At 40.2% G+C, this 72,089-nt stretch overlaps 1 protein-coding gene and 3 pseudogenes across 1 annotated transcript; 2 read left to right on the top strand and 2 right to left on the bottom strand.

Annotated features, from left to right (window-relative positions):
* Positions 1–26,730: 26,730 nt before the first annotated feature.
* On the bottom strand, positions 26,731–31,612 carry LOC132654831 (zinc finger and SCAN domain containing protein 4F-like). Its single transcript, XM_060386115.1, has 4 exons — positions 31,217–31,612; positions 27,777–27,936; positions 27,624–27,694; positions 26,731–27,495 (listed from the first exon to the last, which is right to left on the bottom strand). The coding sequence occupies exons 1-4, from the start codon at positions 31,610–31,612 to the stop codon at positions 26,731–26,733; spliced, it is 1,392 nt and encodes a 463-aa protein (XP_060242098.1).
* A 10,900-nt stretch (positions 31,613–42,512) lies between these two features.
* LOC132654830 (zinc finger and SCAN domain containing protein 4F-like) lies at positions 42,513–46,961 on the top strand (annotated as a pseudogene).
* Positions 46,962–50,228: 3,267 nt separating this feature from the next.
* LOC132654829 (vomeronasal type-1 receptor 3-like) lies at positions 50,229–51,603 on the bottom strand (annotated as a pseudogene).
* On the top strand, positions 50,680–51,334 carry LOC110542318 (small ribosomal subunit protein eS6-like; annotated as a pseudogene).
* Positions 51,604–72,089: the final 20,486 nt, after the last annotated feature.

Below are 72,089 nucleotides of genomic sequence, written 5' to 3'. Positions count from 1 at the left end.
AATACTCCTCTCCTGCCTCTGAAGAAACCTGGGATCTCTGATTCTCAGGAGTCTGATTCTTCCAGAGAAACAGGTGCAAACTGTCTTGGATCTGAAAGATGTGCTTATTCTTTAGCCTTCCACTGACAGAGGTGTGTCACCCCATCTTTGCTTGTAAATAGTCAGACCAAGTGAGAGGTTAGAGCAAACTACATACCTGGTCCAGATTGCCCACAATCTAAAGACACTAAGTGTAGACTGTGTGCCCACCATCAGTGGTTTCCAAAAAAACAACAACAACAGCAGCAGCAACAACAACAAAAGCCACAAAGAATATAAAAGGGCAACTGTGGGACGTATGCAAGAGTTAAAAGGCTACAGAATGTTGACTAAGAAAGCCCAATTTTGTAGACCTATCTTATCCACCAGTTGAAAAGAGACAAATGCAGCCTGCTTCAGAGTACAATTACTGCCATCCTTCAGATCCTCACTTGTTCAAGAGTTTCTAGGTGCAGTGTGGTATTGCCTCTGGACAGCAGAGTTGGTAGAAATAGCAAGGTCTTTATACAGCATCACAAATGTGGGCACTGATCTCCTAATCTGGACTGATACTAAGCAAAAAGCATCTGAGGCTTTAAAAATAGCTCTGACTTTGGCTCCTTCACTAGAACTCTCAGATGTCTTAAAACCTTTTCATCTGTTTGCCCATGAAACTAAAGACAAAAGGGTTCTCACCTAAACGTTTGGGACCACAAAAAAGCCATGTGACATAGCTATCCTAATGATTTACTTGTCTAATAGCTATGGTGGCTATTGCTAGTTTAATAAAAACAAAACAAAACAAAAAAACTAAAAAAAAAAAAAAACAAAACACATAAACTCTGATTCAAGATCTTATAATTAAAGTACCCTATCACATAGTTCAAGCCCTCCTTGCAGAAGCAACAAAATGCTGTTTGTCTGATGACTGAGTACTAGAAGCCCAATTCTAGGTCTACTCTTGAGTCTGCTTTGAGGAACCCACTACCACCAATTCAGCTCCCCTCCAGCCTGATGATGGAGATGCTTGGCTATGATTTTTGTGAGATAATAAATAAAAAACAAAAAACAAAACAACAAAAAAACAGGTACACGGAATCTACAATAGTTACTTGTTTAACTGAAAGGATTTGGGCCCAAGCCAGGTACCTCAGCCCAGAAAGCAGAATTGATTGTTCTCACTTAGGCTCTCAGATGAGGAAAATGAAAGTCCATACCATATTCCTAGACCTATTTCACTCAGTATGCTTTTACTACCAGGCTTATAAAAGGTGTGATCTGTAGAGAGAGAGAGAGGGATTCTCACTGTTAGAGAAAATGGCATTAAAAACTGTGGTCTTCCTTGAGGGAAAATGTTGTCCTATACTGCTGGGCTCCTGACCTGGATGTCCTACAAAAGGCCCCAAGGGCAGTGAGGTGTATTGATATTCTGATGACATATCATGACCCATTGCTCCCTGAGAGTTCATAGAAAGGAAGAATCACCTAGCTGAACTCCAGGTTCCTCATGTGGCATCTATAAAACCTTCTGAGTTGCTTAGAGCAATATGTTATGCCTTGAATAGATAAACCTACTGTGGGATATCTCAGCCAGAGGCCAGGCTAGTGCTCAAGTAAATCTAAAACAGATAACACATACCCATTAAGGGTTCCAAGGAGAAACCAACACCTTGGCGAACTCCGGGAAAACTGACTTCCTGAGGTCCAGCCAGCCAGGGGAAGATAAAAATGCTTGCTACTTTTTATAGATCCTTTTTCTGGATGGGTAAAAGTGAAATTCTGAACTGAAATTCTGAAATAGTAGCAAAAAAGCTCCTCCAGAAACTGGTTTCCTGATTTAGTCTCCCCGTAGAATGGCGTGCAACAATGGCCTGGCTCTCTAATAATAGCTGATGATTTAGACATAAGTTAAACCTATATTGTACATATAGACTCTAGAATCCTGACCAGGTAAAAAGAATAAACAGGACATTAAAAATACGAAAAAACCCTTACAAAATTCTCATTGGCGATAAACAAGAAGTGGATTGACCTCCTCCCTTTGCTTTGTTTCAGTGCTCTACACTCTATATACAGAGAGATTTATGCCCTATGAGAGTATGCTTAGAGAATCTCCCCCACTGGTTTCCAAGCTAAGAAGCCAGCAATTGGCAGAACTGTCTAGTCGTTTATTTGTGAAGTCACTACTGTCAGACCAGCTCTACAAACAGCCTACTTATTGACCTATCTGAGTCTGTGATATTGACTGAATCAAGAGAGTAGTCAAAGGACACCTGAAATTAACCAGAAAAGACCCTATAAGGTGATTACATCCACTCCTAAGGCAATGAAGGTAGGTCCTATCATGCTATGAATCTATCACACCCAGGTAAAGAAAGCAGACGACACAGATGCTGCCACCACCAAATGTCCTGTCTCTGGACAAACGACCCATTGAAATTAAGGTGTTATTCGGTATCAGGGCATTTCCCTCCCTGACCTTCTACCTCCTCTTGAAGCTTATATTTTGTACTATGCATATGATTACAGGTCCAGCCCCCAACTATGCTCAGTCCTCTACGAAAACTGAGGAAGAAAGATCCAGAAGTATCAGCGAATGTGACTACAAACCAGCAACTACATTCCTCCTCAACCCCTACTTACTGAAGCCCACTTCAAGGGTCTTGTAATGGGGTGGAGGGGCAGGCACAGGAATTTATCTGTTAAGAATGGAATATAGGAATACAGTTTACAGTTTTATGCATGACCTGTGTCTGGGCCCCATAGTTGCCAGGAACAAGGGAGTTTCTATCGAAAAATTTATTCCTGAAATTTTCTTTTAAAAAGATTCTGGCCTTTGGAAACAGAAAACCTAAATCTAAACACAATAAACAAATAAACAAAAAACAACTGGAAAATTAGACTCTGTGCCCCAGAAAGGGACCCTGGAGATAGAGTTAATCATCAGATCCAAAATTCAGCCAGGGTTTCTGCTTATGTTTAGACCCCTAGCTCCCATACTACATAGGGATAGAAATTAACCGCCTGTCAGCCCAGTGACTGGCAAAACTCATGTGACTGGGCCAGCCCAAATTACTATAGAAGACTTACAAGAGGCTGAAATTAATATCCAAAACCTTTAGCTGGGTGTAGTGACACAGGCCTGTAATCCCAGCACTTGGGGAGGCAGAGGCAGGTGGATCTCTGTGAGATCAAGGCCATCCTGGTTTACAAAGCAAGTCCAAGAGAGTCAGAGCTACAAAGATAAACACTGTCTCAATAAAAACCAAAACCAAAATCAAAACCAAACCTTTAACCTTACAACCTTAATAATTTCCACCTTCTCTGATGCCTGCTCTTCTGCCTCATGGGTTAATTCATCTGGAGAACAGCAATATTATTGAGCTCCTTCCTGAAAGTACTTGGGGGATACGTACCAATGATTTGACTAAATATGCCTCTTCTTATCTTTTCCAACTCAGCAGACAAGTCGATCTCGGCCTAGAGACATTAAAAGTTTTTGTTTCTGAATTAAAACAACATTTAGAATCCTTTACAAAAATGGTCCTATGAAATTGAAGAGGCTAAGACCTCTCATGAGATAAAGACGACTCTGTTTCTATGCTAGTTGATCATCAGGGATAATTACCAAACATCTTTCTATGGCAGAAAAACAAAAACCAAAAACCTCAAAAAAAATAAATAAATAAAAATAAAAAGAGAGAAAATCACGTAGATCATTGATACCAGTCTTTGTTCTCCTGGTCTCCTGACTATTGCTGTCTCAGTATTGACTGGGCCTTTAATTCTCATTCTGATTAAGTTAAACTAAGCTCTCTGCACTTTAAATTATATTAAATATGAATCGGTACTGTAAAACAAATGGTTCTTAAGACCAACTACACCTCTTTAGAACAGGATGAGCCCACCTAATTTCCTCAGCAAGAACAATGGGGAATGTAACAGAGCCCTGGACCTTAATAGGCACCAAGAACTTAACACAACTGACTCCATGATGGAAGTACCAATCAGACTATAGCATTCAGTACATAGACAGCACCCACTGACAAAATTAAAAGAAAAGACTAACCCATTGATGTCTCTAAATGTACCAACTTCGCTTTTTTGGCTTCTGTATAGTTCTGCTACTGGCTAAATGGTTTTGTTAGCTCCAAAACTCACCCCAAGAAAGGCTCAGGACTACATTGGGATTCTGAGTACTTTGTGTACTTTCAGGATGACTAGTGATGACTTTCTATTGGCTCAAACCTATTTCCAAGCCGTTTTCTCTGGTGAATACCTCACAACATCTCCACCATTGAGATTTACCCAAATTTTGATGGTAACATCTCTTACACCCACAAATATTAACTACCAATTAACACACATACTCAAGGGCAAAAAGAAGGTAAATCATTCTATTCGCCAACCTTACCTTGTCCTCTAGTGAATTTCGAGGGTGATGCCAGAAAGCACTGGAAGGTAGTTCATGCCTGTGCCTCTGTTCTGCCTCATCTGAAGCCCTCTCTACACTGGCCTCCTTTTATACTGCCTGGCTTCAGTGAGTCAATTACAACTGCTGATTGATTTCAGGATGTGATTGAATTACAACCTTGGTGTGACAGCTTTCACTCCCTAGGGCTGGGATTCCAGAGCTCGCTTACTCCTTCAGGCTAGCTTTTTGTTTGTTTGTTTGTCTGGTTTGGTTTGGTCTGGTTTGCTCTGCTTTTTTGAGACATTTCCTTTCTGTGTATCCCTGGTTGTCCTAGAACTCACTATGTACCCCAAATTGACTTCAAAATTATACACATTTGCCTCTGTCACCTTAGTGCTAAGATTAAAGTTTTGTGCCACTGTGAATGGCCAATGGCTTTCTCCAAGCATGCTAATTGTTAGGCTCAATTTTCTCTCCTGAAGTAAACATGTTGAGGTGATTTATCCACAAAGACTGAGGTCTTATATAAAAACTTCCCGAGCTTCAAACCAAAAGTCAATCTAAATGCCATCATCCCAGAAATGGAGGGAGGCTTGGTGACTAAATATTCTGAAGTACAATGTCTTCTGTAATGATTATACTGAAAAATTTGAATTTTGAAACCTGAAGCTGAAGTTCTTCTGGGGGATAAAAATTTGCTACAGGTTAGGAGAATTCTAAATTCTGTGAATGGATTAGCCAAAGGGAACTACAATGATCAAATCTCCAGTGTAAAATGTCTGATTTGTCAGCACTGATATTCATTCCCATGGATGATATTCTGGATTTTAATGAATTATAAAGCAACATTGGTCAGAAATATTCATATGAAAATCTTTGTGTTCATGAAAGTAGTAAACTTAATGCCACTGTGTCACTATTTTATTCTTGCGTAAGAATTTCAGGGGACACAACTAACTAAACAATTAGAATGCTTGCTGGGAGTCACTGGCCTTTAATCCCTGCACACGTGTTTAATCCTAGCACTCAGGAAACAGAGGCAGGCAGATCTCTTTGAGTTTGAGACCAGTCTGGACTACAAACTGAGTTCCAGGGAGGCAATGACTACATAGTAAGGAGGTCTCTCAAAACACAGCAAAATGGATGCTTGGAGGAGTAAGGCAGCCCTGGAACCCCAGCACTGGGGAGAAAGAAGCCATAGGATTTTAGTCATCCTTAACGTCTTAGTTTGTGGGCAGAGTAGGCTATAAGATAATGTGTAGCAACAACATAAAACGAATGATTAAACCAAACGAGAGGGCAGAGGGGAACAAAAGACCATTTTTACCACACCATTTTAATTCCTTCCCAGACCATCATGGGTTTTGTTTGTTTGTTTTGTTTTGTTTTTTGTTTTTTTATTTTTGGTTCTTCAAGACAGGGTTTCTCTGTGTAGCCTGGGCTGTCTGGGACTCGATTTGTAGACCAGGCTGGCCTCAAATTAGCAGTGATCTGCCTGCCTCTGATTCCCTGAGTATTGGGATTAAAGGCATTCACCACCATGCCCAGCTACTCAAACATCACATTTTTCCAAAATAAAATGCATGCCTCTGATACTATTAATGATGCTCTGCTATGCCTGCAGACCGAAGCCTAGCATAAATGTCGTCTGAGAGGCTCTATCCAGCAGCAGATGGAAACTAATTCAGAGACCCACAGCCAAACAATAGCTCAAGCTCAGGGAATCTTGTGTATGTGTGTGTGGGGGGGGGGCAGGAGGGAGGATTGAGAGAGCCAGAGGAACTAAGGAAACCACAAGAAGACTTACAGAGTAAGTTAACTTGGGTCAATGGTGGCTCATAGAGACTGAACCACCAATCAAAGGGTCTGCATGGCTGGACATAGGCCCCCTACACATATGTAGCAGACGTGCAACTTGGTCCTTTGGATCCCTTTCCTCTTTTTGGGCTGCCTTGTCTAGCCTCAGAAAGAGAGAATACACTTGGTTACCCTAAGATTTGATGTACCAGGGTGGGTTGGTACCCATGGGGGGCTCCCCATCTATTAGGAGAAAAGAAAGGGGCCTGAGGCATGAGGGTTGGCCTGGGAGGAGCGGAGGGAGGGGTCTGTGATCAGGTTGTAAACGCATTCAATCAATAAATTACAGGAAAAAAAATACATGCCCCTCTAGTTTCTGCCTTTCAATGCTATGCTTCAGACAAGCCCTGAGTGCTTCCTGCCCTCAGTCTCATTCAATGCAAATGACTTGACCTTATTCCCTGATGAATTTGGGATCCAATCTCTCTTAAAAATCAGGAAATTTTAAAAAACTTTGCAATAAGCTGTATGTATGAACACATGATCATATTTCAAGGGAGATATATGCCAGTTCCAAGACCATTTCTTGTACTACTCCATCCACTTCTTACTTAGCCCTAGGCACTTTCTGCCTCTGAGCCTGATCTTCCTCTCCCATTTTACTTGCGGACAGGAAAACATGGTAAGTTCCATTGCTGAAAGAAAACAAAGGGATATTTATGTATCTATTTATTTATTAAACTATCATTCTTCTCTTTTACATTGCATTCTGACTGCAATTTCACTTCCCTCTACTCCTCCAAATAACTTTTCTACACTTTTCCCAGATAAACTCCTTCTTTAAAGAAAAAAAAAAAAAAAAAGAAGTCAGGCATTGGTGGCATGTGCCTTTAATCCCAGCACTCAGAAGGCACTGGGATCTCTGTGAGTTAGAGGCCAGCTGATCTACAAAGTTACAGGACAGCCAAGACTACACAGCAAAACTCTGTCATCAAAAACCAAAAATAACATACAATAAAATAAAGAGTAAGCCTCCCATGGCTCTGCACCTTCCATGCCTAACAAAATACAGTAAGACTGGACACAAACCCTGATATCACTGCCGCATTCGGAAACCCAGTAGGAGGAAAAGGGGGATTCCAAGCACATGGAAAAAAGTGAGGAGACACACCCACTACCATTGTTGAGATTCGCACAAGAGCACTAACATACACAACCATAAGGGAAATGCAGAGGTCCTAGCTCAGACCCTTACAGGGTCCATGTTTGTCACTAGTTTCTGTGAGCCCTTATGAGCCATGTTTAGTTAATTTGTGTTTTGTGGTGTCCTGGACCCTGCTGGCTCCCACAAGAGGGATATTTCTTTATTGTTGTTGCTGTTTTGTTTTGTTTTTGAGACAGAGTTTCTCTGTGTAGCCCTGACTGTCCTGGATTTGCTTTGTAGACCAGGCTAGCCTGGAACTCACAGAGATCCACCTGCCTCTGGCTCCTGAGTCCTGGGATCACAGGCCTGCACCTCTGTGCCCCACTAGGTAATACTTCCTTATGTTCTGAATGCAACTACAACCCTCTTTCATCTTTGTTTATGAATCCTGGGTTTATGTCCTAACGTGGTCCAAAGTCTCACAGCATAACAGAATCATGTTAGTCAATGTTCAGCCTTCAACACTGGACTGTAACTGATAAATTCTCCATGGTTCTGACTAATTGTGTGGAGCTGAACAAAGAAGAGCCATTTCTTCCCTTGACATTCATTAGCAGAGGCAATATAATATTTAATGTGCCTAAAAGTTTTTCTCAACTAACCAAAGAAATCTTCAACCCAAACTTGTTTTTCACATCAAATTGCATACAGAATTCCAGGATAAATAAGAGATATACATTTGCCATTTAGTCTCCATTTGTCACACAGATATTTTCCATTTGACTTTGTAGAAGCTTTGGTTAAGCTGATAATCCTTTTTTATAAAATATTTTTAGATTACTAAAGACATTTTAGAAGTGGATATCCCTGAGGTTTTCATATGACTTTTTCAACCATTTAAAGTATATTTTTTCTTTGACAATTTTATATAGTACATTTTAATACATTATTTCACATTGAACAATTCCTCTCAGATCCTCCCTTACTCTACCCACATTGATCTTTATGTTCATTCTGTTTCTGAAGACAAGAGAAAACAAAGAAAAAAGAAAAGGGAAAATATCACTAAAATTATAGAGTCTATGGAAGTGTCAGCCAGCTCTTCCTAAGTATGGAGCTGATCTCACGGGTGGTTGATATACCAGGCATCTCTCCAGTGAGGAAAACTAACTTTACCTCTCCTAGTAGCTCTTAATTGCAAATAGCTTCTTGTTTAGGGGTGGGAAATTAACAAAATTTTAACAAAAGGAGAATGAAAATGCAAGGAAGTAAACAGGTATGAGTAAATGGACAAAATAAAGAATGAAGGAATGAAGAGAAGAATTCTACTTTAAAAAGGAAGACATCAAGGATGAGCCTTAGGATCTTGTGGAAGATGGAACAGTTATTTCTGCACTGAGCAGCAAACACCCCTAATTCCTGTTAAAATCTTTTCAACTCTTAATCCCAGCCAAAGCAACAGTGTCAATCCCCACACCCATGTATGTCTTAAGTTTATAATTCTCCATCGCTTGGTATGAGAGTAATTCTCACATGCATGTTGTGTGGTGCTGCAGTGCCAGGTGCTGAGCTGAAAGGTGAGTCTTTCCGATGATGAGATGAGACTCTGGACCCTGAGTCAGACGTTTATTATTTCCAGGTCCCATTTTACACCAAAAGTGATTTTCAGCTCAATGCTACATCCACAACACCATCTACATAAGGGGCTGAGAAAACTTTTTTTTAAAAAATTCTTTATTAATTACACTTTATTCACTTTGTATCCCCCCTGTGGTACCCTCCCTCCTCCCCTCCCAACCCCACCCTTCCTCCTCCCTCTGCATGCATGCCCCTTCCCAAGTCCACTGATAGGGGAGGTCTTCTTTCCTTCCTTCTGATCCTCGTCAATTATGTCTCATCAGGAGTGGCTGCATTGTCTTCTTCTGTGGCCTGGTAATGCTGCTTCCCCCTCAGGGAGAGGAAATTAAAGAGCAGGCCAATCAGTTCATGTCAGAGACAGTCCCTGTTCCTATTACAATGGAACTCACTTGGATACTGAACTGCCATGGGCTACATCTGTGCAGGGGTCTTAGGTTATCTCCATGCATATTCCTTGGTTGGAGTATGAGTCTCAGGAAAGACCCCTGTGCTCAGATATTTTGGTTCTGTTGCTCTCCTTGTGGAGTTCCTGTTTTCTCATCTTACTATTTCCCACTTCTTTCATAAGATTCCATGCACTCTGTCCAACAGTTGGCCATAAGTCTCAGCATCTGCATTGATAGTCTGCAGGGCAGAGCCTTTCAGAGGCCCTCTGTGTCAGGCTCCTGACTTGTTCTCCTTTTCTCTTTCTTCTGATGTCCATCCTCTTTGCCTTTCTGGATAGGGATTGAGCATTTTAGCAAGAGTCCTCCCTCTTGATTAGTTTCTTTAGGTGTACAGATTTTAGTAGATTTATCCTATATTATATGTCTATATGAGTGAGTATATACCATGTGCTCCTTCAAGTACTCTGCTCAGAATACAGATTACAGATGCCCACATAATGGGAAATACTGAGACTCTGCCAGGGAGCCTTACAAGGGGTCTATAGAGGACAAGGACAGTGGGAGAGATGAACTGCCATTTACAGGAGTAGCTTTAGCTTCCAGACTTTTTTTTTTTTCTTAGTCACACAAGACACAAGCTTTGTCTGTGAACCATGACCTACTGAAACATATGTGAGAAATCATGATTCAGCAAAATCAAGGGTTAAGTTTTCTGGATAGGTCATTTATACTTCAGTACAGTCTTAATGGAGCTGAAGAAACAGATGAATTCCATGCAAACCTTTCATCTAAGCCTCTTCAATAAGCAGACTGGATAAATGTCTACATCATATTTCCAGCCTACTTTTAGACCTAAACATCATGTTTTAAATCACTGGCTAGTATATTTAGTCTATATCTTGAGCAAGTGTCTGAGCCAAGAATACAATTGCCACATAGCATCATAGAGAAACCTTACCATTAAAACATTTTCATAAAAAATCAATTAAAAGAGCATATATGAGCAAGTAATTGTGGCTTCTTTGAAAAGGAACTAACTACTATTTCTGGGTTTTTTGCAGTTGAAGACTGTAAATTAGTAATTCCTGAAAAAGACAGGCAACTGGAAAATAAAGAAAAGTACTCAGAAATTCACAGAGGAGCATGATGATAAAAAGCAAATTAAAATTAAACTTCACATCACATAGATAATTTAGAATACACATACTAGAAATAAGTAGTTCTAAAAAAATAGCACAAAACAAGTATTTGGAGTAAATTTTGACAATTCAAGAATACATAATATTGATAATTAAAACAATGTTGAACAACACTGAAAATAACACTTGGCATCTTTAAACCTGATGGATATTGTGCCATACGGAGAACTAACTTAAAAAAAGTATACTTAAAAGTAACAAAGAAGGCCATGATACGCTATGTAAATATAAAATACATGTAATTTTCTAATTAGAATTGATACTTTTAGGCTATCAATAAGAATGAAAGCAAAACAAGTACTTTTAAGATGAACTGGAAAGAATATTCATTAAGAAATCCATATATTTAAGAAATGCATATTATAGGATATATCTCCGAAAAAAGCTACTCTAAACCCTGGTGGCAATGACAATGCCAGAATAAATGAGTAAATCAGATTTCGAGTAAAATGGTAAGTACATTTAAATAGTCATGTAAAGTAGAATAATTAAAGTGTAATTGGGAAATGAGTAAAAATCAGGAGGGGCTAGAACTACCCCAGCTAGGTAACCACTGAAGCTGTCTTTTTGCATTATTTGGGAGGAATGAGAGACAGGTGTTTAATGTTATGCATTTCTGAGTTAACTACACAAGGCAGAATTGTAAAGATGGACTCGAAAAGATGCACTGAAGAATTTCCAAACCAAAAAAAGAATTATACAGTGATTCTTACAGTCTTACTTCTCTGCAAGTCCATGTAGGAGGCTTTCTGTCTAAAGGAAACCTCCTATTTGTGACTCTCGGGAGCTCATAGCAGGGAGTTACTGGAAGTGCTAGGGTTCAAGTCTAGGTGATATTGTTTTCTCAGTATGCACTGAGAGCCTTAGCATTCTGCCGTTTCCCTGAAAAGGAAACTAAGCAAAGAACCTACTGAAGAACTTAGTAAGGAAACAAACTAAATAAGTAAAGATAACTCCACTAATTCAGTAGAGGACTATGCAAGAATGAACATGAAAGTATTGCCCAAATCCATCAAATATATTAGGAAATCGAATAAATGTAAAATGGTAAATTATCATTATTTGAAATTTGGATTAAACAAAAACGCTGTCTCTTTGATAGTGATAAGAGACAGGCCTAAACTATAAAGACAAAAATGTAAAGTGGGAGCTGTATGCCATGACAGAAATAACTGACTGGGTTCGTTGTATCGCAGTTAAAGAGTTAAAAATCAGTGACAACACACAAGATGTACCGAGAATTCTGAGAGCTCAGCAATAAGGGGAACAAACAAGCTAATGAACCATATGGAATACCTCAGCAGGCACTTCACCAGAAACTGTGTCCCTGGTAATTGAACATGCGTAAACATGTTCACATCGTCTGCACAGTCCAGGAAATACAAAGGAGAATGTGATATACTGCTATATACCTACCACACCAGCAACAGTCCTCTGCGGATGTTAGGGCTGCGTTTACTATAGATGCTTCTCTCCTGTTTGTGGGAGATATTGCTGCTTCCAATGAACTTTTTTTTAACCTATGGACTGGACAGATTACAACTCCCAAGGTCCTCCAATTTTTGAGCCCTGCTGCAGCAAAATTCCAAAATGCAGAGGGCGTTTCTCATGAGTGTGCTGCATAGTGGTCCTGTTTTTTGACAGGAAGACATGAGCCTGTTGGCTTCTGTAGTTTCTTTTGTTTTTCTTTTTTTTTTTATTAATTTTTTTTAAATTTTATTTTTTTCTTATCTGTTACATTTTATTAACTCTGTATCCCAGCTGTATCCCGCTCCCTCATTCCCTCCCAATCCCACCCTCCCTCCCTCATCTCCACCCTGCCCCTTTCCAAGTTCACTGATGGGGGGGACCTCCTCCCCATTCATCCGATCCTGTTTTATCACATATCTTGAGGACTGGCTGCAAAGCCCTCCTCTGTGGCCTAACAGGACTGCTCCTCCCTTGGGGGGTGGGGAGGTCAAAGAGCCAGCCATTAAGTTCCTGTTAGAAATAGTCCTTGTTCCCCTCACTATGGAAAACCAATTGGTTACTGAGCTACCACAGGCTACATCTGAGCAGAGGTTCTAGGTTATATCCATACATGGCCCTTGGTTGAATGTCAGTCTCAGAAAAGACCCTGTGCTCAGATATATTTGGTCCTTGTGGAGCTCCTATCCTTTCCCCATCATACTAATTCCCCTTCTTTCCTATGATTCCCTGTACTCTGCCGAAGGTTTGGTCATGAGTCTTTGTATCTGCTTTGAAAACACTGCTAGTTAGTCGTTCAGATGCGCTCAGTAGACTCCTGTCATAAGCACATCCCATCTTTCTTTCTAAACGAGGATTGATCATCTTACCCCATGTCCGTTCTCTTGATTATCTTTTTAGGTGTATAGATTTCATTATGTTTATCATATCTTATAGGTCTATATAAGTGAGTATATACCGTGTTTATCTTTCCCCTTCTGGGATATTTCACTCAGAATGATCTTTTCTAGATCCCACCATTTGCCTGCAAATTTCATGATTTCCTCCTTTTTGATTGCTGAGTAGTATTCCATTGTGTATAAATACCACAATTTCTGTATCCATTCCTCCATTGATGGACATCTGGGTTGTTTCCAGGTTCTGGCTATTACAAATAAAGCTGCTATAAACATGGTTGAGCAAATATCCCTTTTGTGTACTTGAGCAAAGTTTGGGTATATACCTAGCAGTGGTATAGCTGGGTCTTGAGGAAGCACTATTCCTAATTGTCTGAGAAAGTGCCAGATAGATTTCCAGAGTGGTTGTACCAGTTTACATTCTCACCAGCGGTGGAGGAGGGTTCCCCTTTCTCCACAACCTCTCCAGCATGTGTTGTCACTTGAGTTTTTCATCTTGGCCATTCTGATGGGTGTAAGGTGAAATCTCAGGGTCGTTTTGATTTGCATTTCCCTGATGGCTAATGAGGTTGAGCATTTCTTTAAGTGTTTCTCTGCCATTCGATATTCCTCTCCAGAGAATTCTATGTTTAGCTCTGTTCCCCATTTTTTTAATGGGATTACTTGGCTTGCTGCTTTTCAGCTTCTTTAGTTCTTTGTATATACTGGATATTAGTCCTCTGTCTGATAAAGAGTTAGTGAAGATTCTTTCCCAATCTGTAGGCAGTCGTTTTGTTTTGATGACGGTGTCCTTTGCTTTACAGAAGCTTTTCAGTTTCATGAGGTCCCATTTACTGACTGTTGCTCTTAGAGCCTGTGCTGTTGCTGTTCTGTTCAGGAAGTTGTCTCCTTTGCCAATGAGTTCAAGGGTGTTCCCCACTTTTTCTTCTAACAGATTTAGAGTATCTGGTTTTATGTTGATGTCTTTGATCCACTTGGACTTTAGTTTTGTGCAGGGTGATAAATATGGCTCTATTTTCATTTTTCTGCATGTAGACATACAGTTGGACCAGCACCATTGTTGAAGATGCTGTCCTTTTTCCATTGAATGGTTTTGGCTTCTTTGTCAAAAATCGAGTATTCATAGGTGTGTGGGTTTATTTCTGGATCTTCTATGCGGTTCCATTGATCCTCCTTTGCCAGGAGACAAGGCCAGGAAGTGGAAAGTTACGGACAGCTGCAACAAGGTCGTAGGTGAGAGGTTTACGTTTTCGGAACCTAAGAGACATCTGTGTGTCAGGCTAGACATTTTGGGATATCTTAGCTGACATTCTTGTAGTATCTCTTTTAGTAAACATTCTTGCGGCGTTTTGCATCATCATTAATCACCCTGTTATGTTTTGTAAACTATATTGCTGACACATTTTCCCTTCCTGCCTTCTCCCTATAAAGTTGTGTGAAATTTTTCAAATACAGGAGAGCAAGATCAGACTATAGACTTGCTCTCATTCTTTGTGTCTCCTGTCTCTGCTTCATTCTTTTCGCCCCTCCTTAGGAACCCGTTGAACTCCCGCTGGACGGGACATAATTGGCGCCCAACGTGAACCTGAGGCACGGGGATTGAATTGAAAATCGTTCTTTGTGGGCCCATATAGTTTCATAGGATCTCCGCTTCTAGAGGGGAAGTGAGTGTGGAGATCCTGCATAGAGATCTCCACAGAGCCACCCGTCTGTCTGTGAGTCTGATCCCGAGAGGTAAGTCAGAACGACGAATTATGGGAGAAGAGTTGAGTAAACATGACTTATTCTTACAGGGTCTGAAGGAGTCCCTCAAGACATGAGGAGTAAGGGTAAATAAAAAAGAAAATCACAAGCTAAAGAGTTGCTAAAGAGAAGCTTGAAAGATTAGAGCAGCCAAACAGCAGAAAAAAAAAAAAAAAAGTATTTCTAAGGTTATTTCAAATGTTCATAAAGGAACTCAAACAGATTCGTGTAATAAAGCAAAAAAATGGTTTAGGAGACAAGCTCTAGATAATGAGTATAAAACAGTCAGAGGAAGAAACTGCCAAGTCTCATAATTCAGAATGGCCTCCTGCGCCTGCCTCCCTCTAACCCAAACAACAACAAAAAAGACCTCCAGGCTGGCCAGGTAGAAAGCTCAGAGTGGGGGCCCATAGCTCGTAGCTCAGTGAGGAGAGGAATAGGGACACAGCACTTCTTCCCCCTCCCCTATAGCGGGCTAGGCTTGAATGGCTTAGATGGCTTGCGCAGAACTAGGGTGGATAAGAACACTCACACCCTCAGAATCTGCTGCTGAGATGAGTGGCATCACTCTGCCCCCTTCCTCCTCTCATCCCTCCTCCCACGGGCTTCAGTCAGTGTCAGACTCTTGGACAGGGGCCAGAGGGATGGAGCCACTTCTAGTTTTAAAGATTAAATTGTGTGAACTGATAAATTCCGAGTTTTAAATCTAGTTCTGACTTTTGAAATCATGGTTATGCTATATAAATTCACTCCTAAAGAAAATGGTTTGTTTTAATATTACAAAAACAGGTTTTAAAAAATATTTAAATGTGTAAAAAGCAGGTACCTCAGTTGTTTTTTGTCTTTGTCTCTGTGTTTTGTTTTTGTCTGCTGGCTGTCTGTTTTGGTTTTTGGTTTCAGTTTGCTCTCGAGGTCTGGGGAAACTTGTAGAGTTTCCAATCTGGTCAAGGGAGGCTGGGTGATGCCCCAGTTTGCTGGAGAAAGGGCTCGTAAAAGCTCTACTCATTTTGGGACCAGGAGAGAGGGTCGCTGGGACCTTATTCTGTGTGAAGAGAGGGCCTTGGGGGCTCTGCTGCTTCTGAATCTATGTATGTATGTGTTTATCTGTGGACTTAAATTGACGATATTTTAAAATCTGACTGATGATATTAATATTTTTGGACTTGAGACTGTTTAAATCAATACCTCTGAGTTTGGTCCTGGACCATCCGAGTTAAATTCTATAAAACACTTTAAAATTTATCAGGTATTTTAAAGTAGTAATCCTTGGACAGTCTAACAAAAAACTTGAAACAGTCTCTCTACCTTTTGGGGGATGTCAAAAGACCTTGGTATTTATTTTATTAATTTTACAAAGTAAAACCAAGCCATGCTGTTTAAGCCAATTAAACAAAAACTGTAGTTATTGCAATATATCATGTAAAAGAAACTATAAAATATGTTGTTCTTCATTTAAAAAGGCTGGAGATCAATGCAAAATGTTTGCTTATACTCTTTTATAGGAAAAAAGGACTACAATTCCATATTAGCCCAGGGTTATGCAGAGTTATATCCAAATCATTGTTAACCATTATATAAAATATATGCCTGGCTGCCTGTACCTAAATAAATGATTTAATGTTGTTTCTTTCTATAAATTTGGTATGGCTAGAATAGTTCATTCTTGCTGAGGGCTGCAGGCTACGTTTAGTTCTCCATTTAATGCTAAATAAAACTTTTGTCCTTTAATTTTTTTTGCTGTTAAGTTTTAATACAATATGATAGGATTAATAAGATTTGCTAGCCCCTTTATAAATTATGTTTAATCAAAAGTTTTGCTTTAATTTTAGTTTAAAAAGATCAAATTTAAAGTTATGCTAAAGATTATAGGTGAGTACAAGATTGAGTTTTACCTAGTCTCTTTGTTTTGGTTGTTTTTTTAGGTTAAATTTAAAATGGGTAACCATAAAGTTTGCCTATATCGATCTACCTAAAATTTGGTTCTAAAATATACATTTAAAATATATGCCAAAATTAAAGATTACAACATCCGATTTTATAGGATGCAGTTTAGAGCAGATGATAAAGGTAGACAAAGAATAACTCAAATATGCTGGCTCTCAGACAGAGATATGATAAATATGGCGTTTTAACATATGTAAGCTTATTATGACAGAGTCCAACCTGTTGAGCCACAAGAAAACAAATTAATTCAGTTTTCATAGATACAACCTATAGTTTTTCCATTTAAAACAAATGTTAGCCCAATTGTTGACACTTTAATGGTATTTACTGATGATTCATTATCTGGTGTTGCTGTCTGTGCTTATAAAAGAAAAACAATGTCTTTTAAAGTGTCTAGCACATCTGTGCAAATAGCAGAGTTACCTACAGTGTTGCCTGTGTTTCAACGTTTTAATAAGCAGTCTTTGAACATTTTTACAGATAGTACATATATAGCTCACTCTTTGCCTAGGTTAGAGACTGCAGGTCAAATCCAGATATTTTCTCCTGCTGGAATTTTATTTTTACAAATTCAAAATTTAATACAAGAAAAAAAAACTTTTATCTTTTTTTATAGGACATTTGAGGGCTCATTCTAATTTGCCAGGACCCCTGTTTAAAAAAATGCAGTGGCAGATAAAGCCACCAAAGTTTATTGTTCACAGTTAAAAAGAGCCCAGGATACCCATAACATGCATCATCTTAATAGTCAAGCCTTGAAACTTAAATATAGGTTGACTAAAGAACAGGCCCGTACTATAGTCAAAGCTTGCAATACTTGTCCTCAGTTTCAGCCTCTTCCTCATTTGGGAGTCAATCCTAAATGATTGGTTCCAAATAAGATTTGGCAAATGGATATTATTCATGTTCTTAAATTTGGAAAATTAAAATATGTATGTGCTTGTATTGATACCTATTCTGGATTTATTTTTGTCACTCTCAACCAGGAGAAGCTGAAATAAAAGTTATCGCTCATTGTCTAGAGGTTTTTAATGTTCTACGAGTTCCTAAGCAATTAAAAACTGACAATGGAGCAGGATACACTAACAAATCTTTTAAAAGATTTTGTCAACAGTTTCAAGTTTCTCATATAACTGAAATACCCTACAATCCTCAAGGACAAGGCATGCTAGAGAGTGCCCACTAAACAATTAAGATTTACTTGCAAAAAACAAAGAAGGGGGAGCCACTCCCCTGGACACCTAAATTTAAAATAAATAAATAAATAAACAAACAAACAAATAAATGAATGAATAAATAAATTTGGATAAGCATGGTAAATCTGCAGCAGATAGATTTTGGCATACAGAAACAACAACAACCACAACAAAAAAAACTTTTGCTAAAGTAAGATGGAGGAATCCTTTAACAAATCAATGGCATGGACCTGACCCTGTATTCATATGGGGACGAGGAACTGTGTGTTTTTTCTGCAGGAAAATGATGCAGCTTGTTGGCTACTGGAATGCCTGGTGCGACAAGTGGATGAGGAGTTTTCTTCTGAGAATGATAATGATGTCGAAGAAGACCCCTCCAGTCAAGATGACTACTATGTGCTGCCCTCAAGGAAGAATGTTGTTTTTACATGGACTATTCCGGGATTGTGAAAGACAGCATGGCTAAAGTTAGAGAGGGCTTAGAGAGGAAAAAAAAGACAGAGAGAACAAGACGAAAGTTGGTTTCATAATTGGTTTTCAGTCTCTCCCTGGCTCACTACTCTCCTCCCTTCAATCTTAGGACCCATGGTAGGCTTCCTTCTTATATCCTTAGGCCCATGGGCCATCAAAAGGCTTAGTAGCTTTGTAAAACAGCAAATAGATTCCCTGGCATCTAGACCCATACAAATTCATTATCACAGACTTGATTTGGCTGACAGAGGCTTAGCTGAGCCAGAGGAAGACTGGTAACAATCCATCACATGGGTGTTGATTGTTTGGGTTTGGCTCTCATGAGAACAATATGAAACTCAGATAAATGCTTGCCTGATATAGCATGGGCACCACAGGGATGTAGGACAAGGTACTGCAGGGGAGGACCCCAATTGTAAGGCAGGAAGGGAAAATGTGTCAGCAATATAGTTTACAAAACAATCACCCTGCTATGTTTTGTAAACTATATTGCTGATACATTTTCCCTTCCTGCCTTCTCCCTATAAAGTTGTGTGAAATTTTTCAAATAAACAAAAGCGAGATCAGATTATAGACTTGTTCTCATTCTTTGTGTCTCTTGTTACCACCCTATTCTTTTTGCTTCTCCTTAGGAACCCGTTGTACTCCTGCTGTACGGGACAACCAAGAACAATGGCAATAATCTGTATAGTTTGAAGTGCTCCTGGAAACTCTGACCAACCCCTTGGCCTTTTACATGGAAACCTATGGCTTCTGAGATGAGCATCATCTTCTGAAGTGGGCAGTAACTCCAACTGAACACGAACACACATACACACACACACACACACACACACACACAACACGAACACACATACACACACACACACACAAATTCTATATGGCTTTTTCAAACATCTTTAGTTTTCATTATTCCTCTTCCCACCTCTTCTGTGCCACCCTCACACATTTCCCCACTTAATTTAATAGCAAGCCATCCTATGTGATGTTTAACGTATCCGATGGGTATAAATGTTTGGGAGTTTATACACACACGCACACCTAATCATTGTTGATTCTATGTTGGGATTTTTTTGGTTTCTTTTGTTTTGAGACAAGGTTTTTCTGGCACTTGCTTTGTAGACCAGGCTGACCTGAAACTCACAGAGACCCACCTGCCTCTGCTGTGTTGGGATTTTTATGTCAGTTGTGGTATATATGTATTTATCTCAAATGCATAATTATGCATTTTAAACTTGGCTAAATTTTGACCAATATGGAATATTATTAAAGGATTGATTTTTATAGTTAAATGTCATATGTATGTGTATCAGGTTGACAATGTTTACTTCTTTATGGGTTTGAGACAGGGTTTCTCTCTGTAACCTTGGCTGTCCAGATGCCCTCAAACTCACAACAATCCACCTGCCTCTGCCTCACTGAGTGCATGGATTAAAGGGTTGTATCAACATGCCTGTCTGACAATGTGGGCTTCTAATGGTTACTCCTCCTTGACAGTATGACTGGGAGGGTGTTTCAGAGAGTTTCAATTTCAGAGAGGTTCAAAAGACCCACTTTGAATCCGGGTGATACCATCCCAAAGGCTTATGCGGAGTCCTATTACAGTGTGGTAGCATTAACATACACCTTATTCTTCTTTCACCACACATCCATCTTCCTTCACTGCTACTACCCTAAGATGATGGACTCTGCTTTCAGACCATGTGGTGAAAGAAACCTTTCCTTCCTCGAGTTGCCTTTGACAGGGATTTTGTCACAGCAACAAGAAAAATAAATAATAAAATAATAATAAATAATAATAAAATAAAAATAAATAAAAAATAATCAGATGCTTTTAAATATTTCCTGGGTTCATTTGTCTTCTTGATTTTTAGGATATGGACTCTCTACCTGCTCCTTGTCCATTCTGTGTGTGTGTGTGTGTGTGTGTGTGGGTGTGTGTGCCCTTTTCCAATTTCACATTCTGAAAATACTTCTGCTAAATTTGTAGCAGTATTTTGGTATTTTCTATGGATCAAACATGAGATATTTTACTAATTTTTTCTTCTTTTTTTTTTTGCTAATTTTTAAAAGCATTAAAGTGTGAGAGTATATCCAGCTGATGTAAAAACTACAAAAGTTAATATGAAGTTTTCTCACTCATCTTTACTTAGACTCCCATGCTACATGAGACAGCTTTCAGAGTGTGGGGACATTCTGGAGGCAGAATGCTTGCCTTTCAAATGCAATGCTTTAGGGTCCATAGCTAGCATGCTATCCAGCATAAACCACATACAGAGCTTACTACATATTTCCTCCCACAAACAGCATTGTATCATGTAATTCCAGCTGAATGATCAAGCCCAGAATATTCGTATCTATGTAGCACAGTTATCTCATCTCTTAGCACCATTCACATTTTTCCAATAACCACAATGGTACCTTTTTAAATATAATTTTTTATTTATTACAATTTTTTCCTTTGTATCCCAGCTGTAGGCCCACCCTCCCTTCCCAATCTCACCTTTCCTCCCTTCCTCCCTTCCTCCCTCATCTCCTCCCATGCCCCTTCCCCAGTCCATTGATAGTGGAGGACTTCCTCCCCTTCCAGCTGATCCTAGCTTATCAAGTCTTATCAGGACTCTCTTTCATAGTCTTCCTCTGTGGCCTGGTCAGGCTGTTCACTTCTCAGGGGAAGGTGATTAAAGAGCCAGCCACTATGTCAGAGACAGTCCCTGCTCCCCTTACTAGGACGCCCATATAGAGACTGAGCTGTCATGGGCTACCTCTGGGCAGGTGGTCTAGGTTATCTCCATGAATGGTCCTTGGTTGAAGTGTTAGTCTCAGAAAAGACCCCTAGGCCCAGATTTATTGGTTCTGTTGCTTTCCTTGTGGAGATCCAGACCTTTCCAGGTCTTTCTATCTTCCCCTTCTTTCATAAGATTCCTTGCACTCTGCCCAAAGTTTGGCTATGAGTCTTAGCATCCACTTTAATACCCTGCTGGGTAGAGTCTTTCTGAGGCCCTCTGTGGTAGGCTCCTGTCTTGTTCCTTATTTTCACCTTTTACTTTCTTCTGATGTTTATCCTGTTTGCCTTTCAGAATGAAGATTGAGCATCTTCCCCAGGGTCCTCCTTCTTGATTAGCTTCTTTAGGTGTACAGATTTTAGTATGCTTATCCTATATTATATGTCTAATATCCACTTATAAGTGAGTATATACCATGTGTGTCTTTCTGCTGCTGGCATAGCTTACTCAGGATGATCTTTTCTAGTTCCCATCATTTGCATGCAAATTTCATGATTTCCTTGTTTTTAATTGATGAGTAGTATTCCATTAAGGTACCACAATTTCTGTATCCATTCCTCAACTGAGGGGCATCTAGGTTGTTTCCAGGTTCTAGCTATTACAAATAAAGCTGCTACAAACATGGTTGGGCAAATGTCCTTGTTGTATACTTGAGCATATGTTGGATATATGTCTAGAAATGGTATAACTGGATCTTGGAGGTAGCACTATTCCTAATTGTCTGAGAAAGTGCCAGATTGATTTTCATAGTGGTTGTACAAGTTGAAATTCCCACCAGCAATAGAGGAGGGTTTCCCTTTCTCCACAACCTCTCCAGCATGTGTTGTCACTTGAGGTTTTGATCTTAGCCATTCTGATGGGTATAAGGTGAAATCTCAGGGTCATTTTGATTTGCATTTCCCTGATGACTAAAGATGTTGAGCATTTCTTTAAGTGTTTCTCTGTCACTTGATATTCCTCTATTGAGAACTCTCTGTTTATCTCTGTACCCCATTTTTTTTATTGGATTACTTGATTTGTTGCTATTTAACTTCTTAAGTTCTTTTTATATTCTGGATATTAGTCCTCTGTCAGATATAGGGTTGGTGAAGATCCTTTCCCAACCTGCAAGCTGTCATTTTGTTCTGACGACAGTGTCCTTTGCTTTACAGAAACTTTTCAGTTTCATGAGGTCCCATTTATTGATTGTTGCTCTTAGAGCCTGTGCTGTTGGTGTTCTGTTCAAGACGTTGTATCCTGTGCCAATGAGCTCAAGGCTCTTTCCCACTTTTTCTTCTAACAGGTTTAATGTGTCTGGTTTTATGTTGATGTCTTTGATCCACTTGGACTTTAGTGTTGTGCAGGGTGATAAATATGGATCTATTTGCATTTTCTACATGTAAATATTCAGTTAGACCAGCACCATTTGTTGAAGATGCTAATTTTTTTGTCATTGGCTTTGGCATCTTCGTCAAAAATTGGGTGTCCATAAGTGTGTGGGTTTATTTCTGGGTCTTTTATTTGATTCCACAATGGCACCTTTTGTAGCAGAAGAAAACAAATAATCTTATGAAAAATCTGCCAGTATTGAATGAAGCAGTTAGCAAACTTTCTTCTTTAGAGTATGTTAATATCCAAATTAGATTTTGTTGAAAAAAAATTCTATAATAAGACAAAATACTGACCAGAAGAAACCCCAAATGGGAACAAAATTCCCAGATATTTTGGAGCTGGTCACCAAGAGATAATTTCTCTAACATGCACAAAAAGCTCATAGATAATGCAAGAGACAAGAGACTAAGAGCTAAATCAGAGAATATTTAAAACAACATTCAGCTTCATACAAAGAAAAATAAGGAAAATTGTCCCTTTTTTATGAAATGGGTACATCAAAGTAAAACTAAAAATTAGATATCTAAGTAAAACAAACTTAAAAGTGTAGAAACAGCCCCTATGAACACATTCAAGGGTTTGGTGGTATCACAGCTATTTGGAAATCAATGTGTCAGTGTCTCTTAGGAATAGCACAAAAGTGCCCGTGACTAATAATAACGATATTAATGATGATACTCTTCTTAAATAAAGCTTCTTAGACAGGAGCTTAACTTGACTGTCATCTAGGAGGCTCCAACCAGCAGTGGATCGAGACAGATGCTGGGACTTGCAGCCAAGCATGAGGTGGAATTTTGGAGGTCCTGTGGAAGTGTTGAGGGAAAGATGGAAGGACCAGGAGGGGACAGAAACCCCACAAGAAGACCAACAGAGACAACTAACCAGTCCCATGGGGGCTTCCAGAGACTGAGACATCCACCCAGGAGCATGCACAATCTGGACCTAAGCCCCCTGCAAACATGTAGCTGATTAGGGGCTTGATCTTCATATGGGGCACTTGGTGAGTGGTGGGGGTTGGGGACTGTTTCTATCATAGACTTTATTTTCTGATTTTGGATCACTCCCCCTGGCAGGGCTGCCTTTCCTGGCCTCAGGGGATAGAGATATGCTCAGTCATGATGTGACTTGATGTACTGGGGAAGGTTAATATGGAGATCCCCTTTTCTGGGGGGAAAAGAAGAGGGAAAGGGAGGAGGGAGTGTGATGGGGAGTGAGAAGAAGGAAGGAGCCATCCTTGGGATGTAAATAAACTAATAAAAAATTTAAAAAATACTTCAAAAATAAAAGAATAGCACAGAAGCTAGCATTTGAAGGTTTAAATTCCGTCTGTTAAATCCCGTTTGTTAACAGGTATCCTCTCACCATGGAGATGATGCAGCTATTAACTGCTCAACGGGAAGGACTAGGGTTATCAGGTACATACTCCATGTGTCTGAAAAACTCCAGGTTAGATTTTTGTTTGCACAAAAAGAAAAAATTTTTTCCAAGAAAGGTTATTATAAATTAAATACATCAATAGTATAACTGTTCAGGAGAAAGAAGAGGCCAGCTGTATATTTTCTTGAAGAAATATTTACAGGAAACATAACTGTACACAATTATAAATTTTGCTGAACTTGTAGAAACTGGATGACACCTAACATGGCATGTAGGAGCTGGAGTCATGGAACTCTCTTGTGAGTAGAATGTGTCAAGTGGGCTCTAGGGCTGTGGTGAGCAGCTTTAAATATGTTTTAATTTAAAGAGTACATTAATTGCACATATTAAGGGATTGCATTGTGATTCTTTCACACATGCATATTATATGCTTATATCATATTCATCCCTTTATTATCTACTTCCTCCTTTCCTGCTCTCTTGTTCTTCTTCTCTTCTCAATAATTCACATTTTACTGATTCCTCTTTGTCCCTTGATTTCATGTGAAAAAAAAAAAAAACAACATGTAACATTTGCCTTTCTGAGGCTAATTTTCTTAAGGTGACATCTGTTCCTTCCTTGTTTTACATTTTCACACCAATGGCACTTGAAGGGCTGTAGTGTCAACATATGAGGAGCAATAAACAATAGCATGGAGCCGGAGAGCTGGCGCAGCGGTTAAAAGCAGGCAGTGATCTTCCAGAGAATCCAGGTTTTACTTCTAGCACTCAGTGTTTTCTCAAGCCTGTTAGTTACTCCACTCCTGAGGGGTCTAATGCCCTCTTTTGACCTTTGCAGGTACTTTACACATGTGGTACACATATATGCAGAATAAAAGTCATACATATAAAATTAAAATGAAGGTGTACACACACATACACCTTTCAGATATATTTTCTCATCTTCATCTATACATTGCCTAATGTAACATAAAAATTTGTATAATATGACAAATCTAAATTTTTTAAAAAATTGTTTCTTATTGGATAATGAAGTCTGTAAGAAAAATGTTATGATAAAATGACTAGTGATTACTCCACACTGGAAAAGTCAGTTATAGGACACTGCTGCCTTAGCATTCTACAACAGAAATAATCTTTACACACACACACACACACACACACACACACACACACACACATACACACACACACACAGAGAGGCATTTGGGGCTCCTACCAAACTTGGAGGTAGCTCTCTCTTACCACAGCAGAGTAAAAACAAGATGAAATTAGGCTTGATATTACTAATGAGAACAAAGGAGCAAATATGGAAAAGCTTATTTCTCGAAATGTAAACACATTTCCTCCCCATAGCACTGGACCTTGGAGGGAGGTCCTGAAGCCGAACCAAATGGAAGAGAATGAGTAAGAGATGACAAATGTGCACGGCAAGGTGAAGACAGTCTGGGTGGCTCGGTCTTCAGGCAAACCTTTCAGAAAGTCCTGAGCAGTATGGATATGCACCACTTGTCTCTTATGGCTATGAAGGATATGCACATTTGAGCAGGACATGATTTTGAGGCTAACCTGGTCCTTTGAGTCAGTGCTAGAACAGCTGTTTTCATTAGTTGCGACTAAGCACAACAATTTAGGATTTTTTTTTCAAAGAAATAATTTTTATTTAAAAAAATTATTTATTCTTCTCTCATATATTTCATCCCAACCACCATTTCTTCTCTGTCCACTCCTCCCAGTACCCCTCCATCTCCATTTGTCCCCAGATCCACTCATCTTCCCTTTCCTTTCAGAAAAAAGCAGGCCTCCCAGAGAAACAACCAAACAGCATAACAAGAGTCAATGAAACTAGGCAGAAACCCTCATGCCAAGGCTGGATAAGACAACCTGGTAGGAGGAAAAGGGTCTGGAATGCAATAAAATGAGTCAGAGAGAACTGACTCCCAAACTTTTTAAAAACAGAATGTAGGAAGAAGAAAAAGAAAACAGAAAATCCTCTCTGGGAGCAAAGCTGGGGATATCCCAGTTGCAGCAGCAACAGTAAATTTATTTTAGGCATCTTGAAACAAACATCTTCCCCTGCCGTTTCCTCTGGGCATTTGAAATCAAGTTTCTCATTCTGCCTAGCCCATGTTTGGGTGACACTTGTAGTGGGAGTTTGCTACTCTGTGACACTATGACCCCATGACACTAGATAGAGAGAAAAAGGATAGAGAGGAAAGGAGGCATCATTATCATTTGACTACTCCTGCTGATAAAGGGCTGCAAGTTCTTGAGGCAAGTTTGATCTTCACAGTCAAGATACCTTTCTTCTTCTTCCTCCTCTTCCGATGGACCCATTGACATAAAGGTCGCCTTCAAACTTGAAGCACAAATACATACACTCAAGCACACACATATAAAATAATATTTTTGAAAAGCAGATCCAGTAGCAGACATTTCTCATATCAGGTCTCAAAATGTGTGGAGAATGAAGAGGATCTGTAGGCACTTCAGGGTCACCTTGCCTGAAGTATAAACTGTTAAACAAGAGAGACTGTCTCAAATAAGGTGGGAGGTAAGGACCAAAGGCCTTCTACAGAGGCACTCATTAACTAACAACAGGACACGAAACTCACATGAAACATAACACACAAGAAACACAGAAACATCAACATTTATTTACTAACAGGAAATAAGATAATAGCCAATATTTAGAATCTTGGAAAACGTCAGTGATAAAAACTGACTCGTCTTTTTCCTTACATGCCAGCCGGATGAGACAACAGGTGGAAGGGACAATCCAAATGTTAAATGAAGCATCCTCACTAGCGAACACATGCTTCTTCATGTACAGATAAACACTGAGGCGAAGCCCTGTTAGCCTCTGAGGGGAAGGTCCACACTTCATTCTGATTTGTGGAAATTCCTCATGTGACGGTGGAATGTGGATGACTGGCGGAAGCTGTGGCTACACAGAGAGCAGATGTAGGGCTTCTCTCCTGTGTGAATCCTCTCGTGAGCCTGCAGGTTGGTCCTGTGGTTGAAGGACCTTCCACACGTGCTGCACAGGAAAGGCTTTTCTGGCTTGTGTCTGACCTCATGAACTTGGAGTTCTGAGCCTTGATTAAAGCCCTTCTGGCACTCAGTACAGAAAAGTGATCTCTTCTTCCCGTGTTTTCTCTCGTGGACAGAGAGGTTACAGAGATATTTGAAGGTTCTGGGACATTCTTCATATTTGTGTGGTTTGGAGTCTCTGTAGAGTGTACCCTGGTGAGCATCCCATGTGGAGTTTGCCTCATGATTCTTGCAAAAAGGGACAGGCACAAAGGTAAGCTGCTCTGGCCTGGAGAGAAATCTTGACACCTCCATAGACAGACCTGTAGAAGAAGATGCCCATGGGGACCTGGAGGCATCGCAAATTGCTTTTCTAGAATCATGAGGAACTCCATATGGAACACCTCCCTCATCAGGCTTGGAATGCTGCTCTCTCTGGATAATAAGGGAATCTCCCTCATTTGTGATACTGCTAACATCACTATTTACGTCAGCAGTGTTCCAGGAAGGGTGGTGGCCATCTCCAGTGTCTTTAGACTGGTCTATCCTAGAGAGAAGCACTGGTTTCACTGCTATAGGGACATCTTCAGAAGCAGGTGCTCTCAGGGACTCTTCCTGCAATCTAAACGGGCCTGGACTTGATTTTCTGACACCCTGAGTAACTCCATAACAAAGACCCCCCCTCTTTGAGCTCAGGACTGTGCTCTCTGGACAGTGAGAAGGGAATCCATCGTAGTTCCCACACTGTTAGCACTGCCATTTCCTTCAATAGCGTCCCAGGGACTTTCGCAGCTATCTTCACTGTCTTCATGTCCTGTGGGAATAAGACACGCTATAAAACTGTGCCCAAGTAGCGATCCACACAACACCCTCTTCTGTCCAGCTTTCTGACTCACCCACTGCCAAGGACATGTGTTGGAGCAGCTGCAAGGATGTCCTTGCATTCTCTTGTGTTGGAGTTATTGCTGATTGCTGTTGTTTCAAAAGCGTGATGACTTCCTTTAAGGGCATGTTCTCAGAACAGAGGGCTTCCTGCCCCTGCATGGAGACATGGACCTGTAAACCAAGCCAGATGACTATTGTTAATGAATCTGTGGATCACAGAAAATCTGCCCTCCACCTGCTTATAAAGGATCCCTGGACTGATTCTGGATTAGCTCTTCTGTCTACCCCTCATCTCTATCTTGATATTTGTAAGTCCTGTTCTCTAAAGCCACTATACACACTATGTTGAGTCACTGTGCCTAGAGAAATCATAAGGTTATGTTTCTGTAGTGTCTGGCCAAAATGTTTTTCGTAACTAGTTAACACATCAAAGGAGAATTTGATGAAGTTGGGCCAATCTGGTAAACAAGGACTGGTCCCTTTATGAAAAGCTGCTCATTCTAGCAATGTGAAGGATGTCACAGAACATGGCCCACAGAATCAAGTAACCAGGGCTTATATGGCCTCACAGAAACTGAGGTGGCAATCACGGAGCCTTTATGGGCCTGTGCTAGGTCCTCTGCATATGGTTGTGTTCTGGTTGTGGTTGTGTAGCTTGGTGTTCTTCTGGGTCTCCTGGTGGGAGCGGTAGTGTCTCTTGACTAGATTTTGCTAGATTCTGCTAGGATTCTTTTCCTCCTACTGAGAAATATCTTACAGCCTTAATATGAGGAGATGTGCTTAGCCTTAACTTGCTTGTTATTGCCATCTTGGTTGATATCCATGGGAGGGCTGCCCTCTTCTGATGGAAAATGGAGGAGTAGATCTAGGAAAGAGGAAATCTGGGAGGGAAGGATCTAGACAGAGAGAGGAGGGAGGGGAGATTAAAGTCAGGATGTAATATATGAGAGAATAAATAAAATTTAAAAAAAAGATAGGATGTTCATTGTTCCAGGGATTTCCCTCATTCCTCAACACTTCATATCCAAGATATTGCAACTATTACCAAATGATTCGCTTAGGGAAAAAGAGACCACAGCTGGGCAGGACCAATCAGGAAAATGGGGAGTCTGGATAAAGGTCTGGCCCCTAAAATCCTATAAAAATCTGACTCAGAAATTCCCTGCTGGTCTTTTATCTGGGGATCCCCTTTTCTCTGCTTGAAGGGATCTGTCCTAAATTGTCTGTCTTTTTTTTTTTTTTTTAAGTGTCTCTATGGAGGGTATTTCCCATTTCCCCATCAATCTGTAACTACTTACTGTCACTCCTTCAGCTGCCCCCAGGATCTATAGCTATTGCTTTGTGCCCAGACCCTTTGCCTCCCTAGATTCATTCTCTGGCTCATGGCAATGCTACTCTAGAAAAAGCCTCTACTTTAGCTTCTGATCAGTGATGGACCAGCCTCACTCCATCTTAAGATCAGAAACCATCTTATTGCAACTTCAAAATACCGTTTTCTGTAAAACTTGAATTTGACTGTGTCTTGACCCATTTTCTGATATTCAACATGTTCTGAAGCCTATACTCTGACAATGTCCTGACCTCCACCCTGATAAGATAAATTTTGAAATGTTCAAACAAATTCCTACACAAACAAAAGTCCCAAAACCCTTGGATTCCCCTAGTCTTGCAGTTTTTTAAGCTATATGAACTCTACTGTCTCTTTGTTCACTACTGTTTTCTCAAAGCCCACTTGAGGGAGACAGACCTGCCTGACAGAAAACAAAGCTTGCTTCATTCAACCAAAAATATGGCTGATGGTCTTCACTCTCATTCATTCAGTGGGATTAACTATAGGTAGTTGTTATTTTCTGTCTTGGGTCCTCAGAATCTCTACATTAATTGTACAGCAGCTACCACTTTGGTGTCATGACCTTAGATAGGCTGTCAGTGGGGACCCCCTTTGTCACGTCACATTTCTGTGTGAATGGATTTTATTTCTAATACCTATAATTTTTGTCTCTCTCATTGAATTTTAGTCTTAGACAACTACCTTGGCCAAAGATCTCCTTAACAAGAAAGCGTTCATTGTTTACGGGGGGTGGTGCTGCTTATTTATTATTTACTCCTTAACAAAACTCACAACTGTATAAAATGAGTCCATCACCTTCACTGTCTGCAGAAGATGCAGACTGCCTCTGCTCTTAGGAGCATGACTAGATATTACAGCAGCAGTTTACTTGGAATTCAGTTTCATTCAATCATGAAATTCTTTGGTTGGTTGGTTTTTTTCCAGACAGGGTTTCTCTGTGTAGCCTTGGTTGTCCTCAAACCCAAAGAGATCCACCTGCCTCTGCCTACCAGAGTGTTGGGATTACATGAGTGTGCCACAAAGCCTGGCTCAATCATGAAATTCTTAATTTAAAACAAAGTTCATGTGTGAAATTGGAATAAAAGAAATTGTGAAATGAGAACTTTTAAATAGAATAAAATAACTCAACAAACAAACAAACACCCCCAAACCCAGCAGGTTGTGGTGGTCCACACTTTTTATCTGTCTTTTGAGAAGAAGAAGAAGGATAATTTACAACTGAGTTCTAAGCCAGCCAGGGCTATACTATGAAATTATGTCTCAAATGGGGGGAAAAAAAATCTCGCAAATTGAAATCAAAACCGAAAAAAAAAAAAAAAAAAAAAAAAAAACCTCTAAAACACTAAGAAATGATCTGTATAATGACTTCTTCTAATGTATGTATGGGTTGTTTGAAAAATTTCTCCACCTTGACCATTTCTGTCAATGACTGAGAATTATGCAAATCTGGAGCCTGAAAGAAGAACCAATGTAATTACATCTATATTAAGTCTTTCCAGATTTGAACACTTGCACTGAAGCACCAATACACATCAAGGCATTTATTATAGGTGTGTTGTATTTCAACATCAGAAACCTTTCATTCTGCCACCACAGTATTCTAGACAAGGTACTTTTAGTAATCAGTTTGGAAAGCCAGGTAGTTACTTCAATCCCCAGTTTCTGCCTCCCAGGGACAGGAATTACAGACTAGTGGTGGGAGCCAGATTTTTAGGTGTGTGCTGAGGTTCTCAGGTGTGTGCTGAGGTTGTTAGGTGTGGGTACAGTTCTCGTGATTACAATGTGAGCACCTCTCTGACTGAGCCATCGATCAGACCCAAGACATTTCTTCTGAAACTGTTTAAGTCTTGCCCAAACATCAACTACCCAGTCTTATGGCCACCATACAAATAAAATAAATTTAATTTAGAACCATCAAACTATTGCTACTTTCTGATTTATTCATGCCAATCTACCGCAGTGGATATTCTCTCTTGTAACAATTTGGAGGGGGAGTTCAATTTCACTAATAATGAAACCATAACACCTGCTCCTAATGTATCCTCCAATGAGAATAAATGTCTTTCTTCCTTACTTAGCCATCCCTCCCCAGCCACTCACCATGACAGGAGCCTTCAAGCACTCATCAGTCAGACCCTCCATGAATCTCCCCATGTTTCTGCCACTTGATTCCCACTTTTCTTTCAAGGCGACCTTGTCCTTGTAGAGCCCAGTGATGAGAAACTGCTCCAAGACCAGTTGAGAAATCATCTGCTTCTTGCTCTGCTTTTCTGGCTGCAACCATGAGGTAAACATCTCCCACAGGCTTTGGAGCTCCTGCTTTGCCCAGGAGCCATTGTCATTTGGAGGAATATTGAGCTGAGAAACTGGGGAGTTATAGGTGTCTTCCCCAGACTGCACAGCAGAACCAAGGGTGGGAATAAACTCTAGATTGCCTATTTCAAGGTCATTTGGTGGTGACTCAGGATTAACGGTTTCTTTGAACTGTGAAAGCATTGTGGTGAGAATCTTCAGAAAGATTCAGTTATGGTAGTTTGGTATCTGACTGCTGCCTTGTTTCAAGAAATGCAGGGATGTGAAAATGCTACAAATTAAAAAGAAAAAATATAAAATATATGCATAATTAAAATTAAAAAATGGGTGAGTTTCATATTCACCTGACAGTTGTATTATTACACAAGCAAAAACATGCAAGCAAACAAAACATAGGAGAGATACCTATCTTGCTGATTGAATTACAGACAGAATCCTAACTCAGCCCCAGCTCTGCATCTCTAATGGGATGCTTGATGGTCTCCTGAAAGGAGACCACACCCTAAGCAAGCATAGTAAGGCACTGTGGTCAAAGGGGACAGTACCACAAGGCTGCAATTCATTCCCCATGATTCTGATCCTGTGTTCTCACATATGGTTCATTTCAAACTTGTTAAAATTTCATACTTCCCAGAGAGTTTTAGATCCCAAATGCTTCAGTGAACAAGGTCAAATCCTTGGAAGTGGAATGAGACAGACAGTAAGAGGCCCTTCTGAATGTGTTTGAATCACAACAAAGAGAAGACAGGCTGAGCAGGGCTCATCTCTGTCAGCACAGAGAGGGGCTTATATTTTATTTGGAGGAAATACAAGTTTGGTAAAAATGATATGAGGGCTGTAGTCTGGGGAGGCATTAAAATACTGTGGTCAAATATGATTATTCTGTTTTGGTTTTCTTTCCATTTTTGCTTTATGGTTGTTTGCTTGTTTTTGCAAAAGGGTGTATTGTAATCTAGTCTGCTCACAAGTTCACTAAGCAGTTGAGAATGCTTTTCCACCCCAATCTTATGGCTTTTACCTCCCAAGTCCTGGTGTTCCCTCACAAGAATAATCATCTTTTAGGTCCTTGTTGTTTTGTTTTGATTCTGAGGAAGTGTCACCCTAGAGCTGGCTGTCTTGGAAGTTTCCATGTAGACTAGCATGGCCCAGAACTCACAGAAATCTGCCTGCTTCTGTCTCCTGGGATTACAGGCCTGTGCCAGCACTACTGGCCCTCTCCAAACATTCTAATTGTTAGGTTAAAGTTGTGTGCCCTGAAATTCAGGAGTTGGGGTATTAACTCCAAAGACTACTTAGACTGTGGCCTTATTTCCAAAGAGTACTGAATTTTAACCCCAAAATTGGAACTTTAAATGCCATGATCTCAAAGAAGGATGGAAGCCCAATGATGAAAACTCTTAAGTCTGAAGTTGCTTAGACTACATTACTGAAAAGTCTGAAGGCTGGAACCACAAGCTGCTGTTCTGCTGGGAGAATAAAAATATGGCACCTGATAGAATTAGAAAGCCAAGTTCTGGGAATCAATTAGCCAAAAGGTGTAGCAATGTTTGAATTCAGGATAAAAATTCATTATTTGCCTGCATTGATACTCTTTCTTGTTGATGAATTTTAGTGTTAGTAAGGTAAACAACATTGGTCAGAAGCCAATGGTCATATGAAAACAGTTTTTCCATGAGAATAAAATCACTACGCCACTGAGTGTGATTATTTTCTTCCTGCCAACTAATTTTTTGTTACTATTAGTCTGTAGATTGATTTCTATCCTCCTGAAGCAACACACAGTCATGACACAGGAGAACTGGGGATTGAAAAAAAAATTAACATTTGTGTGCATAGGTTTCAAACCCCAGAAGAAAAGAATCTTTCAGCCACATTTCTGACATTCTGGGCTGACTTTCAACTTGGTATGTACTCAGAGATGACCCTGAACTTCTAGGGCCTCCAGCTCCCAAGAGCTGGTACTGCAGGTGAGAGGGACCCCCGGGAATGATGTGGTATGGTATGAAACCCAGGGATTCTGGAATGTTTGGCAAGCACCCTACATCTGAGCTACAGCCTTAGCTGTCAGAATTCTTTTTCTTTTATTATTATTATTATTATTTACAATTTATTCACTTTGTATCCTGGCGGTAGCCCCCTCCCTCATCTCCTCCCGGTCCTACCCTCTTTCACTCTCTCCCTCCTGTGTCTCTCTCATAGTCCACTGATAGAGGAAGTCCTCCTCCCCTACTATCTGACCCTAGCCTATCAGGTCTCATCAGGACTGTCTAGATCCTCTTTCTCTGTGGTCTACTAAGGCCACCTTGCCAGGGAGAGGTGATAAAAGAGCAGGCAACCAAGTTCATGCCAGTGACTGCCCCTGCTTCCCTTACTAGGGAACCCACATGAAGACTGAGCTGCCCATGGGTTATATCTGAGCAGGAGGTCTAGGTCCTCTCGATGCATGGTCCTTGGTTGATTCATTTTTTGGCTCAGTTGGTGTCCTTGAGAGGCTCTTCTCCCCTACAGGTCTTTCTATCTACCTCTTCTTCCATAAGATTCCCTGCACTCTGCCCAAAGTTTGGCTATGAGTTTCAGCATGAGAAGAACTATAAAAAAAGCCAACATGACTTAAATCATGTTGGCCAACCTCTACTGTAAACAGCCGATCTGCCCAGCAGGGAGGTGCAGAGAGCCAGTTAATCTCATCACAAATTGGCCAGCATCCATGGTCAACTGTTTATGCAGTAACTACAATAATGACTAATTTCAGTTTTACTCCAATTATATCACTGTTCATTTTCAGACTGCAATTTGTCTCTCCATAAAGGTACTATTTCTTACACTGTCACTAAGAGACAGAGGCAGCGAGATATATACATAATTTCAAATGCAAAATACAAAACTTACCAATAGCCTTTGAAAGAAGTTATGTGATCTGTAAATCCTGCAATGTATGTTATATTTATATTGGTAATTTGTGGGTAGAAGGCAATAGTGAATATGGATATTTATGCAAAATTTCAGAATAAATATACTACTGTTACTATAAAAAACAAACAAAACAAAACCAAATTGGCCAGGATTATGGAATCTTTCCAGAAGTGTACAAGTGTATCACTGGGAATTTTCTTTAATTTGTCCTCCATTTTACTTAAATACGTATGCTTATATTTTTCTCAATTTAGCTCAAAGAGTATTTCCTTTTTAAAGTCCTCCATGAGATAACAAGCGCAGCAGGTTAAACAGACAGTTTAAGGAAGCTGAAAGTTCTCACTTGGAGTCAGCTTTTTCTGTTTCACTGATGTTTACTGGTGAAACATTTAGGGATAACAACACAGCTCAGTGGGAGGTACTCTCAAGCACAGAGTCCTAGATTTGTGCTTTAGAATCAGTTGCCAAAACCAACACACTGAAGGCGTGAAGGGATTCCAAGAATCCCCACTTCTCTTATACAATGAAATTAAACCGGAGAAAAAACTTAGTCAAGGAATGCAAACCACAACCGCAGCAGCCCGCATTCATCCTGGGTTGAGTGCTGCCAGCGCTTAGCACTTGCCACACAGTGCATCATTTCTATGAACTTTGACCAAACGCTATGGCGAAAACTGAAGAGAAGATGGGACTACATAAAGCTGTTGGCACATGCCCTACGCATTAGCAAAAACCCTGGACCTAGGAAGTTCCTAACACCTGTGGCCGGGCGTGGTGGCACACGCCCGTAATCCCAGCACTCGTCAGTTTAAGGACAGCCTGCTCTACAAAGCGAGTACAGAACAGACAAGGATACACAGAGAAACCTGTCTCGAAAAACAAACAAACCAACCAAAAAACCAACAGCAAAGACAAAACCACAACAGCAACAAAAGTAACAAAAACCCACCAACAACAAACCCACAGGGCTGGCGGATGGTCACTCCAGAGCAGCATGATTAGCTCGCTTTTACTTCACTCTGCATTTCTAATTCTCTTGTTCACTACTGAAGTTAGGATGGGCTTATGGGGAAATTTGTGTGATGACCTCACTGGAAGTGCTTTCTAACACCTTTGTCCATTTGGGTCTGTTACATACCGTCTAGAGAAAGCGTTTGGTCTCTGAGCCAGAGCTGAAGAAGCCTTGCTCCATGTTTTCCAGAAACTTCTGGGTCTTAGTGGGGGACGGGGGCGGGGGCGGGGGCTGCAGTTGCTATGAGGATTGTAGCTGCCTGTTGATTTTCCTGACAGATCTGGATACCTCGCCATGCACGGGGTCCTGAAGATTTGGTTTCTGGACAGGCAGATGAAAGGGTCACTCTTGGGCAGCTTGCTAGTTTTGTAGGTCCGCGATACACCTACGCTTCTGATCTTTAGCGATTACTAGCATTGCTTTAATCTTTTGTTTCTGAGTAAGAGTTTGATTGTGTTTTTGTTAGGGTTTGGGTTAAGGTTGGGTTGGGTTATGGTTATGATTAGGGTTAGGGTTAAGGTGAGATTTAGTGTAAGGGGTAGGGTTAGGGTTAGGGTTATGGTTAGGTTTAGTGTTAGGATTTGGGTTATTGTTAGGGTTAAGGTTAGAGTTAGGGTTAGAGTTACTGTTAGGGTTAGGGGTTAGAGGGTTATGGTTAAGGTTAGAGTTGGGTTAGGGTAGGGTTACTGTTAGGGTTGGGTTGGGTTAGGGTTAGTGTTAATGTTAGAGTTAAGGTTAGGGTTAAGAGTTAGAGGATTAGGGTTAGGGGTTAGGGTTAAGTTTGTGTTAGCTCTTGGCATAAGGGATTTTATTCTCATGGAAAAACTGTTTTCATATGAATGCTTCTGACCAATGTTGCTTTACCTTACTAACACTCTGAAATTCATCAACAAGAAAGAGTATCAATGCAGGCAAATAATGAATTTTTACCCGGAATTCAAACATTGATATACCTTGTGGCTAACTGATTCCCAGAACTTGGCTTTATTTTATTTATTTATTATTTTTATTAATTAGAGTTTATTCACTTTGTATCCCCCTGTAGCTCCCTCCCTCCTGCCCTCCCAAACCCACCCTCCCTCTTCCCCACCCATGTCCTTCTCCCAGTCTGATAGAGGAGGTCTCCTCCTCTTCCCTCTGATCCTAGTCTATCAAGTCTCTTCAGGAGTGGCTGCATTGTCTTCTTCTGTGGCCTGCTAAGGCTGCTCCCCTCTCAGAGGAAGGTGACCAAAGAGCAGGCCAATCAGTTCATGTCAGAGATGGTCCCTGTCCCCATTACTATCTAAGGCCACTTGGATACTGAACTGCTATAGGCTAAATCTGTGCAGGGGTTTCAGAACATCTCCATGAGTGGTCCTTGGCTGGAGTATCAGTTTCAGGAAAGACTTCTGTGCCTGGACTTTTAGGATCTGTCGCTGTCCTTGTGGAGCTCCTGTCCTCTCCAGGTCTTAATATCTCGAACTTCTTTTATAAGATACCCTGCACTCTGCCCAAAGTTTGGCTATGAGTCTCAACATCTGCCTAGATACTCGGCACGGTCGAGGCTTTCAGAGGCCCTCTGTGATAGGCTCCTGTCCTCTTCCCTGTTTTCTTCCTCCTCCAATGTCCATCCTCTTTGCCTTTCTGAATGGGGATTGAGCATCTTATCCAGAGTCCTCCTTCCTGATTAGCTTCCTTAGGTATACAGATTTTAGTATGTTTATCCTATATTATATGTCTAGTATCCACTTATGAGTGAGTGTATACCCTGTGTGTCTCTCTGCTTCTGGGATACCTCACTCGGGATGATCTTTTCTAGATCCCACAATTTGCCTGCAAATTTCATGATTTCCTTGCTTTTAATTGCTGAGTAGTATTCCATTGTGTAAATGTACCACAATTTCTGTATCCATTCTTCACCTCAGGGGCATCTGGGCTGTTTCCAGCTTCTGGCTATACAAATAAAGCTGCTACAAACATGGTTGAGCAGATGTCCTTGTATACTTGAGCATCTTTTGGATATATGCCTAGCAGTGCTATAGCTGGATCTTGAGGAAGCGCTATTCCTTATTGTCTGAGAAAGCGCCAGATTGATTTCCAGAGTGGTTGTATACATTTCCATTCTCACCAGCAGAGGAAGGGGTTCCCCTTTCTCCACATCCTCTCTAGCATGTGTTGTCTTTCATCTTAGCCATTCTGATGGGTGTAAGGTGGAATCTCAGGGTCATTTTGATTTGCATTTCTCTGACTACTAAGGATGTTGAACATTTCTTTAAGTGTTTCGTTGCCATTCGATATTCCTCTATTGAGAATACTTGATTTGTTGCTTTTAAACTTCTTTAGTTCTTTATATATACTGGATATTAGCCCTCTGTCAGATAAAGGGTTGGTGAAGATTCTTTCCCAATCTGTAGGCATTTGTTTTGTTCTGATCTGTGTCCTTTGCTTTACAGAAACTTTTCAGTTTCATGAAGTCCCATTTATTGATTGATCTTAGAACCTGTGCTGTTGGTGTTCTGTTCAAGAAGTTGACTCTTGTGCCAATGAGTTCTAGGCTCTTTCCCACTTTTTCTTCTAACTGATTTAGTGTTTCTGGTTTTATGTTGAGGTCTTTGATCCACTTGGACTTTAATTTTGTGCAGGGTAATAAGGATGGATCTATTTGCATTTTTCTACATGAACGCATCCAGTTAGACCAGCACCATTTGTTGAAGATGCTATCATTTGTTCCATTGTATGGTTTTGGCATCTTTGTCAAAAATCGGGTGTCCATAATGCGTGGCCTTATTTCTGGGTCTTCTATTCAGTTCCATTGATTCACCATTCTCTTTCTATGCCAGTACCATGCAGTTTTTATTACTGTTGCTCTATAGTACAGTTTGAGATCAGGGATAGAGATACTTCCAGAAGATCTTATACTGTAGAGAATTGTTTCAGCAATTCTGGGTCTCTTGTTGTTCCATATGAAGGTGAGAATATGTTGTGTCTTCATTTTCATTGAATTCTAGGAAGACTTTAATTTCTTTCTTTATTTCTTCCCTGACCCAGCTGTCATTTAGTAGCAAGTGGTTCAGTTTCAATGTACATGTAGGCTTTTCGCTATTTCTTTTGTTGTTGAGGTCCAGCTTTAGTCCATGGTGATCAAATAGGATACAAGGGATTATTTCAATCTTCTTGTATCTGCTGAGGCTTGCTTTGTGACCAACCATATGCTTTATTTTGGAGAAAGTTCCATGAGGTGCTGAGAAGAAGGTAAATTCTTTTGTGTTTGGGTGTAAGGTTCTGTAAATGTCTGTTAGGTCCATTTGATTCATGACCTCTGTTAGAGACATTGTTTCTTTGTTTAATTTCTGTTCTGTTGACATGTCCTTTGTTGAGAGTGGGGTGTTGAAGTCTCCCACTATTAATGTGTGGGGTTTAAGTGTTTTTAATGTTTCTTTTACAAATGTGGGTGCCTTTGTATTTGGGGCATAGATGTTCAGTATTGTGATGTTTTCCTGGTGGATTTTTCCCTTGATGAGTATGAAGTATCCTTCCCCATCTCTTTTGATTAATTTTGGTTGAAAGTCTATTTTATCAGATATTAGAATGGCTACTCCTGCTTGCTTCTTGGATCCATTTGCTTGGAAAGCTGTCTTCCAGCCCTTTACCCTTTGGGTAATGTCTATCTTTGTGCCTTAGGTGTGTTTCTTGTATGCAAGAGATTGTTGGGTCTTGTTTACACATCCATTCTGTTACTCTGTGCCTTTTTATTGGAGAATTGAGTCCATTGATATTGAGAGAGATTAATGACCGGTGTCTGTTAGATTCTTTCATTTTGATGTTGGCTGTGGTAGTAAGTTTGTGTGCTTGGTTGTTTTTTGTTTTACTGTAGTGAGGTTAATTATTTCCTGTGTTTTCTTGAAAGTAGTTAGTTTTCTTGGGTTGTATTTTTCCTTTTAGTGTCCTCTATAACACTGGATTTGTGTGTAGGTATTGTTGAAATTTGTTTTTATCATTGAATATCTTGTTTTTTCCATCTAGGAGGACTGAGAGTTTTGCTGGGTATATTAGCCTGGGCTGACATCTCTGTTCTGAGGTGAGCTGTGGCAATTCCTGAGAAACACCGGCCATTCAGTGAGCATACCCAAAGAGTTGAGAAGGCTTCCTTCAGGAAAAATCATCTTCTTGCCAAGGAGATTCTCTCCACCACAGGATTCAAGGAATTACAGGAAACTAACACCTAAGATAGCCCAATGGGTAGAGGCCAGGTTAAAAGCTCAACCAACAAAAGGCAAAGCAATATGGCATCTCCAGAGCCCAGTTATCCAGGGGCAAGTAGCACTGGACATCCCAGTATAGTTGAAATTCAAGAAGATGACATAACATCTATGCTCATGAAGAGGATAACAGAGAAAACAAATAAAATGCGTAAAGACCTAGAGGAAGATAAACTCAAACAGATTATGGCCACCTGTAAAGAACTACAGGAAGCTGCAGCCAAACAGTTTGTGGCCTTTAGAGAGGAAATACTTAAATCACTGAAAGAAATAAAAGAAACAGAGGATTGTTCAAACAAACAGCTGAAGGAATTGAAGAAAAAACAGGAAAATACAGTCAGACAAGTGAAGGAAATCAACAAAGCGGTTCAAGATATGAAGATAGAATTGGAAAAATTCAAGAAAACACAAACGGAGGAAATTGTGGAGAGAAAGAACTTAGGGAAGAAAACAGGAACTACAGAGGTAAGCATAACAAATAGACTAACAAGAGATGGAAGAAAGAATCTCAGGTGTGGAAGATACAATGAAAGAAATTGATGTATCCATCATAGAAAATGTTAAATCTAAAAAATTCCTGACATAAACCATCCAAGAAATCCAAGACAACATGAAAAGACAAAACTTAAGAATAATAGGAATAGAGGAAAAAAAGAAGATTCCCTCCTCCAAGACTCTGAAAAATAATTTTCAACAAAATCATTGAAGAAAATTTCCCCAACTTAAAGGAGAGGCCTACAGAACAATAAATAAATTAGATCAGAAAAGAAAATCCTCCTGCCACATAATAATCAAAACAGTAAGTATACAGAACAAAGAAAAAATACTAAAAGCTGCCAGGGAAAAAGGCCAAGTAACATATAATGGCAAACCCATCAGAATCACACCTGACTTCTCAACAGAGACTATGAAAGCCAGAAGGGCCTGGACGATATCATGCAGACCTAAGAACTTGGCTTTCTAACTCTATCAGGTGCCATATTTTTATTCTCCCAGCAGAACAGCAGCTTGTGGTTCCAGCCTTCAGACTTTTCAGTAGTGTGGTCTAAGCGACTTCAGACTTAAAAGTTTTCATCATTGGGCTTCCATCCTTCTTTGAGATCATGGCATTTAAAGTTCCAATTTTGGGGTTAAAATTCAGTACTCTTTGGAAATAAGGCCACAGTCTAAGTAGTCTTTGGAGTTAATACCTCAACTCCTGAATTTCAGGGCACACAACTTTAACCTAACAATTAGAATGTTTGGAGAGGGCCAGTAGTGCTGGCACAGGCCTGTAATCCCAGGAGACAGAAGCAGGCAGATTTCTGTGAGTTCTGGGCCATGCTAGTCTACATGGAAAGTTCCAAGACAGCCAGCTCTAGGGTGACACTTCCTCAGAAACAAAACAAAACAAAACAAAACAAAACAAAACAAAACAAAACAACAAGGACCTAAAAGATGATTATTTTTGTGAGGGAACACCAGGACTTGGGAGGTAAAAGCCATAAGATTGGGGTGGAGAAACATCTCACCTGCTTAGTGAACTTGTGAGCAGACTAGATTATATACCCTTTTGCAAAAACAAGCAAACAACCATAAAGCAAAAATGGAAAGAAAACCAAAACAGAATAATCATATTTGACCACAGTATGTTAATGCCTCCCCAGACTACAGCCCTCATATCATTTTTACCAAACTTGTATTTCCTCCAAATAAAATATAAGCCCCTCTCTGTGCTGACAGAGATGAGCCCTGCTCAGCCTGTCTTCTCTTTGTTGTGATTCAAACACTTTCAGAAGGGCCTCTTACTGTCTGTCTCATTCCACTTCCAAAGATTTGACCTTGTTCACTGAAGCATTTGGGATCTAAAACTCTCTGGAAAGTATGAAATTTTAACAAGTTTGAAATGAACCATATGTGAGAACACAGTATCAGAATCATGGGAAATAAATGCCAATCTCGATATTCCTTTTCACTGTGGTATTGTTCCCTTTCACTACAGTGACTTTCTATTCTTTGTGGGGAAGCATCAAGCATTGTATTAGAGATTCAGAGCTGGGTGGAGTTAGAAATTTATCTGTGGCTCAATGAGCAGAAAGGTGTCTTTTCTATGTTTTGTTTGCTTGTTTTGCTGCTGTAGTTAGGTACCATTATCTATTAATACAGTCCAGGCTGACCCTAGTTTCTAAGCTCTGTGGGGCCTTGAGACCCTCTCACTTCTACACCTAAGGTAGTAGGAAGACAGGTGTGAACTGCCATGCCCAGCCAGAGGTCTAATCCTGTGCCATTATCAACTCTATTAGTATTACAGACTGACTCCCTGAAGCCAGGCACTATAAAAGGAAGCCAGTTTGATGAACCTCAGATGAGGCAGAGCAATGGTCCAGATAAACACTACCTCCCAGTGGTTGCTGAAATCACCCTTAAAATTTATCTAACAAAGAGAACTTGAGGCCAGCCTAGTTTACAAATTGAGTCCAGGACAGCCAAGGTTAAACAGAGAAACCTTGTCTCAAAACAAACAAACAAACAAAAAAACAAACAAACAGACAATCAAGAAAGATCCCTTCTATGTGTCCTTGAGTATGTAAGTATGTGTGTATGTGAGTTATTAGATGTGAGATTATGGGGTGATCTCAATGGTGGAGTATGGCCTTTTGGATAATCTCCCTGAGTAAGGGTTTGACATTTTAAACTCTGAAAGGCACTGTAAGATGAGAACAGTCTATGTATGTGGTTATGGACATGTCTTTGCTTCCCTGTGAATTTAATGCTGCTGGTTATTCACTTTTACTTTTTTTCTTAAATAAGTATTCTTCTGTGGCACATTAGAATGGGAAACAAAGGTGAACTTTAAATCTCACGATAAGCCACCCTATTGTTACCTTTTGCAAGGGGGAAACAGATAGCCTTGAGCACCTGTTCTTGCTGTGTTCTTATGATGGGTCTTCTCATCCTCAACACTGGATTTTTCATCATGTTGAGGCAAGTATTGTTCCACTTTATATCTTCTGTTTGTTCTGTTCTTTGGAAACATATTTGTAACACTTGAATTACATTTTTGCTGCTAGTTAACCATGAAACCATCTGTGACAAAAATCTTAGTTGATCTTTGAGTTTAATTATGTGCCTTTTCTCTTTTTAATTTATTCTATTTACATGCTTGTTGAAACAGATCTTCAAGTCACAAGACAAATACCAAACTGCTATAGTTGAATCCTTTTGATGATTCTCACCAGAATGGCTTCACAGCTCAAGAGTGGTTTAAACTTTAGTCTCCAGCAACTGACTTGAACTAGAGAATGGCCAGGTTATTCTAATCCCGGGTTCTACTGTGGAGTCTCAAGAAGACATCTCTTATTCCCAAGTGTTCAGGTCAACTTTCTCCAAAATGACAATGGCTGCTTGGCAAAGCAGGAGCTACAAACACTCTGGGAGATATTGAACTCTTGGTTGCAGACAGATAAGCAGAGCCATTAGTACATGATTTCTCACCTGGTCTTGGATCACAGTCTTATCAATGGGCACTTCTAGGACAAGTTTGCTTTCACAGAGAAGTGGGAATCAAGTGGTAGAAACATGGATAGATTCCTGGAGGGTCTGACTCATGAGTACTTGAAGCCTCCTGTCTTAGTGAGTTAAGAGATGGCTAAGTGGGCAGAGAGACATTTATTTTCATTTGGGAATAAGTTGGGAGCAGGTGTTGTAGTTTCCATTATTATTGAGGTTGTACTCCCCCATTAAAAGCATCACAAGAGAGAGTACTCACTGCTCTAAATTAGCATGAATAAAGGGGAAAGGAGCCAATTGGTTGTTTTATGAACCTAAGTAAATTCAGCTTATTTACCTAGTGGCAGAGAGACTGGGGAGTTGACATTTGGGTAAGACTTTAAGGGTTTTAGAGGAGATGCCTTGGGTCTGGGAGATGACTCACTAAGGTTGGTGCTACAGTGTAATTACGAAGACTGAGTAGGAACCTCAGCATATACTTAAAAGTACGGCAAGGGACGGGTATGATGCCACACGCCTTTGATCCCAGCGCTCAGGGGGCAGAAGCAGGCAGATGGCTGTGAGTTCAAGGCCAACCTGGTCTACAGATGAGTCCAGGAGAGCTAAGGCTACACACAGAAACCCTCTCTCAAAAAAGTGGAAAAACAAACAAACAAACAACAACAAAAGAGAAACAATGGAACAGAATCCCAGGAAAAAGCGGAAACTGGGGATTGAAGTGGCTATATGGCTTTCCAGTTTGGTTACTACATGTCAGTAAGATTCCCTGTCTAGGATACTGAGGTGGTGTAATGGTAGAGTATGGCATTTGAAATTGAAATATGGCCCTCACATGTGTACACAACAGTGACACACTGTTGATGAATACTGGTGCTACAATGCAATTTTCAAATCTGGAAAGACTTGATATAAATTTAATTACACAGATTCATCTTTCGGGTACTAGATTTCCATAATTCTGTGTCAGTGACATAATGGAGGAGGTAGTGAAAATTTTCAAACATCCCATACACACATTCCTAGATATGATTGTTCAAGTACTTAAGAGTTTTATGGTTTTTGTTTTGGATGTTTGCTTGCTTGCTGGCTGTTTTATTTGTTTGTTTGGTAGGGTTTTTTTTTTAATTTGAGACATTATTTCATTATATAGCCTTGGCTGGCTAGGACTCAGGGAAATTATACTTCCTCTGGTTCTCAAGAGCTGGATTAAAGGTGTGGACCACCACACCCTGCTATTTGTTTGAGTACTTTTACTCTATAAACAAGTTCTCATTTCATAGTTTGTTTTATTCCATATTTTCACTTCTTTGGGCTTTGTTTCAAATTGAGAATTTTATGATTGGAGCTGAATTCCAAGCAAACTGCTGTCATAATATCCTATCATGTTCCTAAGAGCAGAGGCAGCATGAATCTCATGCAGACAATGTGAGTGCTGGACTTGAGTCAGATGTGAGTTCAGTGAGAGACTCAACAATAAATAAACAACCACTCCACCCAATTAAAGCTATGACATTAAAAACATCTTGGGTCAAAGGTAGTTGTCTAGGCTAGCACTCAGCGTGAGGTAACAGAATTATAGGTTATAGGCCTAACCCACAGGAGAGTGCAGTGACAGTTGGAGACGAAGATGCCACTGACAGACTAATAGCTGGAGGTGGTGGATGGAAAAGCATCAGCTAATCTGAGAGTGAAAATTGCAGAATCATGAATTTCCAAGACAGAAAGTAACAATTGACAATCTGAGGGTAGCTGCTACAGAACTGAAGAAGAGATCTTGAGGTTTCCGGAGAGAATATGACAATATTAGATCAGCGGCTGGGTGCTAAATGAGGAGATTTCTCTAGAATAGTAGCAACCACCAGAGGAAGAATGTACAGAGGCCAAGGGTTCTGGGCACAAATAACATCTATAGATCTTGGAAGTAGCTAAAGGAGTGAAAAGAAGGAACTACAAATTGATGAAGAACTGAGAAATACCAGCCACAGAGACATTCTTTCGTAAAACAGACAAACTTTGTTGGAGTAGACAAACAGCTCCCATCAAAGGAAATAAGAGGGACAGCAGGAATGGTAGACCCCCAGAGCATTCTGTGTCAGGCATTTTATGGCCGCCTTTGGACAGTCCCTCTTTCCAGACTTCCACACTTTCCGTCTTGGTCCTACCCAGCCTTAGTCTCTTTATCCAAAGACAACCATATGTTAATATTTGTGATATGTGGGCAGAGAGGGTCTGAGGAAGTCTCTGGAACTAACTTTGTCTCCCCCCCCAAAGACAGTGACACAACACTTGGCAATCACAGTGTGAATAGTGACTTTAGAATAAAAAAGTTTTGAATCCCAGGATTGCATCATTAGACATGAAGGATTGACAGATGAGTTAACTCATAGTCCAGTATAAGTGTGTAAGTGTTATGCCCAGTTCATGAGACTCTCAGAGACCACCAGGAGACAACTCTAATGCAATAGCAAGAGAGTTTTATTGTGAGAGCAATCTAACTCATGACCCAAGTCTCACTGATGCAGAATAGAGAGGTGGGATCCTGAGCCTGGGTGAACAAGGTTTTTAAAGGGAAAAACCACAAGCTGGTGGGGGGTGTTCAATGCCTTGGCATTACAGAATTGGGTAAAAGTTATTGGGGTGAAGTGACCCTTTAGCTGAAGCTTAACTACAATTGCTATTCTTCTAAACTACAACTGGAACATTGGAGAGAATTTTCCCACCCAATTCTGATTGGTTGCTGCCAGGGGAATTATCTCTATGTTCTACCAAGTGTTTATTCTGTGATATTTCCTGGAAGCTGTTGCTAGGAGAGTTAACTGTATTTTCTGCCAAGTGTACATTCTGTGATTTTTTTCCTGGTACTTGAGTTCAGCCCCCGGTCACAGGTGTGCACCAGATGGCTTCTCGTCTCAAAATGGAATCACCCAAGCTAACTTAAGCTCTTCATAAGAAGGTTGAGGACAGGTTTTCTGTCATTTCATTGACAAAATTCAGCTGTTTATAGGTCCACATCTCCATGCAGGGGCAGGGAGCTCTTTTTTTCTGAGAACATGTCCTTAAAAGAAGCCATCAAGTTTTTGAAAAAACAGTAATCAGCAACAACTCCAACACCCTTGTAGATCCCTTAAATATGTTCTTAGTACCAGGTAAGAGATGTTAGACAGAAGAGGGGTGTTGTGTGGGGATCCCAGTTTTATAGACTGTCTTATTTCAAGAGGATATAAAACAGTGAAGATGGCTACACTTCCTGGAATGCTACTGAAGTAAATAGTTATTTAATAGTCCTAGAAATGAGGTGAACTCCTTTCTCATTATCCAGAGAGAACAAAATCCTGAGCCAGAAAAGAAAGGGAATTCTTGGGAAGTTCTTAAATATGTCAAAAGAACAGTCAAGGAAAATCCAGGTCCCAGGAACTGAATCTGAGGGCAACTTTTCTGAAGATGTGCCTACGGATGAACCAGGGTCTATCAGGGTCTTCTCCAGGCCACAGAAGCCTACCTCTGAGCCTTCCAAAAATCATGTGGCCATCTCCACTTGTGAGGGTCACCAAGAGAGAGTTCACTGAGTCCTCAAACTAAACAAATTTGAGGAATGTCCAAGACTCACAAATTTGCTTGTGACTTCTCGGCCCACCATGAAATGCACAGAAGGGAGAGGCGGAGAGGTCATTTTTTTCTGCCCTGAGTGTCATAAAGGCTTCTATTAAGTCTCAGATCACATGTTGCACATGTGAAAGGCCCTTCAGCCGCAAGATCAATCTGAAGGCTCAGAAGAGGATTCACACAGGAAAGAAGCCTTATACCTGCTCCCTATATAACTAGATTCCACCAATCAGCCACATATCACCATCACCTGAGGAATTACCACCAATCAGAATGAACAATGGACCTTCCTCTCCAGAGGCTAACGGGGCTTCCGCCTCAGTGTCTCATCTGTACACGAAGAAGAATGCAGCTTCTCACTAGTATTTAGCCAGTGAGGATGTTTAATTTAACATTTGGATTAATGTTGTCCATCTGTTGTCCCATCCCAGTTCCATGAGAGGGTCAAGCATATCAGTACTCTGTTTCTACACTAAACTTCTCCAAATACCTAAATATTGGAAGATCAGTAAATAAATGTTGATGCTTCCGTGTTTCTCCTGTATGTTACATTTCAAGTGTGATTTTGTGTCTTAGTGTATTGGGTTGTTGGGCCTTACTTTCTAATCCTTTGAGACAGAGTTTCTTTTGTTCAACAATGTGTGCCCCAGGTGAGGTGGCCCTGAAGTTCATACTGATCCTCATGTCTATTATTATGACACTTTAACTAATTAAATAATAACAATTTTATCTAACAGAAATTTTACAGTTTATATAAAAAGCTTTTTATGTCAATAACTGAGAAATGGACAGATAGGTCTGTTCTTTGAAATTATTCAGGAGATTCCTGTCAAGTGTCCTTAAAGGATCATTTCTTTCAGGGACTAGCACAGTAAGTTTTTAGACACAGGCATCTTCCTTCTCCCTGAGCAGGTGGCACAGGAAAAAGAAATTTATGTGACTTCAGCACCTCACACTCTTCAGGATGCTGAATGTAATTGCAGATGAAACTCAAAAGAGGAAAGCTTTCTAGTGACTAGTTATAAACAATATTTATTTTTATGTGTCTGAATATTTTGCCCTTATGCATTGTAATCTGGGAATTACTGAGTCCCTTATTTTCTGCAATTTGTTCAGTGTGATAACCACCTTCATAGCACACAGAAACTCCTGTGATGAGTTCTGAGTGTTGCAATAATCTGTGGTTATAGATATAAAATTTAAAGGGTAGTTTGAAACTTTATCTATTTAGCAAAATAATGGTATTCATTCTATCCATGGGGCTTATGATGTCACCTACGATGAATTCCTAGCCTGATTTGCAGGCTTTCTGTAACGTGGTGGTTCTCAATCTGCAGGTAACTACCATTAGAAAATGTATATTTTTCTCTTGTCTTAAACTCCACAACCATGATTTATTTTAGTTGTTGCAATGATAATTTTGATACCATGCAGAGTGTCAGTTCTTAAGACTATCATAAATGTGTGTTTTCCAATGGTCAGAACCCATAGGTTGAGAATTGCTACTATAAAGCAAACCCTGAGTCCAACTAGAATGTGTTTGGCTACTGCAGTAACAGTTGTTACCAATGTAGCAATGGGAGTATCTTCCTAGGATAACCATCATTGTGTTTACAGTATTACAGCTGGGTAAGAGTATTAATAACTTTCTTCCTCCACTATCCTGAATGCATCTCAGGTGCTATAGAGTGTATCCAGCAGTGATAAAACATCTTGGTAAATATGAACTTGACTTTTCATGTACAATTTATGGTGTCTTCAGCAAGAGGGTCTTATCATAAAGTTCTGTTTGGTAACCAAGAGCAATGGCAATAGCCTGTATTGTTTGGGGGGAGGTGTCCAGATGCTCAGACCAAAAACTCAAGAGTAGGCATATCACATATGGCTTTTTGGTGGCAACTCTGGCTTAATACTTTAATTGGCATAATACTCTGTATAGGATAAGTGCAAATGGACACTCAAATGGACAGATGTACATAGACCTTCCAAATAGTTTTTTCAAGCATCCTTAGTGTTAGTTGTCACCTTTGTTCCACCTTCATTTATTTCCTCTGTTAATGTAATGTCAATCATTTTTCTGAAATGGTTAAAGTATTCTATGAGCATAAATGTTGGGTGATTTCCATATTTTATATGTATATGCATGCATGTATGTATATAAATATGTGTGTATGTGTATTTATCCTTCTTAATTCTGTGTTGGGATATTTACATCAATTTTGTTATATGTAAATTTATATCCTCATGCATTTTGTAGTTGGGAAACATGTCATTTTGACTTTATTAACATACTAATTTTTTTATAGTTAAAATAATATGTATGTGTCAAGTTGACGATATGGATTTATGATCTTTAAATTTCATTGTCAGTAAGACTGTGAGGGTATTTCAGAGGGGTTTGACTGAGCACAGAGGACCCATGTTGAATTGGGGCGAGAGGATCCCACAAACTGATGTAGAGTCTTAATAAAAAATAGACAAAAAAAAATAACTGAACACAAGTATTCAAGTCTCTACTTCCTGGCTGTGAACTCAATGTTACCTTATGTTCCTGTCACCACAAATCTATCTTCCTCTAGTGCTTCTACCCTGCCTTGCTGAGTGAACCTTCTGACTGTGGCATAAAAGAAACCTTTCCTTCTTTGAGTTGCCTTTGTAAGGTGGTTTGTTAGAGGAAGAAGAAAAATAAATAACACATCTATCAAATGGTTTCTCCCCCAAATGATGACTTATGCCACATGATGAAAAGTCAGTTACAAAAAGCTTAATGATTTCAAATTGTAGTTTTAGTATTTTACAACAGATAAAAGATATAACAATACATGAAAAAAAGAAATAACCAGGGCTCATATCATACTTGGAGGAAGATATATTTTACCAAAGCAAGACGAAAACATGGTGGGACTAGACTTCATATTGTTGATGAGAACAAAGGCGCAAAATACAGAAAAGACTATTTCTCAAAGTGTGAATACATTTACTCCCCATAGCCTTGGATAATTGGAGCAGGTCCTGTTGTTGGTATTATTTACTATTGATATATATTTTTAGTTAAGCAGCAGTTAATCCTAAACCAGCTGTATACCCAAATCACCACACAGAGATTGGGATTTATTTAATTAAGTTAGAGCACAATGTTGGGCAATAGTTACTCCATCCTAAACCTCCATGCCCGAATAGTTTCCTACCATTCAGATTTCACCCATTATACTTGTTTTTAGTCATATCTTAGGTCTGGTTCATTTCTCCACGTGGTCCCAAGACCTCTCCTGCCGATTCTCCTCCTCCCTCTATCCTGCTTCCTTCCTCTTCCTCCCACTCTGGACCAGGATGTCACACCCTATCCTCTCTGTTGCTCAACATTGTGACTGGTTGTTTTAATTGACAATTTAGAGAACAAATGGTGGCATGTTTACACAAACTTGAGACAGGTGATGCTTAGAATAAGTGCCACAATGCAATGTCCAGATTGAAACCATATAGTGGGGTAGAGAAATCAGCATTTAAATGAAGAAGGGTAAATTGTATACATTCCAAAAGAACATTATACCAACAAAGTTCTAAAGATGACCACAATGGAAGAGAATGAGTAAGAGATGACAAACACGTGCAGTAGGAGGAGGATAGTGTGAGTGGCTCTGTCCTGAAGGGAGGCTTTTAGAAAGTGCTGAGTACTGTGGATATGCTTGGCTTGTCTCATGTTTATAGAGGATACTCACTGTGGAGACACTTGAGTAGGTTATGAGAACCAAACACAGCCATTACAGAAGCACAGTAATAATATATGTGGTTGCCATGTTGTCAGAAGTCAACATGAGCAGTAACCATAACTCACTGTATTAGTCACATTTTTGTTGTAACTGGGACCTGACACTTTTGCTGGAGTCAAGATATTTAGAAGCAGGGCACACTCTTCATGGTGCCTCCTAGGCAGTCAGCTGCATCAAGATGAAGCTGAGTATCCTTTCCTTGGCAGAAACTCACTGAAGTGGATAATGAACGCAACAGAAGTAGCTACTGATGCCCTGGGTGAAGAGTGGAAGGGTTATGTGGTCCGGATCAGTGGTGGGAATGACAACGTTTTCCCATGAAGCAAGGCACTTTGACCCACGGCAGAGTGCGTCTGCTGTTGATTAAGGGGCATGCTTGTTACCGAACAAGGAAAATTGGACAGAGGAAGTCCACGTCTGTTCGTGGATGCATTGTAGATGCCAATCGGAGTGTTATCAGCTTGATTATTTGGAAATAAAAAGGAGAGAAAGCTATTCCTGGACTGAGAGACACTACTGTGCCTTGTCCGCTGGGACCTAAAAGAGCTGGTAGAATCCAAAAGCTCTTTAATCTCTCTAAAGAAGATCATGTTCGCCAATATGTTGTCAGAAAACCCTTAAACAAAGAAGGTAAGAAGCCCAGTACTAAAGCACCCAAGATTCAGTGTCTTGTCATGCCACGTGTCCTGCAACACAAATGCCAATGTATTGCTCTGAAAAACAACATACTGAGAAAAACCAAGAGGCTGCAGAATTTGCTAAACTTTTGGTTAAGACAGTGAAGGAAGCCAAAGAAAAGCTCCAAGAACAGATTACGAAGAGATGTAAGCTGTCTTTGCTGGGAGCTTCTACCTTTAAGTCTGAGTCCAGTAAAAAATAAGTCTTTATGAGTAATAAATAAATGATCATACCTTGAAAAAAATAGAAGCAGGTGCACAAGCCAACTGACTTAGCAGGAGGGAGCAATGAACTTGGCTCAGTGTTTAAATTTCATACACCTGGAGTTGCTGGGGCTGATTGTGATTGCTTGTAAGCAACTCAATAAGTACATCACATACAGGGACACCCCCATGGTATTCCGGAAATATACACTATGAATTTCCCTCCGATGTCATCCAGGAAATCTTTAAATCCATAATGTGACAGCATTTATTGTTTCAACGGAAAGGGGGGAAATTGGATATGTTTACTCAAGTTTAGTGTTTTCTCTGGACATGATGATAGACATTTTTTATTTTAAGACTCAAGAGACAGAAACAGACAGACCTATGAATTTATGGTTATCTGGTCTACAGAGGTAGTTCGAAGACCATTAGGGTTACACACAGGCAAGTCCATGATTAAAATACAAAAACAAAACAAAAAAGATTAAAGTATATTTTTTATTTGCTTAAACCCAGTAACTTTCTGTCATTCTTCAAAGAAAAAAATTTAAAGCACAAAATTATTTTAAAAAGTCACAAGACATTGATTTTAAAATTCATCAAAATAAACAACAGAAAATATTTAAAAATCATATTTACAATGAGTGAAGAAAAAAGAAACCTTATTTTAAGATTTGTCTTGTTTTTATTTATGTTACAGTCGAGAGGTTGCATGTGAGTTTGAGTGCCAACAGAGGCCAGAGGTTTGCCATCTCCTATAGCTGGATTTGTAGACAGTTCTGAGCCGCCAGAAGGAGCAGCTGAACACAGATACATGGTAACAGCACTATGCACTTTTAACCACTAACTCATCTCTTTATCCTAAAAAAAGGATTAAATCTAAATTTGGAAAAACCTAGAATATAAAATAAATTGAAATGAATTCACAGCTTGGATAAATTTCCTATAAATAATTCAGAAATGTCTGAAACATGAAAATAAAGAGGCTCAAAATCACTAATAACTAAAGGAATACAATGAGTTGATGTAAATCAAAGTTGAAATGAACCATCTTCGCATACTGCACAAACAGGTATTAATCAAAGAAAATTAACCTAAATAAAAGCAGGAGTCAAAGCTGCTGAAAATATAAAGGAAACGAACCTTAGTGATGACTCTATAAAGAAAGTAAAATGTTGAAGTTGTACAAATTAGAATTTTTTTTTTGTCAGAAAAATTGAAAAATACCTGCCAAGTTTCAACTGTGCTTTTACTGAATCTCCCACATGTTGGATCATCATCTGTTATTAATCATAATAGCAAATGCTGTACATTGATCTGGGAGCTGAGAGGACAAGGCTACACAGGGAATGACCAGTGCTGAGTAATAATAACTGAGGATTCAGGCATTACATAGCAATGCCTTGCTGAGTTTCTGCAGTTCTCAGGAAGATTCTCAGGAAAACACAGTCACTTCTTTCTTCAGTAGTTGGTGTAACTCAGGGATTAGACCTTCAGATCTTGAATGGCTTTGGGTAGAATGGATATCCACCTGTAGAATGAGATTATATCTATATCTCCTCACTGTGCACAAAAATTAGTGTTAAATTGCTCTAAAGCTGAAATAATAAAGCTATTAGAGGAAAATGTTAGAAATACAAGATATAGATAGAGGCAGCAATACTAAAAGCATAGGAAGTTCACCAAGAATTAACGGGTGGAATTGGGTGAAATTCAAAGCTTTTTGCATATTAACAGAAAGTACCAGGCAAGTAGAGATACAACCTACAAAGCAGGAGAAAAAAAAATCACTAAATTCTATATTTCAATCATGAGCTTAAAACCTAAAATGTATGAAGGGAAATAAAGATTAAACAGTTTCTTCACAAACATTTCAGTCAACTCACAGGTTAATGAATCAGGCAAGGATTAATTAAGAGTCAAGGCACAAATGGACAGTAAATAGTTTTTTAATGTATTGAAGATATTTACCTATCCAGGAAAAGCAAATTTTAAATAATTTGATACTGCATTTTACCCATTAGAATGATTAACATCAAGAGAATAGACCATAAGAAATGTTGTCAATGATGTGGGGAAAAAAATGAAACCTCATTCTATAATGGTAGAAGGATGAATTGCTGTATTTATTAAAGAAATAAATACAAACCTTTCTAAATAAAACAAAAAAAATAAGAATGCAATATTACACAGCTATTCAATTTCTGGGCATATACTCAAAAGACTGTATCTCCAACCGCAGAGATACTGCGTATATATGTAACTGCTTCAAAATTCATAATAATACTTTATTTTATTTGTGGCTGTTGTGAAGAGTGTAGCTTCTCTAGTTTCTTTTTCAGCCCTTTTGTCTTTTGTATATAGGAGGTCTGCTGATTTTTTTCAGTTAATTTTGTATCCAGCCACTTTGCTGAAGGCATTTATCAGCTGAAGGAATTCTCTGGTTGAATTTTTGGGGTCACTCATGTATACTATCATATCATCTGTAAATAGTGATACTTTGGCTTCTTCCTTTTTGATTTGTATCCCCTTGATGTCCTTTAGTTGTCTTATTGCTCTAGCTAGGAATTCAAGAACTATGTTGAAGAGATACAGAGAGAGTGGGCAGCCTTGCTTTGTTCCTAATTTCAGTAGGATTGCTTTAAGTTTCTCCCTGTTTAGTTTGATGTTGGCTATAGGCTTGCTGTATAGTGTAATTATTATGTTTAATTATGTGCCTTGTATCCCTGATCTCTCCAAGACTTTAAACATGAATGAGTTCTGGATTTTGTCAAATGCTTTTTCAGCATCTAAGTAGATGATCACGTGGTTTTTCTCCTTCAGTTTGTTTATATGGTGGACCACATTGATGGATTTCTGTATATTGGTTCAATATACCCCTGCACACCTGGGATGAAGCCTACTTAAAAGACAGAAATAACATAAAGTACTTTGGTGTGACTCTAACCAAAAACAAGTGTGAAAGATCTGTTTGAAAAAAACTTCAAGTCTCTGAAGAAAGAAATTGAAGAAGATATCAGAAGATGGAAAGATCTCCCATGTTCATGGAGCAGTAGTGAAAATGGCCATCCTGACAAAAGCAATCTACAGATTCAATGCAATTCCCATCAAAATACCAACACAATTCTTTACAGAACTTGAAAGAACAATTCTCAATTTCATATGGAAAAACAAAAACCCAGAATTGTTAAAACAATCCTGTAAAACAACAGACTGTCTGGAGGTATCTCCATCTCTGATATCAAACTCTGTACTACAGAGCAATAGTAATAAACATTGCATGGTAATGGCATATAAACAAAATGGTGGATCAATGGAATCAAATAGAAGACCTAGAAATAAACCCACACACCTACGGATACTTGATTTTTGACAAAGGAGCTAAAACCATACAATGGAAAAAAGACAGCATCTTCAAGAAATGGTGCTGGTCCAACTGGATGTCTACGTGCAAATAGATCCATATTTATCACCCTGCACAAAACTAAAGTCCAAGTGGATCAAAGAACTCAACATAAACCAGACACACTAAATCTGTTAGAAGGAACCCTTAAATAGACATAGCCCATGGCAGCTCGGTCTCTAAGTGGGTTCCTAGTAATGGGAACATGGACTGTCTCTGACATGAACTCAGTGCCTTTGATCAAATGCTCTTTGATCACCTCCCCCTGAGAGGGAGCAGCCTTACCAGGACACAGAGAAAGACAATGCAGCCAGTTGCTTATGAGACCTGATAGACTAGGGTCAGAGGGAAGGTGAGGAGGACCTCCCTATCAGTGGATTGGGGAGGGGCATGGGAGAAGATAAGGGAGGGAGAGTGGGATTGGAAAGGGATACGCGAGGGGGCTACAGCTGGGATACAAAGTGAATAAACTGTAATTAATAAAAAATAAATAAAATAAAACAATCGGGGAAGAGCCTTAAACTCATTGGCATAGGAGACAACTTTCTGAACAACACCAACAGCACAAGAGCAACAATCAATAAATGGGACCTCATGAAACTAACTGAAAAGCTTATCCTCTGAGAGGCTCTACTAGTAGCACCTCAAAATGGATGCTGAGACTCACAGCCAAACATTGGGTGAAGTGTAGGGAGTCTTTTGGAAAAGCAGGAGGAAAGAGAAGAAGACCTGGAGATGACAGGACATCCACAAGGAGACCAATAGAGCCAACTAACCAGGGCCCAGAAAAGCTTGCTGAGACTGAAGCATCAACCAAGGACCATGCACAAACTGGACCTACGCCCCCTACAAAGATGTAGCAGATGGGCAGCTTAGGCCTCAAGTGGGTCCTCTAGTAAGGGAAGTGGGGACTACATAGAGCAGGTACTTACTAGCCAGCTTTTTGATCACCTCTCTCTGGTGGGAATGCCATGCCAGGTCAAAGAGGAAGAGAACATGCTCAGTCTTGATGCAACTTGATGAGCTAGGGTGGATGGGAAAGGAGCTTCTCTTTCTGAGGAAAAGTGGAGAGTGAGAGGAGGAGACTGTGAGAGGAAAAGGGAAGGCTCCAATTTAGATATAAAGTTAATATAAATAAACAAATAGAAAAATGTCTTGAGGAATCAAGGAGAGAAGAATAGGACAAATGCGTCATAAACCTGAAAAGGATTATAAAGGTTATGTAGAGGAGTGAGATGGTGTCACAGGAATGGAGAAGAAAAATATGAGGAGAATGAAAAAAAATTGTTGGAAAAGGTCACAATGAAATCTAGTATTATGTATGTTAGTTATAATTTCAAAAAACCAAGCTAAATTCAAAGACAGATTATAGTTTCATAGCAAATTTTGTTATTTAGTGATGACACTTCTTAAATTCAATACAATGTTAACAAATTGTACCCAATACTTACAATTGTCATTCTTGTCTTATTTCTTTCCTATAGGAATTTTACTATACTGGAAAGATTGGGGTTAAACGTACAGTCTGATACATGAAAGATGAGCAACTAAAGTCAAAAAGTGCCATGGGCACCTAGGTTAATGATACTAAAATTAGGGTCATTATAATGCATTTGCATTTTTGATTATAAGGAAAAGTTAAAAGTCTATTAGGTGTATAGGTGTATAGATGTATAGATACAGGTGTACAGGTGTAGAGATAGATGTATAATATGGTAGAGTTTGGGTTTTGCTTTTTTGGTTTAGGTTTCACTTATTAACAGAAATCCCTGCACAGGCAAATTTATAATAGTTCTGAAACTCTAGACACTGGCCATGACAATTGGAATAGAGAAAGCCAAACATACTTGTGTCTATTGTCCAGAAGTGGACAGGCCTAAGTAGACAGGCTTCACATGACAAGAGCACCGTGTGTGTATGTTCTTGCTGACATGAGAGCTGGAACCATATAACAAACAATTTTGCAGTGTATGTAGTGACACACAGTAATAATCAGATACACGTTCATTGTATTTCAGAATGGATGAAGTACCAACAAACAAAACTTACTCCTAAAGTGCATTTGCTCTTTATCATAATTCATTCATTAACTACTAATCTTGACACATAAAATTAATTTTCCTAATAAAAAACCACCCTATAATTCTATTATTGGTTAAACAATATAACTTACTAGTATCAGTATTCTCTTTAATCCATGATTTTAATCTAGCTCTTAGACAAAAATTAGAAGATAGTATGTTTCAGAAGTATGTGAATTGGTGAGCAAGAAGAATGAAAAGAACAAGCACTTCAACATATCTAGCATGCTATGGGGATGTAGCTCAAGGCTTCTCCAGTTGTTTCAAGGCACTAAGTGTGATCTCCAGTGTCATCAGTACACAAACATAAAGAATTCAAATACATTTTTGTTTAAAAAACTAAAATCTAGAAAGACATGCAGAAATAGATAGCAAAAGAATGAGGGAGGCAAAGACCCAGAGGAGAGACATAGACAGAGGCCAAGTGAGGAAAAGAAAGAAAACAATGTGATATCAGCAATGAGACAGTCTCAGTAGCAGCTTATGAGAGGAACATATTCACACAGCTTAGGGGGGATTAGCTATTCTGTCCTGAGTTGAAAATACCAACTTTATCCAAAATACTAACTTTATCCAAAATACCAATTTTATCCAAAAACTCAATTAACTTTCAACTTCCTAAACCAATACCAGAGTTCCTTTCCCTGATTCTATCTTGAGTTCTTTTCCCTTCCTTATTTCCTTTTTCCTTCCTTCCTCTCTTCCATCCTTCCCTTTTTCTTCTCTCCATCCCTTCTTTCTTTCTGCAGAACTGTTGAAATAAATCATTTGAATATTGCTCTGTTGAAATTTTTCTGTTTAGTTCTTTACCCCAGTTTTAAGTGGATTATTTGATTTGTTGGAGTTTAATTTCTTGAATTTTTTGTACATTTTTGTCACCCCTAATTTCACCATTGGCTGTCTCTGGGATTGCAGGAATATTAATTTGAGTACCCTATTGTTGTAAAAGATCTCTCCCCCACAAATGTATGGGTATGTCAGCCACATTAGGTCTCAATTCCCTGGTTGCCATTCTGGTCCCACACATTTAATCTACTGTACAACACTTTGTCTTACATGAGACAATTTACCAATTCCTATAAATGGTGTAGAAATCTTCTGAAGTGGCCATTCTTGTTTCCAAGACTTTGATGTCAGCTCCTGTATCTATCAAACCTTATATTTCAACCTTGTTCATTTGTACCATTAACCACTGTTGCCAGAACACAAGATTTTTAGTACTCCCAAAGGCGCCTGTTCTTTCTATGGGATCAGTTTTGCCCTTGATGTAAGGATACAGTAAGAGCTGAGCAATTCTACTCCCTGCAATAATTTGTATCTCCTGTTTTCCCTATACCATGATTGTATATTCTTCCTTACACTCACCATCTACAACACCTGATGCACAGTGAATCCTTGAGAAGTTAATCCACTTCTTCCCAAGATCATCCCTTCTGTCCCTGAAGACAAAGGACCATAAACACCAGTGGTTATTTTGTAACATTCAACTCTTGGTGATAATGTAAGAAATGTATCTGTGGCCAGAACCAAAGCCCTGCTGGATTCAGCATGGGTGAGATCAGCAATTGTTAGTTTTGATCTTCCTCCTGGCTTGTCATCTCCTGGCTTGTCATCTCCTGGCTGACCAAAGTAGGACAGCTCCTATTTTTCACTATGGGGCCTCGAGGTGACAGGCCCCTATGCCTGTTTAATGGTGGCAAGAGGTGACCTTCTGAATCCCATTTAGATATACACTCATTATTCCAATGCTTTCCCTTCTTACAATGCCTACATATTCCTGCGAATATGGGCAAATGAACATTGAAGCCAGAAGCAGCTTCTTTGCTAAGAGTTAAATTTCTGTATTTTTCTGATTTAACAAACGTCTGCCATTTTGAGCTTTGAAGCTTCTAGACTTATAATTTCTTTGAAAATTTACCAAATTCATGACAATTAAAACACCAAGCATTTTGATTTTTGAGACTTGTAGGTTCGGCTTCTTCTATGATATTGGCATGATGTTCCTGAGAGGCAATGTCAGTGGTATCTTTTATCAGTTAGTGAATTGGGCTCCTCATGCTCTTAATGGTCTAAGTACTCTATTGCATTAAGTATTCACATCCTCATAAGCCATGATCTTGTCAACACCTGTCTGGTCTTAGGGTCTGGTATGGTCAATTAAGAGTTGAACCCAATCTCTGTAAGAAGTTGGTGAAGGCTTCTGCAGGGCCTTCAATTACCTTAGTATATGAGGTGGTTGTTTTACCAGGATCCTCAGCCATATCCCACACTCTTACCACTGTAACATGATATTGTTTAATCACTACATCATCAGATGGGATTTGTTCTCACAAGTCAGCATAATGCCTTTCACCAAGCTGTTGATCTTTACCAACATTTATCCCCCTTGTTATATTTTGTTGTTCTATTTTCCTGACTTCATTCTTTTACCACAATAATGATTTTAATTGCTGACCAGCTTCTAATACAGCTTTCACAAAACCTTTCCAGTCTTGGGGAATAAGTCAGTTTTTCATAATCTAGTTATTTAACATTTGTTTAACCAAATTTGAATGCATTCCATACCATATGATAGAATTTTAAAATTTATTTGATCTAACATTTCTACTGGACTCCATGTCATCTCATTGTCACCTCACCACTATCATTAGCAGGCATATGTTGCACAAAGCCTGGGAAAGCTCATGATGCCTCTGTAGTCACAGGCAGGTCCTGTAGTGGAGCCCTTGGCTCCAGAGCTCTTCTGGCCTGCTGGGCTTCCAGTTTTACCTGGCCCCTTGGAGTACTCTGAACACCTGGCTCATGGAGCAGGGCAAGACAGCAAAAGAGGATAAACTCCCATTTCTCAGTGGTGCTCTTTGCTTTCCAAGAGCTTCAATTTCTACCCATAAACTTTCCCCTTGAACTACCAACTCTGTAATCCTTTCCAGAACTACAGAATTGAGTGACACCTCTAGTCTTCCTATCTCATCTGTCATTCTTTAATCTCCAAAAAACAGAACATAGGAAGAAAACAAATCAACAACAGAAAATTCTGTCTGGGGGCATTTTAGGAGAGAACCTCAAAGCAGCCACTGCTATAAACCATTTAGTGACATCGTGAAACTTCGCATTCACTCTTTCAGAACGTGTTGTCTCCTGTGTACAGCTCCAAAACCAAGTTCCCCATTACTCTTAAGCCTTGTCTAAGTATCACTTGTTACCCCTTTTTATCCTAAACCATGTTGGGTACCACCTGTGGCAGAATGCCACCTGTAGCAGTCTTTTCAAAACTCTACTTTAGTTGGGTGCTTAGGCCTCTACCTCCCCTTCATTAACCCCCCAACTCTATGTAAGAGAGAAAAGAGGTGAGTGGGGAGAGGGGTTCCAGACCCCTTTACTTCTCCCTGATAGTTAAGAGTCAAGGGGTTCTTTTAGGGCTCTATAGAAATCTTTGTCACCTGCAGACACAGCTAGCAGGCTCCTCAATGCTGCTGGACCCCAAAGCATTTATCTCATTCTGTCTGCTCCAAACTGCGACACTTTTCTGGTCTCTTGTCTCGCCAAATGGCTACAAGCCACATGCCAATACCAAACATCACACTTTCTCTTTTTTTTTTTACCTCATTTATACTCCGAGTCCTAGACCACACTCCTGTTTGTGCCCCACAAGGAAGGCTATTAGCAACTGGCAAAGATGATGCCCCACAAATGACAATTAAAAGGTATGGACAAACTATAGCCCAACTGAAATTTCACACTTCAGATTAAAACAAAAGCATAGAAACATAACATATAGAGACACCAAAACTTCCATTACATCTACTCTTTTTCTTTTTCTATTTTTTTCCAAAACCTGGGCCCAAGGAAGAAAGGATGTGAGCCTTGGACTATCTCTAACCCTGAAGAAACCTGGACCAAAGGAAGAAGAGATGTAGGCCTGGGCCAGTCCCTAACCCTGAAGAGACCTGGACCTAAGAAAGAAGAGATGTGGGTCTGGGCCAGTCCCTAACTGTGAATAGTCATGGGCCCAAAGAAGAAGTATGGGCCTGGACCTATCACTAACCCTGAAGAAGCCTGGGCCCATAAATGAAGAGGTTTGCGCCTCTGCCTACCACTAACCACAAAGTGGCCTGGGCCCTAAGATGAAGAGGAATGGGGTTGGGCCAATCCCTAACACTGAAGAAGCCTGGGCCCAAAGAAGTGTGGGCTTGGGCCAATCCTTAACCCTGAAGAGACGTGTGCCCTAGGAAGAGATATGGGCCTTGGCCTACCCCTAACCCTAAATATACCTGGAACCAAGTAAGAATATGTGTGGGCCTGGGCCTATCTCTAATCCTAAATAGACCCCGGCCCAAAGAAGAGATGAGGATCTGGACCTCTTCCAGACCCTGAAGTGGCCTGGGCCCAAAGAAAAGGAATAGTTGGCCTTGACCAATAAATACCCCTGAAGAACCCGAGGCCCAAAGAAAAAGAGATGTGGACCTGGGCCTATTTCTTACCCTGAAGAGGCCTGGGCCCAAAGAAGAAGAAGTGATGTGGGCCAGGCCTATCCTTAACACTGAATAGGACTGAGCCCTAAGAAGAAATGGGGGCCAGGGCCTCTCCATAACCTTAAGGGGCCCAGGCCTTATGTTGAAGAGATGTGGGCCTGGGCCTGCCCCTATCCCTGAAGAGGATTGAGCCTAAGGAAGAAGAGATGTAGGCATAGGTCTATCTCTAAGAATAATGAGGCCTGAGCCAAAGAAGACATGTGGGCCTAGGCCTATTCTATCCCCAAAGATGCCTGAGCACAAGGAAAAATGGGTGCCTAGGCCTGTCCTTAAACCTGAAGAAATCTGTGCCCAAAAGAGAGATATATGCCTGGGCCTATCCTACCCTTGAAGAAGAACAAAGTGAGGTAGGCCTAGGTCTATGACTAACCCTGAAGAGGTCTGGGGGCCTGGCCATAAAGGAGAGATTTCAGCCTCGGCCATTTCCTAAACTGAAGAGCCTAGGCCTAAAGAAAAAGAGATGTGGTCCTGGGATAATCCCCAACCATAAAGTGGCTTGGGCCAAAAGAAGAAGAGGTGTGGGCCTGGGCCTATCCTTACACATGAAGGGTCCTGAGTCTAAAGAAGAAGAAAGATTCAGCATGGTAACGACCTTTGTGAAAGCCATACAGTCAGATAGGACACTGGCCTGACCTCCAACTCGACTTGTAGCCCTTGTTTCCAGGTGAGTGGAACTTCTGTGCCTCCACTGGTGTTTGCCCAGCTAGCATTTGGATCCCTTCACCAACTGTCACACATGTGACCTATGAACCCCCTACAGTTCCTCACTGAACACCCATGGGTGACCAGTATCACACAGACCTAGCCATCTTCTGTGGACAAGAGCATGGGTCCTACTCTCCAGAGACCTTGTCCCACACAATGAGGCTTCCAAGAGACAGAGCCTGAAATGGCTCTCACTTGACAGGATGACAATTATTAGGAAGGATGCAGAGAAAGAGAGTGTCTGCAAACAGCCCAGGACAGAGCCAGGACGACTCAGTATGTCTCATGGTAGACCCCCTTCCACTGAGTTCCCTGGAAACTCTGAGCACAAGACACACCACAGAGCTCCTAGCCTCCCCTGGTCAGCTTCTGGTTACCATGTAGGGCAGGGATGGGGGACCCAGGTGTTGGAGATTGGTCTGATGCTAGTTACTGGCCCTCTGTGTCAACCTGCCTAAGTCATTATTCCTGGTGGTCTAATTAAACAGCCAATACCTGGACATGGCAGAACGGGTTAGGCATGGCTGAGTTTCCCCTCTTTGGAGACTCCCACAAGGAATCACAGGAAGGACAGAAGGACAGGAAGAGAAGAAGGAGGAGGATGACAGGATGGGTTAGCCTATTTACAAGCAAAGGATCACATATCAAACCCCCTGAAAAAAAATAATTATCATTACATTCAAAAGTTGACTTGTGAAAACTCTGCATAGATGTTCTATGTCTAATTTATGTAAAAGGCTTGACTAGTTCACACTATTCTTCATGGAGTTGTTATCTAGGAGAAAAGCTGGTGCCATCCCTGCTTCTGTGCTGCCTAAAACCTAGCATGATGTCTACACTTTGATCAGCTCCCTTGTATGCTGAGGCAACCATGAAATAGGATGCTGAAATGGGAAGTTAGGAGTACATGTCTAAAAACATTCACAACCTTTTATTCTAGCCTCTAGGTTCCTTTTCCTTTTTTTTCCCTTCATTCCTTCCTTCCTTCCTTCCTTCCCTCCTTCCTTCCTTCCTTCCTTCCTTCCTTCTTTCCTTTCTTCCCTCTTTCTTTCCTTTCCTTCTTTCTTTATTCCTTTTGGAGATACCCAAATCCCACATTACACTGGGGCTCGTGGAGCTGCAAACTCAGAATCAAATGGGAACTTGTTGTAAATGGGAAACTTGGATCTACTTCAGACCTAGTGAATCAGAATCACTGGGGAGTGAGTCTAGCAGTCTGTTTTAACAAGGCCTTTAAATCAAGCTAATGAATACTAAAGGACACATCTGGAGGGAAAGGGTGGTGAGTGTCCTAGGTTAAGGTCAGGAGTTCTTTTATTTCTAGCTCTCTGCAATTGCTATACAGAATGACCTGGCCATTTTCTTTAAAGATTTTGGCCTGGTTTGCTTTCTGTTGTTTTGACAAAAGACAGATCAAAACCAAGTTAGGTGTAGAAAGGATTTATTCTACCTTACAATTCTCAGAACATCATCCACTAGTGAAGAATCTAGTGCAGGGACTCCAGCAGGAGCAGAGGCAAGAACCATGGAAGAAAGTGGCACACTGACTTGCTCAGCTTGCTTTTTTCTACAACCCAGGGCCATTTCTCAGGGATGGCACCACCCACAGTGTGCTGTGCCCTCCCACATCAATCATCAAGTAAGAAAGTACTGCTTCAGGCATGTCTATAGGCTTTGAGGCTTTCTCAATTGAGGATCTTTCTTCCCAGATGACTCCAGGTTTTATTAATTATAAATTATGCAGAACTCATTTAAAGTTCATTGGTAACTTTTGACTGAAAAAAATGATAAATGTTTGATGGGATACACTTACATTTCAACATTATACAATATGTTCCTTTTTAGAGCATAAATTCAGTATTTTATTTCTTTTGCCTTCATTTATTTACTTTTTAAATATGGAAGCTTAGTTTTATTTTTATTTTCTTTTTTATTAATTATATTTTATTTACTTTGTATCCCACCTATAGCTCCCTCCCTCCCTCTATCCCACCCATACCCCTTCCCCAGTCCACTAATAGGAGAGGCCTTCCTTCCTTTCTTCTGATCCCAGTCTGTCAGATAGCATCAGGAATGGATGCATTGTCTCCCTCTGTGGCCTGGTAAGGCTGCAACCCCTGAGGAGGAAGTGATCAAAGAGCAGGCCAATCAGTTCATGTCAGAGACATTCACTGTCCACATATCTGTGGAACCCACTTGGACACTAAACTGCCATGGGATACATCAGTGCAGGGGATCAAGATTACCTCCATGAATGGTTCTTGGCTGGGGTATCAGTCTCGGAAAAATAATCCCTGTGCACAGATTTTTTTGGTTCTGTTGCTCTCCTTATGGAGCAATTAAAAAAAAAGGAAATCATGAAATCTGTAGGCAAATGGTGGGAACTGGAAAAGATCATCCTGCCTGAGGTATCCAAGAAACAGAAAGACACACAGGGTCTATACTCACTCATAAGTGGATATTAGACATATAATATAGGATAAACAAACTAAAATCTTTAAAACTACAGAAAATACTCAAGAAGGAAGTTCCTAATCAAGAAGAAGCATCTGGGTAAGATATCAATCTTCATTCAGAAAGGCAAAGAGGATGGACATCAGAAGAGGAGAAAACAGGGAACAGGAAAAGAGCCTACCGCAGAGAGGCTCTGAAGGTCTCTATCAAAGGAGATGCTGAGACCTATAGCCAAACTTTTGGCAGAGTGCAGGGAATCTTATGAAAAAAGTGGGGAAAGGACAGGAGCTCCAAGAGGACAGCAACAGAACCATTTATTTATTTTTATTATTTTACATCATAATTAAAGCTTTCCTTCCCTCCTTTCTTCCAAGTACCTCCTTCTCACCAAACCTCTCACCCATCCTCCCATCCTCCCTTTTTCCAAGGAAAAGGGGAGGCTTCACATGGATATCAACCAGCCTTGGCATGTCAAGTTGAAGTAGGACTAGGACCTCTTCTCCATTTGTGGTTAAACAAAGCAACCCTGTTAGGGGAAAGGGATCCAAAGGCAGGCAACAGTCAGAGACAGATCCTCCTTGAGCTGTTAGGAATCCCACATGAAGACCCAGCTGCATGATTGTTACATATGTGCAGAGGGCCTAGGTCTGTCCCCTGCATGCTCTCTGATTGGTGATTCAGTCTCTCTGAGCCCCTATGAGCCCAGGTTAGCTGATTCAGTAGGTTTTCTTGTAGTGCCCTTGAGCCCTTTGGCTTCTTCAATCCTTCCTCCTCCTCTTCCTAACCATTCCCCAAGCTCAGCCTAAAGTTTGGCTGTGGGTCATTGCATCTGTTTGCATCAGTTCCTGAGTGAAGCCTCTTATAAAACAGATATGCTAGGTGTCTGTCTATAAATATAGTCAAATATCATTAATTGTGCCAGAGGTGGGCTTTCTCTCATAGCATGAGTCTCAAGCTTGGCCAGTCCCTCAGTTTCTGCTCCATATTTACCCCTGCACATCTAACAAGCAGGACAAATCGTGGATAGATTTCCCCCTACTGGAAGTCTTGTGTGGTTACAGAAGATGGCCATTTCAAGTGCCGTATCCCTATTGCTAGGAGTCTTAGGTAGGGTCACCCTCACAGATTCCGGGGTGCTCCTATTGTCCCAGATTTCTAGCTTGTCCCATAGATACCGCCCACCAGGTTCCAGTTCTCTTACCCAGTACTCCTTTCCTCTGTCCTCCCCAAACGTAATTCCTCCTGCTCTCCTCCCCAACCCTTCCGTACACTGTCTCCCCCCTTTATCTACCTCTGATGTTGATTCTATTTCTTCTTCTGAGTGAGATTCAAGCTTCCCTCCTTGGATTCTCTGTGTTAGTCAGCTTTGTTGGTCTGTCAATTGTAGCATCGTTATCCTATATTTGATGGCTAATATCTACTTATGAGCATATACCCTGTTGTCTCTCTGGGTCTGGGTTACCTCACTCGGGATCATCTTTTCTAGTTCTATTCATTATCTGCAAATTCCATGAGGTTTTTGTTTTTAATAGGTGAATAGTATTCATTGCAGAAATGAACCACCTTTTCTTTATTCATTCTTCCGTTGAGGAACTTCTAGGATGTTTCCAGTTTGGGGCTACTAAAAGTAAATCTGCTCTGAATATAGTTGAGCACGTGTCCTTAAGGTTTGGTGGAGCATCCTTTGGGTATATGTCCAGGAGTGGTAGAACTGGGTTGTGAGATAGAACTGTTACCAAATCTGAAAAACTACCACATTGATTTTCAAAGGGGTTCTACAAGTTTGCACAACCACCAGCAAACTGGGAGGGTTCCTGGTGTTCCACATCCCCACCATCATGAGCTGTGGCTTGAGTTCTTGATCGTAGACATTCTGAAGGGTTTAACATGCAATCTCAGTTATTATAATTTGCATTTTCCCGATAACTAAGGATATTGAACATTTCATTAACTGCTTCTCAGCCATTAGAAATTCCTTTGTTTAATTCTATGTTTATATTGTACCTCATTTTTAATTGTGTTACTTAGTGTGTCAATGTTTAGTTTCTTGAGTTCTTTATACATATTGAATACCAGCAATCAGTGCAATGGAGGGTATACAATGTGTTTTTATTTCAAAACACCACATCTATAAATATGTAAACATTTTAAGTGTCAGTTAAAATACTTAGAAGATAAACAGGCACATACTCAAGCCATTTATCCCTTTGGCTGTTTTTATGTAGAACAAGGTAAGTTTAGTGGATTTGTCACAAAGGGTACTGAAGATAGGCTTAAAGCAAGGTTGTATAATTAATGGAACAAGAATATGACATTTAATGTGTCCTCATTACTTAAAGAATTAGTTCAATATTTCTGAAGTGTGTTTTGATGAACCCTAGTGCCTTGGAATGCACAGCACAGAAACATTTGGTTAAACATGAAATAATGAATGCTGATTTGAGACTGAGCATCAGAAAGGGAAGGTGCTCAAAAGTTCCATAGGAGAAAAGCTGGTTTAATTTGATTTAGCTCAGGCCTGCCCAAAATGTGACTTTCCCCACATTGTTTTGGTCATTTATCCCTCTGAAATCACAACACATTTTTGTGATGCAAATTGTAGTCCTTAGTCGTGTGTTTTAAAATGGCATATTAGTGAGTAGTGGAAAGTCATCTATTGAAGTCATGTCTGTCTCTCAAATGTCAGGGCACAGGGAGGCATATGTGTTCACTGTCAAGAGGGCAGTCTCTGAGTTGAGAGGCCTGCAATCCACCTCAGTAAGGTCACTGGGAGAGGAGGCATGAGATATGACCAGGAGGGTAAGGAAAGACATCATGCTTCAGGGGAGAAGCACAATAAAATTGTGCTTTTTTAAAGATGTAAGAAGAAAAAGCATTGCAGGCTAAGGAAATTTTAAAAGGCTCAGTGTGAGGATCTTATTAAAATCATTGATTGGTCTTTGGGTTTAGGTTAGGGTTTTGAAACTGAAAGGACTAAGATTTAAACATCTTAATATCAAAAGGAAACCTCTGCTCCATTTCATCCAGTCATCAAGTCATCCCAGAAGGCAACATTTGTAATATTTCTGTTTTATGCGAAGGTTGACAGTGTTGAGGATTAAACTGAAGCCTCCTGCATGGCAGGTAAACACAACTGACTACATCTTCAGGTTGTAAGTTTTCTAATTTAAAAGTTGAGTTTGGTTTGTGATGTGCATGTGGTGTATGTGCAAAAGTGTGGGGGTTCACTGTGAATGCGCACACGTGTGGGGAGTTTTACAGGGGTGTATGTGCACACATGTGGGAAGGTTTATTGTGCTGAGGTATATCCCTCTTATCCATAAAATTCCCAATTCTTATTCCCTGAATAGGTGCTGCATTTGGTCAAAAGGCCTTTTCTGCATCTAATGTGATGAGATGATCATGTGTTTTCCTTCTTTCAGTTTGCTTACATAGTGGATTCCATGTTTTGATTTTTGTTTATTGAGCTATCCTTAATCTCAGGAATGAAGCCTACTTGATCATAGTGGATGATCATTTTATGCATCCTTTGATTTAGTTGACAGGTATGTTGAGTCTTTTGCATCTATGTTCATACGGAAAATTATTTTGTAATTTACTTTGTTTGAGATATTTGTGGTTTGTGTAAATTGATACCTTGGCCACATAAAAGGAATTGCACAGTGTTCCTTCTGTTTCTAATTCTGAGATATATTGAGGAGTGTTGCCATTATCAGTTTGAATGGATAGTAGGCTTCTGTGCCAAAATAAACTTTTCTGGAGTTTTTGTTATTGTTGTTTAGAAACCTATTTTTCAAAATGGGGTTTTTCTGCCTAGATTTGTGTTGCCCTGGAATCAAATTGTACACCAGCATGGATTTGAGTTCAGAGAGGTTTTGAGAAATTTAGTTACTGCTTCTATTTCCTAACAAGGTATCGGTCTATTTCAACTGTTTAACTTGCCTTTATTTTACTTTGTTAAGTGCTATTTATCCAGAAAATTATTTCTTTATAGATTTTCCAATTTGGTGAAAGGTTTTAAAACCATGTCTTAGGATTCGATGGGTTTCCATGCTGTCTGTGGTCATGTGCCCATTCTCATCTCTAGTTTTTTTAGTTTTGACCCTGTCTCTCACCATTTTAGTGAAACTGTGTAATGGTTTGTCATTCTTCTGATTTTCTCAAGCAACCAACTCATATACTCCAGGGATATATGTGAGACTATTTTTCACCATCCATGAATCTCAGAGACCATCTGGAAGAGGGGTAGAAAAATTTTAAGAGCCAGTGGTCAGAGAGTTTAGAATAAAGCAGTGTCTCCTGTATCTGCAGTACTGAACTCAGGAACACACTCTGAGATCAAGGTAGTGACTATAGAAAGGATCTCACTGACCACACCCCAAAGTGAGAGGTTGTTGACAGTTTGGCTGCTTCTAGAGGAGGCTTCAGGATTATAGGATTCCATTGTGAACTGTGAAAACCTCTTTTTTCAGGTGTGGAGTAGTTCAGGCATAGCACCCACCTTTAATCTAAGAACTTTCTGTTTATTGTGAACAGATAGCTGTGGTGTGGTTCACCCTATCATGTAACTTTAATCCAAAACCTTTCTGTAAGCAGGATTAAAGAAAGTTAACTCTGGAGCAATTCACCTATAGCAGAAGACCACCTGTAGAGATCTTTTTAAAACTCTACTTTATTTGGGGTATTTGGGGCTCTACCTTTCTTCCACCAACACCCCAAAATTAAGTAGGATAGAGAAAGTGATAGTGGGTAGAGTGTGCCAAGACAACCTTACTCCTCCCAGCAATTTAGGGTCAAGGGTTTCTTTTAGGACTCTATACCTATCTCTGTCAACTACAGACACAGCTAGCAATCACCTCCATGCTGCTGTGCCATGGAGAGTTTCTTTCTGTCTGATCCAAACCAGCACACAATCTCTGGCCTCTGGTCTCTCCAAACTGCTCCATGCCAAATGCCCAGACTGACCATCACCAAAAACAGCACTTCTTCTCTTTCACAGCCTCATATTTATACTGAGTCCTGGAACACTCCCCTCTCTGGGCAGCAAGTGGAAGGCCCGTAGCAGCTGGCAAAGATCACACCCTGCACTTGACAACTAAGAGGTGTGGACAAACGATGGCCCAACTAAAATCCCACACATTTAATTAAAACAAAAAATATGAGATTGCAAAGAAACCAAAATTTCCATTCCAGTAACTAGCTGTCATAGACTAACAGAAAAGAGGGACTTTTGATTTCAAGGTTGTTTAAAGCAGTATGGAGAAGAAGGTGGAGAAGGTGCTTTTGGCTTTTGGCTTTTTCCCCTGGGACTTGAGCTGAGTAGAAAGGCTTCTTCCTTCTGGGATATCGACTAGTCAGGAGGGTCAGCAGGGTGCTTTCATAGGGCTAGTTGGTTTGACCTCAGCATCTGGCTCCTGAGTCTGTAGGGGTAGAATCTAATGATTTGGGACTCTTTTTTTTAAAACAACAGCCCTCTGATGCTGGACAAAGTGGATTGCATTCAGGGTCTGCAATCTGCTTTCCAGGAGTGGAGGCAGTGCCCTGTGACCTGCACTGGACCTTCTGTTCCTACTCTACTCCCCAAGCCCTTCATCAGCATTCTTTATCAGTTGGTGCTCATCTGATATCCACACTGGAAGAGGTAGCTAACAGCCCATCCAACAAGGAAATCTTATCTCGGTGAATGTAAGAGTAGATGAGTGTTCTTGCCTATTTCACCCATTGGTTGTTGTTGTTTCTTAAGAAGGGCAAAGATAAAACCCCCAAACAGATACATTGATCTTGAGAATGAGGTCTGAGCATACAGATATTTGTCTTACTCGTGGACCCTCCTATATTTGTGAGCAACCATCTCAGCCTGTTCTTAAGTAATTCAAAAATTGAAAGGATCATTTATAACCATAGGAAAAGAGCAAAATTAAACATTTCAGGATGATCATGTTAGCATATGAAACTTATATTTATATTATATACACAGTGTTAGGACATTTCCAAGAAAGAATGATAGAAGATTACAAGTCTTCAGAAATTTTAAGAGTGGCATAGAAATCGATAGTTAAATTTGGACACTTCAAGGTAGGCCCTGCAAGGGCTTAAGGAAGCTTTGGCAATTCTGTCGGTAAGCATGTCCACAAACATGGCTTCAGAGGAAGATTTCAGGGTTGCTCATTACACATCTGCACTGAAGTTGTGTCTGGGTCATCACTTTGTTAATCTACAGATGACTTGATGTTTCTGGTCAGGTCAGGTTGAGGACCAAAGTCAACAATGAGTACCCAAGGTGTCAGGACATGAGGGTTTGAACCATAGTCTGGAAGTCTGTGAGGGTGATGTCACACATCAGACACCAGATTGGGTTGTTCTGGCTACAGTTTCCTTTGAAATCTTGTTGTTCACTAACACAGAGTGTTGGATCTCTTGAAAACAGCTGGAGCCTATAACATATCTGGGTGGGGTCCACACACCCAGCATGCCAAAGTTGCCCACATGGTTTCTCTGCTGTGGTCCAGAATTGATGAAGGCCATGTATTCTGCTTGTGGTTCTAAACTGGAGCACAACTCCTGGGTTGGATGAAGAGAACCATTGAAGTTAAGCTGGACCCTGTGGACTCGGTAAACAAGGAGTTGGCAGGACTCATTTGATGTCACTTTATGGCCTTTGTCTTTGTGTCATTCTTCAGACATCCACCTCATGGTGTTAAAGTGTGTCCATCCTCTCTGGAGTGGTGTGTTACCTAAGTTAGAGTTGAGGTCAATTTGTTGTCCTTCATTTGTAGTGTTCCAGATAAGACCAGGACACAGAGGGTTCCCTGGGTGTGGCCAACACACCCTTGCTCCCACAGTGTCCCATGTTCTCTGATGTTTATATGTGGTCCAGAATACTTAAAAGCCCTGCTATTGTCTTGACACACTTGAGGTGAGAATGTTGTCTGTGTTGTTAGAATGGCAGGTACAGCCCAGAAATCACACTGTACCAAAAGGATCATCTAGGCTACTAATGATGGCGTTCATGGCCATGGTCAGATGGCACTCATCAATGGTGAGTCCAGATTTCTGCTAACATCGCATGAAATTGGTCACTAATTAGGCTGTGGCTGGTTTAAGAAAATCAATTAACATAAAGATAATGCCTGGCTTTACACCATGTCAGGGTCATGGTTTTGTCCATTTCAACTGGTCATTCAGATGAGGGTAGTCTCTTTAAGGCCTGGCTTCTTAGTGGAGAAATGCATCCTGGGTAAGATAGAAAGGTTCAGCCCGCACACCCTTGTTGACAATATAGAATGAGGCTACTTGGTGTTCAAGGAGCTGCCAGGTTTCCTTGGAGGTCATGTATGGTACTACACATGTGTTCATAATCAGGTCATTATCAATGTCTTGCTTCTTGGAGGATAAAATGTTTCCAGATGTCAGTTCATTGGAACAATAACAAGAATGAACCCATGATTCTTCACAAATACAGAGAGTGCGAGGGCCATACCAATTCTTATTTTGGCCTAAGACAGTTCCAGGTTAGGGATAGGCTCAGGCCCATTTCTCTTCCCCTTAGGGCCCAGGCCTCTTCAGGGTTAGGGAT

The sequence above is a fragment of the Meriones unguiculatus genome, chromosome 6 (assembly GCF_030254825.1).
Source record: "Meriones unguiculatus strain TT.TT164.6M chromosome 6, Bangor_MerUng_6.1, whole genome shotgun sequence".
Classification (NCBI taxonomy): Eukaryota; Metazoa; Chordata; class Mammalia; order Rodentia; family Muridae; genus Meriones; species Meriones unguiculatus.
Note: the sequence above shows the minus strand (reverse complement) of the source record. Positions and strands in the feature narration are given on the sequence as shown.

What these genes read in the sequence shown, in the direction of transcription:
- LOC132654831 (XM_060386115.1), bottom strand. Translation starts at nt 31,612, where the DNA reads ATGCTTTCACAGTTCAAAGAAACCGTTAATCCTGAGTCACCACCAAAT. An exon ending in GCTTGAAGGCTCCTGTCATG is followed by an intron (nt 27,937 to 31,216) that starts GTGAGTGGCTGG and finishes CTTGGTTTACAG; the next exon opens with GTCCATGTCTCCATGCAGGG. An exon ending in GAAATGGCAGTGCTAACAGT is followed by an intron (nt 27,496 to 27,623) that starts GTGGGAACTACG and finishes TTTAGATTGCAG; the next exon opens with GAAGAGTCCCTGAGAGCACC.